This window comes from Lactuca saligna, chromosome 2, assembly GCF_052625555.1.
Source record: "Lactuca saligna cultivar CGN05327 chromosome 2, ASM5262555v1, whole genome shotgun sequence".
In the NCBI taxonomy this organism is placed as follows: domain Eukaryota; kingdom Viridiplantae; phylum Streptophyta; class Magnoliopsida; order Asterales; family Asteraceae; genus Lactuca; species Lactuca saligna.
Window position 1 is genome coordinate 134,144,385 of NC_136418.1, and position 72,089 is coordinate 134,216,473.

General features: G+C 36.4%; 2 protein-coding genes and 1 pseudogene across 2 annotated transcripts; 1 reads left to right on the forward strand and 2 right to left on the reverse strand.

The window, feature by feature from the left end:
- Positions 1-26,007: 26,007 nt before the first annotated feature.
- On the reverse strand, positions 26,008-29,828 carry LOC145030107 (secreted RxLR effector protein 161 pseudogene; annotated as a pseudogene).
- Positions 29,829-54,603: 24,775 nt separating this feature from the next.
- Positions 54,604-55,792, forward strand: LOC145029105 (transcription factor bHLH30-like). Its single transcript, XM_078977727.1, has 2 exons — positions 54,604-54,933; positions 55,042-55,792. Exons 1-2 carry the CDS (start codon positions 54,700-54,702, stop codon positions 55,492-55,494), a joined length of 687 nt encoding a protein of 228 aa, XP_078833853.1. The 5' UTR covers positions 54,604-54,699; the 3' UTR covers positions 55,495-55,792.
- A 9,187-nt stretch (positions 55,793-64,979) lies between these two features.
- On the reverse strand, positions 64,980-66,688 carry LOC145031696 (ribosomal protein S5 domain protein). The gene is made up of 6 exons (XM_078980303.1): positions 66,356-66,688; positions 65,841-65,882; positions 65,642-65,757; positions 65,468-65,573; positions 65,334-65,387; positions 64,980-65,231 (listed from the first exon to the last, which is right to left on the reverse strand). Exons 1-6 carry the CDS (start codon positions 66,617-66,619, stop codon positions 65,073-65,075), a joined length of 741 nt encoding a protein of 246 aa, XP_078836429.1. The 5' UTR covers positions 66,620-66,688; the 3' UTR covers positions 64,980-65,072.
- Positions 66,689-72,089: the final 5,401 nt, after the last annotated feature.

Genomic DNA, 72,089 nt, shown 5'->3' on the forward strand with positions numbered 1-72,089 from the left:
GATTCTGGTTCAACATCTGAAACCTTCTGTTTTCCTTTTTGTTCAGCTGATGACTGAGATTTTTGAGAAGGAACAGAGTGGAATTTAGGACAAGGTGGAGAAGAGATAGAAGATTTTGAAGAGTTAGAAGAGTTAGAATGAGATAGCTCATATTGGTATGACTTTTTGGTTGAAGATTCTAGGTGACTCTTTTGCTTTTGATCAACAGTAGGACCAACCCTAGAGTTTTGATCTCTTTTGATTTCCGAACCAAACCTGTGCTTTCGGTTGAAATCATTTTCTGAACCGAACCTATGCTTTCGGTTGTTGTTATGCTCTGAACCGAACCTCTGCTTTCGGTTGTCATTTTGCTCTGAACCAAACCTCTGCTTTCGGTTATTGTTTTGCTCAGAACCGAGCCTCTGCTTTCGGTTGTTATTTTGCTCTGAACCGAACCTCTGCTTTTGGTTGTTGTTTTGCTCAGAACCGAGCCTCTGCTTTCCGTTGTTATTGCTCTCTGTCGATGCAACAGGATTTTTCTCTGTTTTTAAATTCCTGTCTTGATGTGAGAAATAGGCATTTTGCGATTGCCAAAATTGTTTTCTTTCTGAGAGATTCTTCCTGTATCTCTGATTCCTTTCTCGTTTTTGATTTCTCATCTGCTTTGGTTGATGATGGATGTTAGCTTTATGTTTTTGGTTTTCGTTGGCTGATCCACTCTGAACTGATGAAGTTTCACTTGGGGATGTGACTTCTTTTGCAGGAATTTCTTTCTCTTGAGGGACATCTTTTGTACCACTGGTACTTGCCACGTTGAAGCTATCAGGTTTATTCAAAGGTTCTGGTACGCATCTGCCTTTGCTTTTCCATGAAGTCCTTTCAGACAAACCTACCGTTTCATCAGCATTTTCAATGGGAGCTGACCAGAAGAACTCGTCACAGCCATCAGCATTGTCTTCGTTCACAATAGCTGTGAGTTCAGCAGTCTGATGTTCGGTTACACCTGTGACCTTGTACACCTGATTTGGAGTGGTTCTAACTTTTTGGTATACGACTGCCTTCTCTACAAGGATCGGGGACTTTTGTTGGGACATCCGAGCGAACTCCACAGAATTTTCTGAAATGAGATTTTTGTGGTTCTCGGGTTCGTTCTTGACAAATTATGAACAATCAACCGTGTCCTCTATAGAAATTTCACTCATATTATCGTCCTCATTAAGCTCAGATGCATTTTCAACATCAATTTTATTTTCTGAGCTTAAGTTGACATTTAATGAGTCAAATTTTTGTATGGTTTCGGTTCTTAGCTTCAGTTTATCATTTTCATCCAAAAGGTTTTTGATCATGTTCTTGTGGTCCTTGGATTTAATGAAAGATTCTATTTTGTCCAGTCCATACATATATGTTGGATTAACATCCTCAGACAAAATAACACTCTCACAATTATATGCTTCAGCATCAATTTCATCTTCCTTAAACTCAAGAAAGGGTAAAATCATGCGATGAATCTTTTGCCCTATTTCACAATTCAAATGAAGCTGAGTAATATTTGTATAAAGACGTTTGGCAATCAAACAAAAAACATTTCGCTGTTTCAAAAGCTTTAAATTGTCTCTTTGCAAATAAATGTTTTCATCTTTTATTTTGATTAATTCCGACTCCTTCAGTTCGATCCACATCCGCCGTTCCTCACTCTTCGAAGACACCCTGCTTAATTGGTCAGTTAGGTTAGAATTGGTGACCCGAGTTTGAGTTAAACTACTATCTAGATGATAGATTCTTGAATTAACACTTTTTAATTCTTTTTCATATGAGCATTGTGGGACTTTAAATGAGACAAAAACTGATTGTACCTTCTTGATCAGTTCATCAAGTTCGTTGAACTGCACGCTGAGTGGTTTGGCAGTAAAGCACAGATTCTATTGTTCCTTTGTGTCACCATTCCCACCATCAGTGTTGTATCCCCTCATCTGAGATACGTCGGACACCATTAAGCATCTTCCTCCACTGCTCTCTTCTTTCACTACATAAGCCTTTCCATGTGAAGGCTTCATCACTTCATCATCTTCGGAGTCGGTTGACCAGACCTCCACGCCACCGAACTCATCATCAGCTACCGAACCCTGCACAATTAAAGCATTCATAGGAGGGTTAGCAGCAGATTTCTTCATCCTTAATTCATCAAGCTTTTTTAGCAACACAGCTTCTTCATCATTTTCCTCATCCTTTTCTGCCATCTTTTTGAGGACGCAATCTTTTGCATAGTGGTTCTTTCCTCCACAATAATAGCAGCTCACTCCCGAATCTCCTTCAGCCTTCGGTTCCTTCTTTGACTCTTCAACCTTCAGTTCATCTTTGACTTTTTCAGAGCAATAACTCCCTTGCCAGTTTCGGTTCCTGTTAGTGGGGAATCTCTTCTTGATGAATCTCTTGGGGTTTGACACCATCATAGCATAGTCCTCAGACGTGAGATCATAATCATCCAAGTTGAGATCTTCGTTCTCTATCACCGCTTTGCTTTTCGACAGGAGGGCCAATGAACCTAGACATGAAACCACGTTTTTCTCCTGTAATACGATCTTTTCTTGAGATTTTAGGATGCCCACCAGTTTTTCCAAAGAATAGGATTTGAATTGCTCGTGCGCTTTAACTGTGGACACAACTGCTCTCCACTCAGATCTGAGTCCGTTCAAAAACGTAACCTTCTGTTCAATAAGCTTCCTTTCGATGTCATGTTTGATCATCTTGCTAAGAAGATGATTGAAGCGATCGAACGTTTGAGTCACCGTTTCTTCTGCTCCTTGCTTGAACTCACCAAACTCAGACAAGAGTAAGGTTTGAATGGAGTGTTCAAGATCTTCGTCTGTAGAGTACAGTTCACGTAGCCTGTCCCATATCTCTTTTGCAGTCGTGCATGAACTTACCAGCCTAAAAGTATCGGATTGAAGAGAAAATCTGATCAATCTTAACGCTTTGATATTGCACTGAAATTTATCTTTTTCGTCTTGCGCTATATCTTTAACATCTTTCAGAAGATCATTATACTCCTTTTGAGTTTTAATAATCCTTGAAGTTGTTGAATGAGAAAAAGGTCCAGAGATGATTGCTTCCCAGATGAGGTATCCATTATCCTCAAATCCTATGACATAATCTTCAAAGTGATTCGCCCAGACTTCATAATCATGGGTGTGCAGGATGGGAATCTTTGTTGTTGATCCAATGCTGTTTGAAATATTTGATGGGATTGGATTGCGACTCGTCCATAATTGATCGAATAACCTGTTCAAAGATCAGACTTGTAATATATCAAATTAGGGCAAAAACAATAAATATCGAGATACGTCAATTATGAGATGACGGCTCAATAAATATCAATGAATGCGGAATAACCCTAATCGAAGCTTTTTCACAGAAAAGAAGTGTATCGATTACACAGCCTCCTGCTCTGATACCAATTGATAAGTTTAAAATAAACTTAAAGATCGATTAGATCTATGAAACAGGTAGAGAAATAACCAGATAAACAATAAGAACAAGCAAATGGATCAAAAGGTGTCGAATGATTAATAAACAATCCTCAGAAGAGCTCGATAAAGAACATCAACTGTAGAGGATTTTAGGGTTTACAGTAATCAACGAGAATGACGAAAACTCTGCCCTATACGCATACATGCATGCATATATTTATATTAAAACCCTAACAGTTTCTCTAAGAAAAAGGAAGCTAATCTAGATAAACATGGATTGACAAGCCCAAACCGGTTGTAAAACAAAAGGGCCCAAGATGCAACACATTAATCTTCAACAAATCTCAAATTCATAATTAGTCTTGGAAAAGGTTGGGGAAATGTAAAATCTTGTCTTCAAAGTAATGGTTCCTTGAAAAAGTTAAAGCTCTATCAACTTTTTGATGAACTTCAAGGACACGAGTCAAATGTTGCTCAAACCATAAGGGAACTTTCCGGAGGTCCTCTTGCTCTTCTCAATTCCTTCGAATCAACTGTTCTGAATTCTTCTGCTTCAGACCTTTTCAAAACCACTGTTCCACTGGTTAAATCATCAACACCCTCTCAAAACTATCCTATTGATGACTCCGAAGCCATGAACTCAGAACTTCATTTCCAATAGGAGTTCGCTATTCTTTCAATGAAATACAAACGTCTTTTTAACCCTTCCTTCAAACCATGCCAAAATAGATTCCAAACTCCTCACCACAACAATCCTCAACCATACTCAACTCCAAAACCTAAACTAACTTTCGAAAATCCTCCTGCATACAAACCAAACCTCTCTAAGCCAAACTCCGCCGCTGAATCACCTCGGAATTCCATTTCAGACAAATCAGAAATTGTGTGTCACAAGTGTGGACATGCAAACCACTTCGCAAAAGATTGTCGAGCTGACTCTCAACTGAAACCAAAAATTAAGGATTCTGCCTACTATGTCCAAAAGGCTCGAGAAATGGCTAAAAGTGAAAAAGCTTTTGTAACGACTGTTTCAAGAGACGTTGAGGGTTAATGGTCATCCGGAGATGATGATGATGATACGAGGATTGGAAGAAATATGTGCTTGATGGCAAGAAAAGATGTTGAATGTGATGATGGCTATTGGTCATATGGATCTGAGAAAGATTATGAAGATGTTAAGCCCAGGTACTGCTACATGGCCACAAACGACCTTCTAGGAAGAAGCATCATCCAATAGGTAAAAAGCTTAATTATTGAAAATAATTTTGATTTATCACTTTGTGAACCATATCTAACTCATATTCAATCCGACATGAACATCATTTACAAAGCCTATGAGTCAGCCATAGAAGCTAGTGAGAAGAAGGATTTCAAATTGAATCGGCTTAGATTATGTTTCGAGGACAAGAAGTTAAAAATTGAGTCTTTAGAACGAGAGCATGTAATGTCAAAAGATGAATGTATCATTTTGAAATACAAATGTGAAATTACTTACTCTGAAAGAAATGTTTTGATTTCTGATAATAAACGTCTCAATGCTAAAATAGATGCTTTGCACAAATCTATTGACATGCTTGAAGAAAATGAACGGATGACACATAATTTTCATCATCCATGATCCAAAGCACCTGGCCTTGGAAGCAAGTTTCCAAAGCCCATTTCTAGTCCTCTAAAGGAGTTGCAAAATCTGACTTTTCTTGGAGAGATTCCGAACATCAAGCATTCGGACACCCCTGTTTCTCCTTTGTCACCCCTTCCTAAGACAAATGACCACTTTGCATCCTTGATCCCTGAGTTTCAACCTATAGTTGTTATGTGTCCTGATTCTACACCTCTTCTGTCTCTGATAAACCTGGACCTGAATCGGACCACAAAATTTCATCATAGTGTCTCCAATAAAATAGATCACATTCCGAACAATAATCCTCCAAACAACTGTGTAATTGAGGAAATTACTTCCAATATTACTGAAACAACTTCATCTGAGTGTGTATTGACATCCTTGGATGATAAGGTTGAAACCTCAAGCAGTGTCTCCTCTGATTCATATGAATCCGAATCCCTTGTTGTGTTAAAAACAACATTGGTTCCCATTGATTCCAAGTTTAGCAATCTATCAACAGGTCAAACCTCAAAGTCTGTATCTCAATCAAAGCAAAAACTAATTCTCAATAGAAAGGATGTCGTAGATATTAAAGTGGAAGCAAGAAATGCTCACAAGAAGGAAGTTAGGTCCAGACAAAACTCTCGATTCCTTCAAAACTCCAAAAAGTGTGTATCTCGTAACTCTAGCTCATCCATACCAAGACAAAACTCCTTTATTCCCACTCATATACTTAAAAGAACAAGTTCTCCTAGTACTACACAACGCAAGACCGGAGTCAGTACAACTCCACCCAAAACTTGTGAGCATAGTTCACCTGTCCGAAACACTCCATCTCGAAATGTTTCCTCGGTTTTCATCGCAAAAACTGATGGCAAAATTTTAAATCAAACTCTTCAAAAACCAGTGTGCCGTCTAACAAACCAAAAAGTACTCTGGACACAAGTTCTTCAAAATCTCTTAAGCAAAATCTTGTTTGGAGAGTCAAATCTTCCTCTAAAGAAAAAATAACTACGGATATGCTGGATATGTAACATATGGCAACAATTCAAACTCTCAAATCCGAGGTTATGGCATTCTTACCAATCGCAATTTCTCAATCTCAAATGTGGCATATGTAGCTGACCTAAAGCATAACTTGATAAGTGTGTCAGTACTCACTGATGCAAATCGTCGAGTTGAATTTTCCAAGAAACATAGCTACATCATGACCGAAGACCGAAGCGTAAGTTTAATCAAGTCCAATCGTAACAAGAACATGTACCCTCTCGACATCAACATGATCATTGGAAAGCCCCAGCTGTGCTTACTCTCCAAAGCAGTTCCTGATGTTAACTGGTTGTGGCACCGAAGACTTACACCGTTAAACTTTTGGTATATGAATGATCTTGTGTTTGGAGAAATGGTACGAGGTCTGCCACTCCTCAAATTTGAAAATGATCACTTATCTGCTGCGTGTGAATGTGGCAAGCAGTCAAAGAAAGGTCATCCTTTCATCATTGAAAAATCTATTTCGAAACCTCTGGAACTTCTACATATCGATATATGTGGACCATCAACAGTGGAAAGTTTACATCATAAAAGGTAAATTCTTGTGATTGTGGATGATTTCACTAGATTCACTTGGGTCTTCTTCCTCAGGATGAAGTGAGAAACAACCTCCGAACTCATCAATTTCATCAAATGAATAGAAGTTCTCATCAAGCTCCCAGTCAGACGTATCCGAAGTGACAATGGTTCGGAATTCACAAATTCCTCCATTGAAAACTTCCTTTCCGAAAAGGGTATTGACCACAATTTCTCTGCTCCATATACTCCTCAACAAAATGGTGTAGTTGAACGAAGAAACAAAACTCTTGTTGAAGCTGCTCGATCAATGCTCAATTTCGTAAATCTTCCACTCTATCTTTGGGCTGAAGTTGTCTCTACTACATGCTTCACTCAGAACCGAAGCATCATGAATTGTTGCCTCAACAAAACACCATACGAAGAAATGAATGGTCGAAAGCCTACAATCTCATTTCTGCATGTCTTTGGATGCAGATGCTTCATCAAGAACAATCGTGATCAGCTTACCAAGTTTCAACCCAAAGCTAATGAAGCAATTTTTCTTGGGTACTCCTCTAAATCAAAGGCTTATTAGGTCCTCAACCGACGTACTCGAGTTATTGAAGAAAGTTTTGATGTTACCTTTGATGACAACTTCATTCGGAATTCCAGTCCTACTTACGTTACAACTCACATCATGGAGTCCGATTCTCCTTCCCCGGAATGTCCAAACATCCAAGTAATTCATGAAGTTGATTTTGATACCCTCTTTGGACTGTCTGAAATAGTCTTTGATTCAGAATCTCGAGCAAGGCAAAGCTCAATTCCGATTCCTGAAGCTCCCATCTCTCAAAATATCTCCGATCCAATTCCAACCCTCCCTCCATTTGATTCCGAACCATTTCAACCTTCTCAGGTTGAGGGGGAGAATGTTCATTCCTATCTTGAATCAAATGTAGATGGATTCCAAGATGCAATTGTTGATTTTGATATCTTCAATCCAATCAACATTGATGATAATGAAAAGTTGTTTAAGTTCCCTTCTGATGATGATTTCAATCTCTCTGGTTCAGAAGTTCAGGGGGAGCATCATCCTCAGGTTCAAATCATTTAGGGTAAGCAACTCAATCCTACTGTTGATATTGGCTCATCCGCTGCTCAAGAACTTCCAAGAATGCACGTCTGGATCAAAGATCATCCTCCAAACCAAGTGATTGGAAACATCAATGCTGGTGTACAAACTCGCTCTACCTCAAGTATCCAAAATGAATATCATTTCTCAGCATTCATATCCATGATCGAACCGAAACCCATTAAGGAAGTATTAGAGCATGTTGACTGGATCATAGCCATGCAAGAAGAATTGGCATAATTTGACCAAAATGAAGTATGGACTCTCGTACCTCCTCCTCCAAACCATCCTATTGTCAGCACAAGATGGGTATTTTGCAACAAGCTAGACAATGCAGGAGTCATAATCCGGAATAAAGCAAGATTGGTAGCCAAATTCTTTACTCATATTGAAGGCCTCGACTATGATGAGACCTTTGCTCCTGTTGCATGACTTGAAGCTATCAGAATCTTTCTTGCCTATGCTACTCATAAAGGATTCAAATTTTACCAAATGGATGTCAAAAGTGCTTTCCTCAATGGTGATCTTGACACTGAAGTATATCTTCAATAGCCCCCCGATTTTCTGAATCTCTCGTTTCCGAACTACTGTTACAAACTTCGAAAGGTTGTCTATGGTCTTAAGCAAGCTCCTCGTGCATGGTACGAGACCCTCACCGAATTTATTAAGCGCTCAGGCTTTCAAAGAGGAATTCTGGATCCGGCCCTATTTCGAAGATCAAACGGAAAATATCTCATGCTGGTTCAAATTTATGTGAACGACATTATTTTTGGATCTACGGATTCATTTATAGTTGAAGACTTTGCTAACTTAATGATCAAATGATTCCAAATGACCATGGACAGGGAATTAAGTTTCTTTATTGGTTTCCAAGTCAAACATTCCAACCGAGGAATCTTTATTCACCAAGAGAATAACGTTTCTGAACTTCTCAAAAAGTACGCTATGGACACATGTGCCTCTGCCAAGGTACCAATGGGCTTTGGTTACAAGATCTTTGCTGATCCGTCAGGTGTTGCAGTTGATAAAAAGAAATATAGAGGAATGATTGGATCTCTGCTTTATCTTACAGCAAGTCATCTGGATATCATGTTTTCCACATGCTTATGTGCCAGATTTCAAGTCAATCCTAAGATGTCCCATCTTTTAGCTGTTAAGCAAATTTTCCGATACCTTCAAGGCACTAAAAATCTCGGAATCTGGTACCCAGCAAATGAAAGCTTCCTTCTCCAAGCCTATTCAGATTCAAACTATGGAGGGCTTCAATTTGATAGGAAAAGTACATCCAGAGGATGTCAATTTCTAGGTGGTCGATTAGTCAGCTGGTTATCCAAGAAATAGAACTGCATTGCTCTCTCTACAGCCGAAGCTGAATACATTGTTGCTGCCAACTATACCTCTCAAGTTCTTTGGATGAAATCTCAACTCCTGGATTATGGTTACCAATTTCAACGCATTCCTATCAACTGCATTTCACCCTATCTCCACCCCACTTACCAAAATCCCAGATCCACCGCTAGCACTTCATCATCTGCATCACGCATTCACAAGTATCAAACTTGTAGATGGAGTTCTGGAAACCACCATTATTGGTGACCGCACCATTCCAATTTACAAATCGATTTTCTCAAGGCAATTGGTGTCAAACCTAATCCTAGAGGTTTCAAAGCTATTGAACCAACAAATGAAGAGTTCCAAACGTTTCTAAACTACATTGGCTATATACAATACTACAAGGCCAAGGATTTCAAGAAAATTACTATTTCAGGGCTCTAGACTGTTCTTATGCATCTCATTATCCATGGGTTATCTAGCAAGCACAAAGGTACAAATACCTTAAGCAAGGATTGGCTGAACGTTATCTTCAGTATCTACCCTGGAGCGAAAATGTTGTAGATCTTCCTGAAGTATTGTGGCAAGATTTCTGCAAGTTCACCACAAAGAGGAAGCCCAACGAAATTTCTAGCCCTAGATTTTGGGCCCTGACTCTACAACAACTCTTCACAGAACTTTCCGAACCACTTCCGGTTAGCACAATTCCTCCGGAGGTATGTATCTCTTTTAAAAAAGTCAAGGCATATAGGATTCTAGACCAATCTTCTTTTGGTTCGGTTAGAAGACTTCCGTACCATATGTTGGCCATCATTCCTTCTGATTCTCCCTATCTTAAACAACATCTAGAGACTTCGGTTGTGTTTGACCCAACACAAACTTCCCCGCTCTCTGTTGAACCTACTTCGGAAGAGGCTGACCCTGCCATGTTCGGACCTAAACTCAAGAAACAGTCAAGTGAAAGGCTTCTCCCACAAAACCTAAAGCTAAAGAGAAAACCAAAGTTAGTGCCCCCTCTCTACATGCTGGCAGTCATGCAATTTTGGCTGATTTTGGCCGTCCACATACCCCACCTACCCACTCATCTGAGGTACCCCTCAATGTTTCAACATCACAAGCACACACTCATGGGGAGTCTCCACACAATCCACCCTCACCCTCCCAAAAGGGTGATGCTGATGTTGAACAAATTTCCTGATGGGTTTTTGGTCATAAGAACATCCTATGTGCTCATACAAACCCTAATGCTTGGATCTAGGTTTCTCTATTGTACATGAAAATTTTCCAAGACTATAAACGCTAATTCTAGCATATGGTAATCGATATTAGCATAATAATGGGTTTAAGATATTACCTTGATTGTTATGTAACAATAACAATCACAATTCTTTCTTGTAATGACTTTAGAAAGCTTAGAGTCACAAATGTCACTCCTCTAATGGTTCACAAACACCAAGAGTAAGAGGATGAAGAAGAGAAGAGAAGGAGGCTGCCCAAAACCGTCCAAAACCCTAGAGAACAAGTTCACCATGTTTTTGGGGCTTAAGGGTACTATTTATACATGTAGGCTATTAAGGATTTAAACTAGGAAACCCTAATCTGACTACTTAAGCCCTAAGCAGCCCATGGATTCCTTTCCTTAAAGCCTTGGACAATTTCTTATTGGTTTCCCCATAGAATTCGTCCAACCTTATAATATAAGGTAATTCATAGCCCAATTGCAATTATCTTATAATTACAATTTCAGTCCCTTAAGTTTAATTAATCTCTTTTAGTCACAAACTTAATTCTTATTAATTCTTGACTAATTATTAATTAAACAATATGATTTCTCCTTTAATATATTATTCCCATAATAGATTAATAAATCATATTTAATCCTTTCTCTTCATAATTCATCCTATCAAGTTGCTTTGGTGAAGGCAACTCAAAAGGACCATGCACCATCGGGTCAAGTACATACCAAAATAGTTATGGACTTAGACACTAATCCAACAGTTCCTTGCAGTCCCCTGGAACACACTTACATGTCAAATTTTATATTCCAATTATCTCTTCTACACGCACACACTTAGAACTGTTGTTCCAGACCCCATGTATCCGGAAGGAGGAGCAGTCCCTCCAACTTCCGATGCCTCAACTGGTCTAATACCCGGAAGGAGTAAAGGACGACTAGGGGCTAATGATCCCGATTGGGAAGATTATGTTAACAGGGCAGCATCTCGGCGTTCGGACCAAACTAGTGCTTAAGTGGAATCCACTCTAAATTCCTTGAGGAATACGGCTATTCAGAGCAACATGCCTTATGTTCCTCCTACTGATGCGGATGCAGATGTTTAGCTTACCTCGAAACAACCACCTGTCACCACTCATCAAAGTGCTTTCCAAATCGATCCGGAAGAAGAGATCTTCGAAGAAGTATTGTTGGATGATAAAGCAAGGGTCATTCCAGAATACACATTCAAGGCATTTGCTCACTTCAAATCCAAGCCATCTGGTGCTAAGTCTGTATATGACTTCGGATCCTCATCCTCCACCACTCCGGACGGAGGCTCAAACTCTAAACATCAAGAAGATGATGCTGCCACCAAACCTGGTTCTTTAACTCATGAAGTGTCTCCTCCGCAACACTCCGAATCTGATTCGGAATCCTCTGCTGGTGATTATGTTAACCCCTTCGCTCTCCTGGAGATCCGCAACAATGTCTCCGACACTATGGCTAAAGTGTCATCCGTTGAAACATCCATAACACAAATGAACTCCAAACTAGATCAAAAAGTCTCCGAACTTGATGCAAAACTTGATACTATTCTCCAATATCTCTCCCAACAGTTTGGACCATTGATTTCGGAAAGAGAAGCTCAGTTAAATCAATTGATCTCCCTCAGGCTCAAGCATACTATGGAACAATTCAACTCCAAATACGACGTTCTGGTTGACAACTACCTCAATACAATTACTTCCATGCTCAAAGTACATGATGACTTGGTGGCTACTACCAATGATCTGATCAAGCAGACTCACATTCGCCATGAGAAACAAATTTAGAGGTTGGTGAAGGAGATTAAGCAAAATGATGAGATGAACATGATAATTCAACAAGTCCTCATCAAACTTCTTCGTTCAACTTAGAACATTATTGATGTTCCGAACCAGAAATTTGATGAGATGATTGCTATCCTTAGCAGCACGTTCAAGAACCTTTCTGAGAAAGCTCCCACTACTGAAGCATATGCTACTCTCTCTCTCTCTCTCTCTCTCTCTCTCTCTCTCTCTCTCTCTCTCTCTTCAACTTACAACAGGCCTTCAGAAGGTCTTCTTCAAGTTTGATGATCTCAAGGACTCTCTACTTCTTGCATCGGTCCACCGGATTACCAATGCAAGAGGGGGAGAAGGACCTAGTCAACCATGGAAACCTCGCACTCAGTTCTCTCTCCGAGATGAAGAATAGTCAAAAGACGATGAAGTTTAGATTCTCTCCGTTTCTCTTTCCAAAAGTGACAAAGATGAAGGAAGTGAAGATGAAAAAGAATATGTTCCTGATGACGCTCCTAAGGGCATCCTTGCTCTTCAAGCTCCCAAGATGTCCATTCCGAAGGTTATTAATGAAGAACAAAAGAGGATATGGTCCGTAGTTTCCTGGCCATCCTCTTTTCAGGACGTTTTTGATCAAGATGTCAAAATGGCTAAGGCCAAAACTCTCCTGACTATCCAAGCATTCCGGGCTAATCCTTCAGTACAACCTCCAATTCTGGATCCCATAATTGCTCCAATCGATCAGGGCTCTCCTCTCCGGACCCCTGATGATATTCCGGAAGAACCACTTCCAAATCCTACTCCGGAATTCATGATTGATGAGATTATGAAGCTGGTCATCTCCACACTTCAAAAAGACAAAGGCAAGAAACCAATGACAGCCGGACAACCAGCTTTACACTTCGGACCTCCTCTCAAATGAAAACATGGATGGTCTCAGGAGGAAATAAATCAAGCTCTTGAAGAAAGCATCCGGATCCAGGCTCTGAAAGATAATCCTGAAGCAATGCATGGGATATCTCCTCTTTGCCATGAAGGCATCCTTCAGAGTCATGAAATCGTTCCAGTCATGTCCTATGACATTCCTACAAGTGACTTTAAGAAAATCGATCTTCCTCTATCTCTCTCTCTCTCTCTCTCTCTCTCTGAAGCAAGTATTACACCATGTTTGCTCCACTTCATCCCAAAGATCCTCTGGAGGTGATCATTCGAACAGAAAGAGAAAGACTTGATACTTTCTACTCTAAGAACGCAATACCTTTTAAGGAAGTGTGGCAGAAGAAGAAGATTACTCAGGATAATGGCTTCGGAAGAAAAATCCTGGTGAAGTTTGAACTACACTGTCCGTTGTTCCATTTTCACATTCTACGGAACAAGCCCACTCCCCGGACAGTTACTGATGTGGATTCCCTATCAACGAATCCGAACGACACTCTTACTTTGACTGCCTAATTCAGAGAAAATCAAAAGGATGACCTTAGTATGGGAGCCTATCATGCTACACTAAGCTTCCGGAATGATTATGTTGCAGAATTCAGCCGAACAGATTATGAACTTGCCCATCTTTACGGAACTGAGCAATTTGTTCCTAAGATCGATTTCATTCTTCCGGAAGTTGAAATCCTCGCAGATGGTCTTATTGAAGAGCTTGTTCTAGGGTTTGTCTACACTACAAGAAAAACAAAGAAGAAGGACTACTTTCGAGTCCTGGACAAACACCTGATTCCCACCAAAGCTCTAAAGAAGTTCATTTTGTGTGCATCCAAGACTGATGCTCTGAAACATGTGAAGGCAAAGTTTGTGAGCCATCTGGCATGGTACATTGAAGTCTGCGAATGGTTGTTCCGGTCCTACACCTTCATCAATGAATAAAATATCTAAGCTTGTTGGATTGCTAAGTTCACTTAGGGGGGAGATTATTGGAACCTAAAAGTGAACATCTAGCAATCCCAAGTACATATTCCAAAGCTTGTTGGTTCCGAAGTGAAAAGTGCTCCGGAACTTGTCTGGAGCTAAAGAGAAGAAGAGGAATAATATTTTGAAGAGGAACACATTCCGGAGTGACTCTCACGTTCAAAATGTATGCTGATCCGGAAGAACATTCTTTTTGTCTTTTTTCATTAATTATCCTTGTATTGATGTAACATTAAATAGGACGTAGACATTAATTATACTTATATTGATGTAACATTACATAGGACTTAGACTTTTGTTGTATTAGACAATCAGAATTTCAGAAATAGTTCTATTGTCCAGTCCGATGTAAGTTACTTGGTTAATTCACAGTAACATTCTCTACTATATAAAGGAGCATTCAATACAAGTAAAATACATATATTTTTCTCAACTTTTGGCATTTCCTTTGTTATCTCAAATCTTTTTCAAACATTCTTTTTATTCTTCATTTAATGTCTTGATCATTTGTTGAATATAATATCTAAGACTTGACTGGTCTTTCCAGTCTAGACTTGAACTTCTTGTAGTAAGTAGACATTGATCTTAAGCATTCATTCAAGCTTTGTATTCTCAGACCTTGTCCCTATGCAACTGATCAAATTCTAGTTCTCACAGACACAACATAGTTAAATGAACACCCAACTACATAGAAAGAAAATCTCAAACTTAGTTACTTTTGTCATAGTTTTTAATCTGTTAACTTTCCATTTTCTCTATAACTTACCACAAATGTGGCACAAATTAATGATCTACAAAAAAATCGAACAAATTGAGAAAAAAACAAAACAAAAATGTTAGATTCATGCCTCTTGCTTAAGAAATGTAGCAACACTTCTATTTTTTTGTACATTCTTTTCTGCTCATTCTAGAAAATCCCTCGGGCAAAAAAAGTAAAATCTCATATCAGAAAAAATCATCAAACCTTAAATAAAATTAATTATAGAAGTACAGGCTTGTAAAAGAGTCAAAATAGAAACATGCATTTCATTTCAAATTTCACATTATTTTTGTAAATAAAGCATCTGTTTCTAAGATCTGAATATTAAAAACACTTTTCAAATTTAATAAACGTTAATTATCAACTTGTAAAATATTCATTTTCTCCCCAAATTAACATGATACTTATACTTGAAAGGGCAGTTGCTCCATCGCTCAAGCATATCACCAAGATTTACGTAAGGCTACTTTGTGATCTGTAAATGCAAAAAGACACATAATTTGTCATCTTAGTGTAGCAATACTCTTATCCAATGGTGTAAAGTGTCAGCTGTTGTTTTTATTTTGACTTAATGGTCTTACCTTCTAACAGTTCAATAGATTCCTACACCCAGGATTTAACATCTTTTCCCTTGCATATCTTTAAAAACAAAAAAAAATTAAGATTAAAATTAAATCTTTCAAAAGGAAAACATGTATTTCTCGCTAATATCAAATTTCATTACTTAGACTCCAAAAAGATATTGTTGCCAAGAGAGTTATAAAATTTACAATCTTATCAAATTTACAGTCAAAGCAAAGGAAAACCCTACCAAAACATACTTAAGCATCTATGAACAATGTAAACCATCCTTTGTAATTCAATCAAAACAATATAAATTTTACATTATAACATACAATGAACCTTACAAAATAATTTTATTTATTTCTTCCCTAAATCCTTCAACTAATGAATCGGTTAACATGTATGTGAAGTAGAGTAAGATGTCAAACGTAATACAAACCAACTGTCAGATCCAACTAAAAAATGAAGATGAAAAATAGATGAGCTTACATTAGCCATCTTGGAAGAAGAAATTAAAATCAGTAAACAAAACCCAAATCAACTGGTAAAAAGACTACACTAATATAAATTATTAACTTTTAAAAGAACTTATAGCACTACATGCATAACAATAAGAAATTTACTGCTAGGAGTGAGTTGGTTGCCACCATCATTTTGATCTAACCATGCCAAGTTGCTGGTAGTGAAAGAAATGATATGTATCAGCTCATAAAAAAAAAAAAAACTAATCTAGCAATTTTTGAGGGGGGTTTTAGTAAAATAATTGAAACTATAAAGAACTAACAGAAAACTTGATGATAAAATGGACAAACGATGTATGTTTGTTTCCATGTTTCCTATGAAAAGCAACCTAGAATCAAACTTACCAAAGCGGAGTTCAAGAAACCAATTAAGTTGTTACCAGGATACCTAGATTCATTACAAAGTAATAGGTTACATGCTTATCTTTGTAATCATACTGTAACACCCCGTTTATTAAATAAATAAATAGATAAAACTAATATGAATAGTAGCCCTAAAATCCATAATTTTTAGTAGGGTGTTGGTATCATTTGGACTTAATATGAAAGGATTTATGGAAGCAGGGACTAAAGAGTAAATTATAGACCTAAGTTGAAAATGTTTTGTAAAGAAGGGCCATTTGGTAATATAAGGACTTCAATTGAAAATAATTTGTAGAGGGAGGGGATGCATGGTAATTATTGGGACTTAAGTTGAAGGGTTTTTGGATGGCTGGGATTAAAAAGGTAATTTATAGACTTAGTTTGAAAGAAAAATGGAAAGAGGGACTATTTTCATCATTATGGAAATAAGTTTAAGGGGGACCGGGTATATAAACCCATCACCCTCCCGGGAACCCTAACCCAAATATGAAGCAATAGTCGCTGCTTACACCCTCCATCCTTCAGTCGCTACCTCCTAGCCGCCATTGGAATCGGAAACACCCGCCACCATGTCGAGTGTTGCTGTTGCTACCATTCTGTGGTTGCTGAAGATGGAGATCGACATGGGATGTTGTCATTTCAATCGTAAGTGAGGAAGAACGCATCAAAGCCGCCCTGCCGCTGCGCTTGCTGCCGACCGAAGATGCATTTATTTCCGAACATCGTGACTCTCCCTGCCGGAGAAGCGAACCGTGGAGGAGTTGCCACAATTTCTTCTTCTTCTCTTCTTTTCGTTAGCCGTCGCCTACTGCTAAACACCATGATTGTTGTTGCTAGCGCTACTTTTGCCACTATTCAGATTGTCACCATCGCTTCCATGCGACTATCTTGCCGTGTCAGCCGCTCTCCAATCGTTGCACGCCACCAAGTGGGTGGCTACGTCCGTTTTGGAATACGTAGTCAAGTGCTTCTGTTGCTAATCATGTTTCTGCACATTTTATATTGGTTAGAGCTATAAAGGAACCACCATGGCAGCCAACTATAGTGGCTGCCACCCTCTACCACCGCCAACCACCACAAGGGTGGTTGTGTGTGTGTTTATCTTGGTGTGTGTGTGTGTGTTTATTTGGAATTTTGTGTTGGGTGTTTATAATCGGTGTCAGAATAATCAAAGAAAACTCATAACTACCACCGTGACGTGGTGGCTGCCGCATCCTGCCGCCACCAGCCACCGTGTTGGCTGGCAGTATGCTTTTGCTTGTGTTTGTGATTGATTTTAGGATGCTTGGACATAAATTGACTAGAACCATAACCACCACCGTGAGGTGGTGGCCACCGCCATGAGCTGTCGTTGACCACCACTACCCGAGGTGGTAATGGGTGGTGTCCGACTTATTAAACCCTAATTAACCTAAGGAAACCCTAATTGACCTAATAAAACATTAATCAACCTAAAAATCTAACCATTGGACTAAGTGGGTTGTGATTGGGCTGGAAAACCTAATTAGGGTTTAGAAAACCCTAATTTTGGATATATGGGTTTTAAGTTGACTTTTGAGAGTCAAAGTTTGTGTTCTTAAGGAACTTTGAACTGAAGTTGATGAAATTGATTTTGATTTCAAAACTAGTTTGATGTTCTTGATTGATAACGAATGGGAAGCTATAGTTGAAAATGCTATCTATTTGATTTTGGAATTAATCGATTTTCGTTATCAAGATTTTGAGATCGATTGTGGTTGTTTGACAACAAACTGTTGAGGAGTTTGGAATGAAGATGTTGATCTAGGTCAAGGATTGGATACTTGTACAAGAAATAGGAGTACAATTTTGGAGTCGAAATCAATTTAAAATTTTTGTGAATGGTTTTACAATCGAATGGTATTACAGTCATATGGTTGGAAATCGATGTATGAAGGGACTGATTGTAGATGTTGGGCTATGAGAAAATTGATTGTTGATTTCAATAGATTGTTGTTTGATGGATCTAGCAAATGGATTTCAGATACGAAGGATTAATGAATGCAGGAAGGTATGATTGGGTTAATGTTTGAATGATTGTCGAACAGATGGGTTATGATTGAAACAGTTAGTGTTAATGTGTTTGGAGTCGATTTCGAATGTTTGGAGTCTGAGGTTAATATTTGTTCGAGTGATTGATGTATTCTTGAATCAGTCAAAGGGTAAAATTGTGTTGTTTTGAATGAAGGGTGTTTGATCATGATCCATACGAAGGGGGTATTTTGGGAAATATACGAATGGAGTATTTTGGTTTTATACGAAAGGGGTAAAAATGGAGTTTACTGTACGAAGGGTTGCTGTGATTTAGAATGAACGAAGAATGAAGGAAAAACAAAATTTTCAAATCTGGTCCTTCTAGTTTTGAATTTTTGTCAAAAGATAAGAACCCTTCGTATGATTGTTAAAGCCTTCATATAATTTGTGAAAAAGCTTCGTATGATTTTGGACAAAAGTAAAAGTTTCGAATTCGACCCTTGAACCTTCGAATTTTTGACACTTCGAAAATTAATTCAAGTTTTGAATGTTTGATACTTTTCACTCAAATTCAAAAAAGGATTGTTTTTTCTGAAGATTGAAGAAAGTGCATTTCAGGCCCCTACAGTTTGTGCAAATTGACGCTTTTTACCCAGATTTGGAAAAGGGGGAGAGTTATGCATATTTTGCTATTTTGGGTGCAGCGGGTCACTGCCGAATTTTGAAATTGACAATTTCTACCCATTTTGAGAAATTTTGTCAAAGGCGATCCGTGAACGAAGCTAAAAATTGAATATTTTTTGGATTTTGCGGATTGAAGCACAAAGTTTATGCCACATGTTAAGCGGGATTTTTGACACGAAGAATTCCGAATAGAGCACGTTCATTTTCCTTGGAGGTTTTATAATCAAATTTCGATTATAAAAAGGGAGAGAAGTTTATATGGAAATTCGAACTTGAATTTTCATATTATGCGGATTTGAAGACCGAAGTGATCTTGAAGTTTTGAAGCTTACGAGATGATGCAATTGGAAGTTCGGAAGTGATATATTCGAAATGAGTTTGGTTTTATTGAAGATCATTGGGGTGTGCTTTATGCTCAACTTTAGGGTGATTATTTGGAGTTTGGGATACTCTTAATCATTCGTTAATGCTTGGATTATATGGTTTCACATTCTAGAGCCTAAATTAAAGAATCATGGAAGAATTGAAGATTGAGGTTCATTTCAACATGTGTCACCTTTGAGGCTCGAACCATGTAGTTGCTCGACTTTGGAAGAATTGAAGTAGGTCATTCATTTCTAACTTTGAGGGGGAGAATTTTAGGGTAAAAAGTTATTCATGATTGACTTTGTAAATGTTTGACTTTTGTAAAACCCACTTGCATGTGGTGCATTAGCCTTATGACTAATGAGTATTAGAGAGTGAGAGAGAGACAAGTAAACACCTCTATATAAGGTGGGTTGATACCACTTGTAGAGGTGTGCTTGAGAGATGTAGTTCATAGTGATTAGTGAGTGAGATATTTATGAAGTTCTAGACTAGATCCCTTTTTGTACTCATTTACTATGATCGAATATATCTTTTAGCACCTAAATCACCATGTTCAATTGTGCAAACTTAATTTCGCATGCCAAACCATGTTCTTTGTCTCTACAATCATTCCCCACCAAACCAAAATAGTAGAAAACTATAAGAACCTTATCAGGTGTAGCCACATGTTTTATGGGGCCTATGGGATCAGTAGCCACCAAGGAAATAACTCATCATCAAACTGTCTTTAATATGAATATCCATACATATATGGAGTAATGGATCCACCAAAAAGAACTTCCAAGGGAAGAATGGTCAATAGGATGCCAACTAACAATAAACAATAAGTTGAGGCAACAATGCTCAAAACAACAATATTGTTTGGGATTTTACTAAGATAGCAACCAAATTTAAACTTCAACTTAACCAAGATCCATGGCAGTTTTCCAGAAAATGGAAACTGCTACCACTTGACATTAACCAGAGCATAAGTCAGGGGCGGATTTAGTATGTAGCACGGTTTAGCACGGGTTACCTGTAACGCCCGTAGATTCGAAGTAGTAAATTTAGAGATAATAGGGGTCGAAAATGACTTTTTGACAAAAGATTATTTAGAATAAATAATATTAACCAAGTTTTAGAATACGTCACAAGGTTTCCGTCCATATAAAGAGCGTCGAAATCCGAGTTATAACGAAGAAGTTATGACTCGTCGAAGTTTCGCGATGGAACCGGCATGACACCAGGAAGCGTAAATAGTGAATTTACGATAGAGAGAGATTTAGCCTTAGAGATATAAATGAAAGTCGTATAATATGTTAAACAGAGAGCGTCCATAAAAAGAATGCCCAAATCTGACTTCGTATGAGGAAGTTATGAATTTTCTAAGATTTGGCTTAGCAATACATGACCCGAAACTCGATTTTTAGTTCGAGCGGTTTTTGGCTTACGCGACCTAAATGAGAGTTGAAGATCTCATTAATAGGAACTCAACAGTAAAAGGATAGACGAAAACGGATTCCATATGAAGGAGTTACGAATTCTTCGCGGTCATTTAGCAGTCTAAACTTCTCCTACTGTTAAATTTGAGATTGGTAAAGAATTAGCCGACGGAGTCTAAATGAAAGTTGTAGATATTGCTTTTACCTACGCGTGGATATAAAGAACATCAAAAATGGAGCTCGTATGCGAGAGTTATGATTTTTCTAAGTTTGAAGGTTAATACGTGATAGGGGTGACGTGGCACCACCAGAAGGATGCCACATGACCCAACTTGGCGAGTAGGTCCTCCTACTCGGCGAGTCCATCAATCAGCACCCCTATAAATACAGGTGTTGGGTTCCCTCACTTCCTCACACCTTCAAACCTCACTTTCTCTCTCTAGTTTCTCTCTCTAACCTCCCTTAAGCCCCTAAAGTCTAGGTAAACCCCCTAGCACCCGAAGGAATCCCCGAGGCTCCCAGAGTCCCGAGAAAAGAGCCTTTTGGCTCGGAAACGCTGCTCTAGCGAAGCACGGTTTTGCGAAAAACCCGTTGTAAGTGAGTTATGCCTACCCTATCTTTTGTATAGCTTATGTTTTAATATAGTAACGTTATTAGGAAATTATAATGAGTATTTGGGATATTATTATTAGTTACATAAGATTGTTTCTTAACGCTTATATAATAGTAACAATATATAGACTATTAATTAGTCGCGGTTAACGTTAGACTAAACTCTAGTGGTAATGATACTAGGTTTTGTCCGAGGGAAATTGTTTTAACAGTAACGAAGTGTTGTCCGAGTACTGAGTCATCACCTTATCAGGTGAGTACATAGTTACTTTCATCTTACACATAGATATGAAGTATTTAATATATATTACGTGTTGTGAGTGCATAGTTATTTTCATCTTACACATAGATATGAAATATTTTATATAAATTACGTGCTATGTGTGCATATTATCTGAGTACTTGCTGTCTATGCTAGATGAACGATTTTATACATGTTTTAAATGATTTAAACTATATATGTATTTTATATATACGATAATGTTGGGGTAAAACACGGGTAGATATAATAGATGGAATATGAGTTGGATGATGAGTTGAGAGGTGTTATAGACCACGAGGTGAGGGTGAGAGGTGGACGACGTGAGAAGCCTTTCCCAAATGATGGCCCCATCATTCAGCAGAGTATGGATGACAACCATGGACTATTCTAGATAGTCCAGTGGAACACTAGCAGGCTCGCAACCTGTAGGTGTTGTGAACGATGTGTTCACCCGTTGTACTCTAAACTCTGGTGATCATGCAGACTTGATGCCTAAACCCTGGTGATCATGCCAACTTGATGCCTAAACCCTGGTGATCATGCAGACTTGGTGCCTAAACCCTGGTGATCATGCAGACTAGATGCCTAAACCCTGGCGACTATGCAGACTTAGTACTCGTTGTGTAAACCATGGCAGCAATGGACTTCGTGCCGATTCTTTAGGACGATCCTTAGGAATGAGTGAACGAGGAATAGTTGATTATTAGGGTAGATACTTAAGACTAAAGAAGATAATGGGGATGGGTAATTTGGTTGATTGTTTGATTGTTTGAACATAATAGTTATATTATTGTGGGTTGAAAACCCTATGTACTCACCAGGTTTCCCAACCTGACCCACTCAGTTTATTTATATCACAGGTGTCGATATGAAGTGACATTACACTGAGAGATTAAGGAGATATAGATCACTAGTGTAAATGAATGTAAGTTCTGTTTATGCTTATGTTTCTATATTGACGATGACATCCCAAATGTTTTAAAATGAATAAAATACGTTTCTTTGGAAATGCTTTGATAATGTATTTATCGTGTTTTTCTGGAAATAAATTTCGCAACATTTTTATTATAAAAGGTACTCTGATTTTCATAAAGCATAAACAAAATCAGTCTTTTCTGACCGTGAAAATGAGGATGTCACATTACCCATCAAAATATCCTGTCAAATGTAAATTTAGTGAAAATTCATCTAAAATCTGTCACAAATCTGTTGAAACCCCATCACAAATCTATCACAAAGTATGATAATTGCGAGTTTAGTTTAAATTTGTCGGTTTAGTAACGCTTTTGTGAGGGAAATTGCCTTCGAAGCTTAGTTTTTTTTCTTGTAAGTGAAACCTCTAAAAAAGTTTTAAAACCCCTAGTTTTTTGGGTCCATCATTAAGATAAGTTTTTTCCATTTTCCATTGTCCTTAGTGTTACACCAACTTCATGTATCCATACCTCAATATGAGTAAGGTGCTATTTGTTTTTTCGAAGCCAAAACATCTGCAGTTTGTGGACAACATCTGCAATCCTCTGCAGTAAAAAATGTGGATCAAACGTTTGTAGTCTGCAATAATAAGTTTGTTTGTTTTTTTTTACCAAAACATAATCTGATTTCTGATTACCAAACAAACATACCAAATCATAATTTGATTTCTAATTACCAAAAATTTAAAATTCTGATTTTTGATTTCTTAACTCATTACCAATGCAAAAAAAATTCTAATTTTTGATATTTTAAGTCATTAACAGCAATGATAATTTGATTTTCAGCATAAACAAACAATCATCTAGCTTTAAACAAACATCAAACATCTCATAACATAATTTGATTTTGAAAAAGAAAAAAAACTAATCTTGAAAACATCCCAGAATAATCATATTAGCATAAACAAATAAGAAAAAAAATCATCTACCAAACATCCCATCAAACAAATCAGATTAAAAAAAAAAAAAAAAAAAAAAAAAAAAAAAAAAAATCCTGATATTCTAGAAATCAGAAATCAGATGTGTTTCTTCAAAAATCAGAAAACAATTGATTTCAAATCAAATGGAGGAAAAGAAAAAGGAAAGTGTTACATGAAAGGAAAAGGATAAGGAGAGGGAAATCGGTCAAACGGAAGGAAGGCATCACATGGAGAAGGGAGGATTTGCGTTCGTAGATGGTTGTGGATGTTGGAGCTTCTGGTGCGTCCGATGGTCAGTGTGTTTGGTGGACGGTGATTCTGATGGTCACTCGGAAGGCGGACAGGGGCGGGCGTAGGATTTTATAGTAGGGGTTGCACGGGAAGATTAGGAGTTGCACGATAGTAGAAAAAATAAAAATTTTAAGAATTTCGAAAATTTTTCCACTGCGGCCGGAAAATTTAGGTGTTGCCGGTGCCACCCCGGAACCCCCCTAAATCCGCCACTGAAGGCGGATGACGACCTGTGGAGTACCGATCGATGATGATGAGAGGTATGGAGGCATTGAGAGAAAAGCATTACTTTTTTTTTGTCAGGGTTAAATGAGATATAAAAACTTTATAAAACATTGGTCTATGTCTATATCAAGAAGACCTCGTGCAGACGTTTTTAAGTCTGCGCACTTTTAAAAAACAAATATTTTGCAAGGGTATATGTCTCTGCAGTGCAGACAAAAGTAATCCCCAGATCTATATAAGAAAAACAACCAACCTTTAAATAATCTTCTAGCCAGTTTAAATATAACAATGAACATCTAGGTTTTCCCTAATAATGGGCTAATGGATACCAACTTTTAAATTGACCATTAAAATCATATTTTAGAAGCTAATATAAAGATAATTATTTTAGTTATGATTTTACTTGTAATAATACATGGAAGGAATCTATAAAATAGTAAATGAAACATCATATCATGTATGGACAGCCCAATTTGCTAATTGTCGCTTTCCATTGTAATACTTCTGCAAAAGTCAGTATTATTAGTATTCTTTTTCTAGATAGAAGCACATGCTGATAAGATGGACTTGGAATCACACTTTGCTCATTGTAAGTACGAAAATATTATAAGTCGATTTGAGACCCATGACCCATGACAAAAACAGAAAAATAAGACCCTTTAAATTTTAGAAATATGTAGTCAGATAACCGAATCAATACAACTCTTAAGTTGTGCTCCTAAAGTTGCACAAGAAATTCTTGAATATATGAGATTGCACAAGAAATATTTTATCGTTTGTACTAAGGTTCACAAAATTAAAAAAATGAGATTTCTTTATACCTTTCGTATAAAGTATGTAAGATGGCTATCAATTTGCACATGTTTTACATGTCGATCAACAAGTTTTATTATATTACAAAAGGTTGTTGATTCAAGTCACATACACTCTAGCTACATATATCGCTGGCCTAATAAGAGATTTGGTAAAAAAAAATCAAGTAATTAATTTCAGTAATAATGTATATAATAGGAAGTTATTTACACACTTTGAAAATTATGGATTATTTAGGCGTGGATATGATTAGTCAAGTTCACGACCGAAGGTTACATCGAAGGGAACACAAAATGAACTTTAATTATATTTAACATCTTTCTTTTCAACCTTTTGGATTATGTCTAGGGTTTGGAATTTATTGACGGGGATAACAGATGGGGACAAAGGAACACTAAAATCCCTTTTGGTCATATGTGTGATGCTTTTCCTTTCCATTTTTACTTTCTCTTGGTGAAATTTTGAATATCTTGTAATCGATCCTTCAATTCTTTTAGAGGAAGTTTGTAATAATACCGTTCGATGTTTTATGATCTTTGGTCCCAATAAAGCTTGTTGTTAGTTGTAGCAAAATGGAACATCTACTAATCTACCAATCATATTAAAGTTAACTAATCATATATACTATCACAAACATTCTCCTAAATGTGCTTTTATTTTGCATATTTAATAAAATATTTTGACAATCAAATAATATAAAGATTTGATATGTAAATGTGATTATGACACAAAATTAAATATTTTAAAATATATCTATCAAATAAATCAATAAGGTCATGCATTTACAAATGGTTCTAATTGATAACATTGTCATATGATTATTATAGAGAGAAATTACAAAGTTCTTTATGAAAAGCACAAAGACTATAAAGAATAAAGCCGATATAAATACTAGCTAGACAAAACCCAAATGGGTTAATGACTAAAGAGCTCATAAACAAGTAGACTAATAATATATAGGCTAACATTCCCCCTCAAACTCATAATGCCACAAAAATAAGTATTGAGAGTTTGTCATACAAGAACCGAAATCGAGAAGTCGATAGAGCATTCGTAAAAATATATGCAAGCTGCAAGGTTGATGAAACAAATGGAAGCGTTATGGTCCCAAGCTGTAGGTGATGAGGGTAAAATGACATTCAATCTCAATGTGCTTCGTCCGCTTATGAAAAACAGAATTCTTCGAAATTTGTATCGTACTTTTGTTATCACAATGCAAGGGAGTAGATTAAGAAATGTGAACTCTCATATCTACTAGTAGCCACCGTAACCAGATAATCTCACATGTAGTTACAGCTATAACACAATATTCAGTCTCCATGGAAGATCTAGAGACAACGTCCTGTTTCTTGCTCTTCCATGAAATGAAAGTCTTTCCAAGAAATACGCAAAATCCGGTGGTGGATTTATGTTCATGACGATCGTCATCCCAATCAGCATCAATGTAGGCACGTAATTTAAGAGAAGACGTCGAGGGAAACAAGAGGGTCTGAAACTGAGTGCTACGAAGATATCTCAGAATACGGAGTATAGCTCCCCAATGAACATAGGTAGCAACAGTAACAAACTGACTGACAACTTGAACAACATTAGCAATATATGGATGAGTAACTATGAGATAAACCAAACTTCCCATAATAGTACGATAAAGATTTGGATCAGACAAAGGAACACCATCAGTAGGAGAGTATCGTGCATTAGTTTCAAGGGGAGTATCAACAATCCAATTGTCAGAGAGGCATGCCTGTTTAAACAAGTCATATATATATATATATATATATATATATATATATATATATATATATATATATATATATATATATATATATATATATATAGTCTAAGAAAGAAGATACCCTTTCTTAGATTCAGCTACCTCAATACCCAAGAAATAATGCATCAACCCTAAATTCTTCATAGCAAATCGATAAGCTAGATCATGCTTCAAAGACTCAATACCACCATGGTGATCAACAGTAATAATCATGTCATCCATATATAAGGATAAAAGAATCCGTCCTATACTCGAGCATCTAACAACAAAGCAAAATCATGATTACTCTAGAGAAATCCAAGATAGTTAATCATTGTGGATAATTTTTCAAACCAAGCACGAGGAGCTTTCTTGAGACCAAATAAATCTTTGCGAAGACGACAAACCTCACCCGACTAGTGCGAAATTCCTGGTGGAGGAGTCATATAAACCTCTTCATGGAGGTCACCATTCAAAAATGCATTATTGACATCAATTTGAAAATTTTTCCACTGTCGAGGGGATGCAACTATAATCATAGTATGGAATATCGTCATCTTTGCAACTGTGCCAAATGTTTCCTCGTAGTCAAAATCGTATTGTTGGGCGTACAGGCCCTCGTACGCGGGGCGTAGTTCGCATCGTACAACACGTGGCGAGGTTTCGGTGGTGGAGTGTGGCTTGTCTCAGAACCGTGCAAATGGTCGGAACCTTAGGCGTACCAAGCTGCGGACGCTGGGCGTAGGCAAAGGCAACGTGTCATCATCCGAAGCGAGTCCTGGTCATCATCGAACGGATGGAATTTAGCCACGTCATTGATCTTGCATCAGATTCCGCAAATTCCCTTTCTAACTTCTAAAAATCATAATTCTCACATACAAGCTTCGTTTTCGACGTTCTTTATATCCACGCGTAGGAGGGAGTGTACTCTACAACTCTCTTTTAGACCCCGTTGGCTAATTTTGACTTTATTTTAAATTTATATTTTTAATAGGTCGGGACTGGATTGGTCCATTAAAAATCCATAACTTCTTCATCCGACGTCCATTTTCATTTGTCTTTTTACTGTTATGCTACTATTAATGAGATATTCGATTCTCGTTTAGTTTGTGTTGGCTAAATACCGCTCGATCTAATATTCGAACTCTGGGTTATACAATGCTACTCCGAAACTTCGAAATCATAACTTCCTCATACGAAGTCAGATTTGGGCTTTCTTTTTATGGACACAATTGTTTTAACATATTCTACGGCTTTCATTTAGATTGCTAAGGCTAAAAATAACTCTACCGTAAATTCACTATTTACGCTTCCCGATGTCGTGTCGGTTCCGTCGCGAAACTTTAACAGACCATAACTTCTTCGTTATAACTCGGATTTCGGCGTTCTGTATATGTACGAAACCCTTGAAACATATTCTACAACTTGGTTAAGATTACTTATTCTAAATAATATTTTGTAGAAAAGTCGTTTTCATCCTCTATTATCTCTAAATTGACTAGCCCAAATCGGCGGACGTTACGCTCAGCCATAGCATCCTGCCAAAGAGGTTCTAAAACAGCTTCTCTATATGACTTAGGTTCAGACAGATGATAAATGTTTGCTATAAATGAAGCAAATGGCCTTGAATATGTAGAGTAAGCAAAATCTTGAAGCTTGGTGGACTTGACAGGATGGGTAGATCTCTTGAGGGGTGGTAGAGGAGGTGGATCTTTAATTTCAACAGTTGGAGGAGCTGACTCAGGAACAGGGGGGTCGAGGAACTCTCTGAAGGAGTGGGTGTGTCATGAAGTAAAGGATCAAGAGGCATAGATGGGTCTCGAGCCTCTATCTCTTCATCAAAAAGATCAATATGTAGAAGATCTGACTTCGTTACATTGTAGGCTGTAGCAGGAATCGATTAGAAAAGAATATGTTCCAAAAAAGTGACATGTCGGGAAACATATAACTTATGAATCACTGGATCACAGCAACGGTATCCTTTCTATACAACACCATACCCCAAAACTATATAAATAAAACATTTCAGCCCCAACTTGTTCCTCTCAACATGAGGACGAATAACAAAAAAAGTACATCCAAAAACTCGTAAGGAAGAGTAGTCTGGTAAGTCACCATATACCTTCTCAAAAGGAGACATTATTGAATTCATTGAAGTAGGGATACGATTAATCACATAAAAAAAATTTAGGACTGCTTCTCCCAAAAAGACACTAGGGACCTACGCAGACAGGAGCAATGAGCGGGCAGTGTCAACAATATGACAGTGTTTTCGTTCTGCCACACCATTTTGCTGAGGAGTGTCAGTACACGCTGACTATGTATGGTACCATCAGAAGCAAGTAACTAAGTAAAATCATTATAGGTATATTCACCCCCTAAGTCACACATGAAGCACTTAATCACAGCCGAATGTTGAGTTTTAACAAGAGCTCTAAAATTGTTGTAAATACCAATGAAATCAGATATGTGTTTCATAGGATAAACCCATGTATATCAAGTATAATCAACTATAAAAGATGCATAATAGGTGACCAACCCTTTGTGGATACTGGTACAGGACCCCACACATCAGAATGAATAACGTAAAAAGGAGAAGTACAACAAGACATGGTTTTATTGAAAGGTAAAGCATAAAGTTTTGTCAGTTTACAACCACTACAATCAAAAATATCACAAGTGTTCAAATGACCTAAAACACTACTAGATGCTAGAAACTCAAACGTGATACAGACACATGTCCCAAACGAGAATGCCAAAGATAAAACTCAGACGACAAAGGACTCAAACAAAAAAAAGAAGACAAATCAATGTTGTAGGCATCAACAACACATACTTTAAGAACCTCCAAGTCATACAGTTCCCACACCCTACGGTCGATCTGATCATCTTCTGGGTGTGTGAATCCTGTATAACACAGACAAAATCAGAAAAGAACACCCAGTTACCAAACTTACATAACTGATTGATTGAGGCAAGATTTAATGTAAGTTTGGGAATGTAATAAACATTAAGGAGAGTGATATGAGAAATAGAGACAGATCCAACACCCTCAACTAGCATAGATGTATCACTAACAGACATACAAAAATAGATGACACATGTGGCAAAGAAGTAAATGATGACAAATGACGAATCATGTGATGGGTTGCACCAATATCTAAAATCCAAAAAGATGAGGAAATACTTGATGTACCAAATGAAGTAGGACCAGAATGAGACATGGCAATGGGATTAGAGGCCAAATACTGCCTGAAACTCTCAAAAACCTTAGGATCCAACGCAGATGGTGACATGTTTCCAATAGATTATGTGTCAACTGGTGGTGTAGCAGCAACATAAAACTGTGGAGGATGAGGAGTCCATGGAGGAGTATCAGAGGAACATGGCAAAAACTTCTGTTGACCAGACCCATGTTGTTGTCCCGACTGAGGCTGACCAGATTTACCCTTGTTAACTAACAATGGGCACTGAGCTTTCCAATGATTTTTCTGTTTGCAGAATGCACACTCATCATAAGCAACCCTTGAAGTTTGTCGAGACTGATTAGAGGAGACAACAAGCACATCAGGAGTGGAAGTAGGAATGTAGGTTGCTTTAAACCATTTATCGGCATGAGACTAGATACGGTCTCTTCAACAATCAACCCATGAACAACAGAACGCACTGAGGTAATGGGAGAGTGATGAAGAATCGTTCCACGTAGGCCTTCAAAATCAGAACGTAAGGCCATCATGAACTGGACCAAACGTTGTTCTTTCCTCTTAGAAATGTAAGGCTTAACATCTTTTAACTCTTTAGTTTCAGTAAGAGCCAATTGATCCCCACAAATCAAACATAGCAGCATAGAAATATTGAATGTTCTGGTCATTTTGTTGAAGAGCACATATATCATATTCTAACTGGTATTGTTTAGTAAAGTTAGACTGAGTATACGCTCTCTCTAAGTGATTCTAAACTTCCTTTTATGTGTCATATTTAGCCAACTACATACCAATAGATTGAGTAACATAATTATTAATCTAAGTAACGACATTGGAGTTATCAGTCTCCCAAACATCAACCAATAAATTAAAATTATCAGCTTGAGGCACTGAGGGTTTGGCTTTAGTCCCAGTGACATAACCCCACATATTCTTCCCATGAAGGAAGTTCTTCATAACGTAACTCCAATACGTATAATTCTTTCCATCTAGACAAGTTCTGATTGACTGAAGGGAATCATCTTTTCTAGTCATGTTAGCAATGAATAAATAACCACAATAACAGTATAGCAATCTGAGAATGAGAGGAGTAACAAACCAACGGAAGCAATCAATCGAATAGCAAGAAATCGAACAAAAACAACGAATCAACACAAATACCATAAAAAAAACATCACCAATAAATAAACATCACCAGACTGAACGAATAAGCTATCGTAACTGCTACAGTAACCCTAGAAATCGATCTGTGCCACAGATGACTGCTACAAAGTCTTCTAACAACGTATCAAACATCCGCTCTGATACCAAGATAACATTGTCATATAATTATTATAGAAAGAAATTACAAGGTTCTTTATGAAAAGCATAAAGACTATAAAGAATAAAACGAATATAAATATTAGCTAGATAAAATCCTAATGGGCTAAAAATTAAAGAGCTCATAAACAAATAGGCTAATAATATATAGGCTAACATGAACTTTCTTTTGAAAGATCACATTTCTAACACTAAAAGATTTGCAATAAATTTATATAAATAATAAAAAGGACTATATAAAAGTTCCCAATAGCTATAACATATATCTCCATTGTTGATACAAAATTTAAACAAACTTAGCTAAAAACGTATATTTCTCATAATATTGTAAATAATAAATACAAAATATCTATGAATAAGTTTTTAGAAAAAAATATGTTTATTCTAGTTCTAGAAATAAAGAAAAGTTGGAATAGAAAGGATGTTGTATATCACAAAAAATAGCCTTATTGACATAAATTCACATGAAATGGAAAATTATAAAAGAAAAACACCAATAATTAGTGACCGCGTAATCAACTGCGCCGGAAAATGATTGCTTCTTTTAAGTTGTTCGCTTATTCATCTTTCTACTTTTTACTTTTTGTCTCTCATTCGTATCTACTTTGACCATCTATAGATAAAAAGAAAAATTACTTTCTAGGTTATTAATTAACTTTTACCATTCAATTTAACTTATATTTTGTTGTTTAAAAATATACTTTAATCCGTTATTGTCATGGATTATTTGTTAGAAAAAACTATTTAATATCAACGAATTTTTAGCCTCATGACATCACGTGTTATCTGTTTAAAAAACATTAAATTTAATTTTCTTTTCAAGAAACACCATTAAATTTATTTTTTTATATATATTTACCATTAAACTAACATTTACCATCTGAGAGTCTAATGATTAATGAGTAAAATTTCACATAAGTAGTAGAGTTGTAAACGAATAGTTTGTGAACTGTTTTGCGAGAAGTTCGTTTATGTTCGTTTATTTAATAAATAAACAATATATCTGGTTCGTTTAGTTAAACGGACGAACACGAACAATGCTCTTGTTCAATCGTTTACGTTCGCTAATTTATGTTCGTTTATTTACGTTTGTTTATGTTCGTTGTTTATTTATGATTATTCGATTATATATATATATATATATATATATATATATATATATATATATATATATATATATATATATATATAATCAAAATATTGATTACGTTGAACGTTATTCTTGTATGGAAATGTTGAACACGTGTTTGTTTTCATTTAAGTTCTTGGTTGGTTATTTATATTCGTTTAAGTTTGTTTGACTTTGTGGTCGTTTATGTTTGTTTGTGTTTGTTTACGTTCATTTATGTTAATTTATCAACTAAACAAACAAACATAAACGAACACGAACACAGTAAATTTACTAACGAACGAACATGAATATAAAAATTTAGTTCGTTTAGTTGTTTGTGTTCGTTTATTGTTCGGTTAAAATTAAACAAACAAACATGAACAAGCATCTGTTCGTATTCGTTTGGTTTGTTTACAGCCCTACACATAGGAGATTCAGAGTTTGAACTTTAATGCACTATTAATATCAGTAGTGTTTCGTAATTAAATACTTCATGATCTTGAAAGACGGTGTATATGATTTGCTTAAATGGTGCACTTTCACATCTTTAAACTATATTTAGGTGCTGCTATTTTTTAAGAGGGAGAACTTTTACAATCCGCAAACCATATCTATGGGGGGAAAAATTGATCATACGTTTGTAGCTTGCAAGAAAAACACCATTTGATCTTAAAGTTTGTAGGCTATTAAGATAAACTTAAATTTAAATAAACTGGTTTTTATTAAACTTACAAGACCTTTTCAATAATTCTAGTTTTACAACATGGAAATTTAGATAAACTGAAATTTGATATATTTTTTCAATAATTCTAGTTTTACAACACTAAAATTTAATATCTACAACCATCACAACATTTTTTAAAAGCACTCATTTCATATTTTACATTAATGGCTAATCAATTTCATCTAGTAAATGATTCATATATTTCAGTCTATTGTACTACTATATGCTTCAACCTCGTCTCCTCATCATCAACAATACATGGTTATTTTGAAATGACATATTGGGTTGATCGTATTAAGTAAATAACTTATCGTTTTAACCTTTTTCGGTATAAAATTATGAAGCGATAAATAATAACACCTACATCAACAACATTGACTCCTAACATGATGGATAAATAATAGCACCTAATATGAAGAGAGAGAAGGGAAGTGAAAATTTGGCTCTAAGCCTTTTTTGGAGTGCATGAGATGAAATCCAACCCTATCGGGGTTTATATAGGTGATAAGAAAGGTTTAGGATAAGACATGTGTATCTTAGATAACCCTAGTCCCTTAACCTCCTCCCTAAGGTTTCAAAGGCACCCTTAGAGCCTAAGGAAACGCTAGGACACTCTAGATTTCGTTCCACCCCTCTAAGGGAGGTTCTAGAATGCTCAATGCTTAACTTTTGAACATCATCACCTTTAGTCCCTACAGTTTCAGTTAATTCCCTTAATCCGAAAATTAATTCCAAATTAATTTCTGATTAAATATTAATTAAACAATATAATTTCTAATTAATATATTATATCTATAATACATTAATAAATCATTTATCTTGATTTCAAATTAATTTATTAACCAAGTAATAAATTAATAAATCATTCTTCTTTCTCCAACAATTATCCTATTCAATTGTCAGCTTTGAAGGCAACCCAAAAGGACATTGTTACTATCAATTCAAGTACATACCAACTATAGTTATGAGCTTAGACACCTAATCCAACAGTCTCCCACTTGGATAAGTCTAATAACTATAGTTGCAAGTATAACTTAAAAAATTAACTAGCAAATTTTAGCTACCAAAAGCAGCTGTCGAACTCTGACCTAGTCAGTGACATGTACTTAGATAAGGAATCAAATATTCCTATGTTCTACACGATGCCGTATGGACATGAGACATGGATTATAATCAATCTCTGTCCAATAGTTGTTTCCTGATTGCTGATTTATAATGATTGATAATAGACTTCAGTTGAACACATCAACTTAGTCCAGGCTTGGCCAAGCGCTTATGGTGTCATCACTAAATCATCGAGGGGTCCATAAATATTGCTTTTATCCACTTTTTATAAAAGGAACGGATAAACTTCGACTCATATGCGTGCTCTATTTACTCATCAAATCACACACAACAATATGTTTTATAACACCAAGTTACTGGTGCGTTTACATATTATCAATATGCAACTGACTTGTAAATTGCAACTATATGTCTCCGTTTCAAGAATATAAGATATTATCGTCTCACAATCACTTGTGATACAATCCATGAAGTGATTCAAGTGAGCGTGGGTTTAATCTAATACTCAAATCTTATTTCAGGAGCACTCATGAACGTTGCAGCAAACTTTTGCTATGTCTAGACGCTTCAAATAATCTACACGTCAATTCATGACAGTCTTGCCTCATACCTACTTCCAATGCATGATCGACTGTGGATGTTTGAATAATCTTATTATCCGGGAAGTTAAAAAATGCGAAGTGAAACACAAGAATAATCGAATCCAATATGGCCTCAAAACTTGTGAGTATAAATAAAACACATTTTATTTAATCACCATATTGATTACACATTCTTCATTGTATAATGTTTCAGATAATCCACTTAATACTTGAATTGAAACAATAGTCATCCCATGCTCCAAGCATGAACACTATGTTTACCTATGGTCCTTACTTTGTGAAATAGATCAATTGAATACACTTTCAATGATAGCCATTTCACAATTTCCCAATCCTTATCATAAGTGTAAGAGTACCAAATTCTTGCCACTACTAGAATATGTTAGATGTTAACATTTTACGCAATGAACCTTTTGTAATGACATAGCACCAAAGTCACAAATACTTTTCCAATGAAATTACAAAGTGCTATATTATTACAAGGAAACTCCACAGATATGAAGTCTCACATTCAAAGTACATTCCTTTGAACATCCTTATTGCATAAAAGTTTCTAATCTACAGAGATTGTAAATATTCAACTTCCATTATGGAAACCTTTCCATATTTGCCATTTTAAATAGAATCCTATCAATTCATAATAATGTCGATACGGTTCATTCATTACTATACTTCCACCTACCTACAAGTGACTAATCCTTAGCGAACCTTAGATTGTCCTTGACAGTTGTTTAACTTACTTTAGCCATATTTGGTTCTAGTCCTTTTTCCTTCTTAATGCCCTAGACAGTTGGAAAATTAGAACGGTTGAATATTACAGCATATGCAATCTGTCACACCCCCAAACCAAGGATGGCAGAAACGTCCGGGGGTGGAGGACCTCATGTATAGTATCATAACCACAATGGAAATAGTAATTTAAGCAAACATAACCAACATATATATAATTGAAAGAGTTACATCATTGTATGAATTACATGTTTCCAAATCAATTACAATATGTTGACAAAACATGAAATGTTGACGCCTTAACGTCCCATCCTCAAAATGCACTTTGATACCTGTTTAGTGATTTCCTCATAATACAAGTTGTTTGAAAAAGTGTCAACACAAAGGTTGGTGAGTTCATAAGCTTTTGTTTTAAAACTTGATAAAAGTCTTTCTCTTGTAAATGTCATGTTTGTTCCAGAAAATCCGATATTTTCCTTAAAATGTGTAATGTAGTCTTATATCCGAAGATTGAAATGTATAAGTAACGTTTCTTACTAATAGAAAATGATATGTGTTTAAATCGACATAAACACATTTGAACTAAATGAAATTCTTGTAAATTCTTATGTTTGTTAATACTTTCTGTGAGTTTATTATAACCATACTATGACCTAGTTGGCCTGATACGACGTTCTTCAGGTGTCGGAAATGTTTATGACATTTGTCACCCGAGACCTGCCGGTCTAACTGTTGCATGCTATTAAGGTGTGGGTTTGTCAAACCCAATATAGATCTATATACAATTATCACGCTCTCCCTCTCAGAGACTCTGGTTACAATACAGGACTTATTGGTAAATGTGAAGCAAATGTCTCACAAAGTCATTAACGAATTTACGTGTAATGCAATGAAAATCCCTTTTTGTATAAATGTACCCTTTTTGTGTGAGTGTGTTATGTAACGTATAATAAACTACACTGATTATAGTTTATCAAAACAAGGGTAGTAGTGGTAATGTATGTAAATTATATTTAACATAGTTTATTCAAATGTTCGTATGCAATGAATGTACTTTGATTATAACAATTTGTTATCTTTATATATGTATCAAAATCAATTTATTAACTGATGTATGTATATATACCAAGACAAAATGTCATTTATTTTCAATAACATATATTCACATAAAGATGTACACCTTGGTCGACATGTTACAAGGTAAAATGAAATTGTTAGTATTTTCCTGTTATTAACAGATTCCATTACTGTTCTTATAAAATTTATAGAAAATTCATAATAGATCCAAATCCGAATCTGTAAATTCTGGGAGTTTGGAAAATGAGTCTAGTTTGTTCATAAATTTTCCCATGATTTTTAGTGACCTCAAACTTAGTTGAAAACGTCCGTAAACACAGACTGGTCCAGATTGGTTCTTGAAATGATAGGCAGTTTTGCAAAAATCACCATAAATTGTAGAAACATCGTATGGAGAGCTTCAAGTATTCATTTTAAATGCATAAACCTGAACTAATTGCATATAATATAGTTTGGAAAACAAAAATGTTTAAGTCGACCAAAACAATCCGTGAATGGATCCCAACTTTTCTGATGAAAGCTGTTAGAAGTATTTAGTTGTGTTCTTGGTGGTTTTAACTTGTATTCCCCCCCCCCCTTAAAACTTAAGAAAATACAAAATTGTAAGGGTATGAACTCACCTTGAATGATTTCAGTAGGTGAGTGTTGGAGATAAGAAGTGTTCAATTCAAGAACACTTGAAGGATTACTTTGAGGATTCAAGAATCTAACACAAAACGATGGAGTTTGTGTAAGAAATCAATGATTTGAGTAAAATGAAGTGTAATCATCACAAAGAGGATGAATCATACTTACCAAGAGTGTAAGAAAGCTTGATGATCAGCCTTAAATCTCGAATATTTAGAGAGAGAAAGTTGTGTTTGATCTTTTGGTGAAATGAGAGCAAGTGAGTGAAGAGAGGAGTGTGGAGTGATGTTTCCAGCTCTAATAATGTGGAAAAAGGTTGGAAATGATTGAAAAAGTACATTGCCACGACCTGGGCATAGTAGGAGGAGTGTGGATGGTCAAAGAGTGGGTGTGAGGGGTTGCTTGTGTCATAAGCTAAAGGAAAGTCAACACTCCACCCCTTGTACTTGACCCACTAAATCTTGGATAAGATTGACATTAAAAACGTGATTAATTATGTATTTTGGGTCTTCATTTGTTAAAATAAAGTTTTGGGTGAAAATCCCGCGTTAAAATGATGAAAAATGGGCCTAAAATGCTAAAAATATTGAAAATCGGGTGAAAGTTGTCAAAAACCGAAGTTCCTGGCCGAAGTCGCGAGGTCTTGGCTCTTAAGGAGTTGAGAACCGAAGCCGAAGTTCGGTTGATCATAAGGACCGAAAGTAGAGAAGAGACCGAGAGGAAAGGAAGAAAAGAACCGAAGGTGGGAAGGGAATAGGCGAGGCTCGGTCTCGGTTCTCGGTCCCGGGGGTTTGGTCTCAGAGGTTTCGGCTTCCGGAGGTCTCGGTTCAGGCGAGGTTCGGTTCTTCCTAGTTTCGGCTGCTGGGGCTCGGTTTCGGTTGCTAAGAGGTTTCGGCCTCTAAGAGGAGTTTCGGCTCCTTAAGGCTGTTTTACCCGTTTTAACCCTGTTTCAAGTCGTTTTTGACCCGGTTAAGGGTCGGGATGGCCCTAAAGACTATGAAAAGCTACAAGAACTTTTGAGAGAGATTTGGGAGAGATTTGAAATAGAGAGAGACAGAGTGACTATGATTGATGGAAGTTTCGTTTGTGACCTTTTTTAGTCTCCGACTTCACAATGCAAGGTCCGTAAACCCCATTAAGCCTTGTTGTAGCGTCCTACACACTCCCGATGAGTGTGTAATAGTGTTTTATCGCTTTAGTTCAATGTTTAGCATTTTCACGGATATGGAAATTCAAATGTACGAATTTTCCAATTGATGTTTTCTCATTAAAATATCAGGTTGTTTAGTAAATACACAATATAAACCCTAATATACAAGGGCTAATTGAGTCGTATGGTTTGACTTGTTGACTTTGTTTGACTTTGATTTGACCCTAAATTGACTATTGTCACACAATCGATCCTATACCTGAACCGATGGGATACGATACATAATGTCTTACATAAATACATGATACTTTACCAGTCTCCTGCTACAATATTGCTATATATAGAATTCCCTTATGTTGAATCTTTTCAACATAACATTCATATATGTCCTTTGACTAAATTTGATTCAAAAAATTCTTGATCTAACCTTTTAGATTTTGAAATGCAGTATAAGTTCGTCTCCCTTAATTATAGCAAAAACAACTTTTCAAACTCTACAACTTTGCGAATCGAAACTAAAGTTTTCTATAATTAATATTGCTAACTCGCAACATTTAACATAATAATAATAATCATACTCCCACTAACATGATAATTATATCTTTACCTGCATAACACTTATGCTCCCATTAGCTTTGATATGTATTCAGGAAACAGTTGGACTTCTAGAAATCAATACTTATTAATTTTCTTACCAAAGTTCAAATTTTTGATACGTGATGCTTCGATAAAACTTTATCTAAGCTCATACAACTTTTATTAGAAAGCTCATCTATATATCTAAACTATTTCAGAACTTATATCAATAAGTTCCAAATGTTCAAACTAATTGTCAAAGCTCACAATTCGAACCATGAAGATGGATGTCGTAATCATGATCAGATTTGAGAATGCAATTTTCACAATTGTTATCTCCTTAAAATCTTCCTAGTGAAAGCGTTTCCTCACAATCAATTTCACAAAGGAGAGAAACTTTATGACACTTAGATTTTATGGTGTATATGTTCCTATCCATGTGGATTTGTCATAACCATAATCATAAGACAAGGTTTGTGACAAATCCAAACTTATATGGAATGAACTTGTTTAATCTTTATTTCTTGCCACCTGGCAGCACAAGGGCCTACCACGTCTTCCAAGTAGTCAAGCAGCTCACCCATACAGATCAATGGACTTTCATCAATCAATGTGCTTTGCTTTATGCAATAAATTGAGAACTCTTAGAACTCACATGCATAGTCAAGTTTAATTGAATTGCATAGAAACAAGAATATGTCAACACGATAGCTTATAAACCGCATGTCGTGTGCTAGTGATGAACAACTAGGTTTATTCTTGAATTGTTCTTGAAACTTTTCAAGATCATTAAGAATCCCACTAACCTCTTGACATATAAGATTCTCTTGTCAAGAAACATTCCTTAACAAACAAATATTCAAGAGTTAGTGTAGATTATTATCATGACAAACACTTGACACAATTGGTCTTAGTTGGTCTTTATCTGATCCAAGACATCACAACTTACCAACTTCACACGTGCAGGAGTAAGAAACTTTTCTACTCCACATTTGATTTAACACCCTAAATCTGGTATGTCTTGAAACCCTCAAGAATTCCATTTTAGCATAAGTGGTCCCTTAAGTACGTTGGGCATACTTAAGTGTACGCTTAGCGTACTACGCCTGGTTGGTCGCGGAGGAACTAGAGGTACGTTGGGCGTACCAAGCCGTACGTCGGGGGTACGTTCCAGGGGTTCAAAACCCTAATTTTCGGATATGAGACCTATTTAAGAGACCTTAAGTCCCTTAGACTTAGCCCTAGAGAGACTCCACTGCCTTAGAACGTCCTTACACTCCAGAGAAACTTATGAGTCCATTTTGAGTTTTGAAAGTGCATTTGTGACTCTTTTAGTGTTCATTTCAAGAAGAAGAGGTGGTTATACAAGCTTGGAACGAGTTGGTGCTTCAAGATCATGCATCATAGCCACCTTGCAAAGCTTCTAGAGGTAAAAAGCTTGGATCTTTCATCTTAAATCTTTAGATTTAGCTAGGGTTTTCTACCTTGTCCCTTTTTGGTTGATTTTGGACCTCCATTAAGAGTTAAGCAACTCTAGAAGATGGGAAAGACAGATCTGAGGTCCCTTGGTCGTTTAGTATCATAAAAATGGAAGCTTGATGGGAGATTTGGCCTCATGCATGGGTTAAAGACCTTGGAAAGGTCTTAATGGAGAGGTTGGGTGTATATAATACATGCAAACGCATAAAGTTGCCAACTTTATGCCTTAGGAAATCTTTATAGACTTAGATCTGGCTTTTGGATGTAAAGGAAATGAGTATTAAGCACTTAATGGAGAAAGTACTCAAACGGGTTGTACATTGGACGTAACCCAATGTACGCTGCAGGTAGTCCCAAGTCCCAGTACGGTGTGCCTACCCGGATTGTACGCCAAGCGTACGCACTGCGGATGGGCCGAATCTGTTTTGGGCCTTTGAGTTATTTGGCCTCATTTGATTTTTAGGCATGGTGTTTTCTCGGAATTATGAGTCATACCATTTGTTGTGGGCCATGGATATGTTGATTGGGCTTTATTGGGCTAAGAGGCTCGTTAAGGATTTTGGACTTAGACTTTGGGCCCATTAGCAAGGATGGATAATTGGGCCTTATGGAAGGGTTAGGAGTTGGATTTCCCTAGGTTAATACAAGTCCTAACATTATCTAATATTATTATTCAGCACGGGAGGTTGCAGACTGTTAGGGGAGCAGTTTTCCGTATTCAACAGACAGAGGTGACTCTTCTCACCATACCCATGGGTCAAGGCACCAAGGCCGACCCATTATGTGTTTATGATATATGTGTTAGCCATTCTGTGATTTAATATGATATTTGATTGTGTGTTTTGCATGAAGACCTTGGGAGGAGCCCGTGGCATTGGATGTAAGACCATGTGGGGTAGCCCATGACATTGGATGTAAGATCATGTGTGATAGCCCATGGCAGTCCTAGGTAAAGACCATGTGGGGTAGCCTATGACACTATTATAGGTTTTATGTATGCATTACTTATGTGATATGTGTATAGCTTTAATTAGCTAACGGGACATGAGTATGTGCATCATGTGTGGTATACTCTGGGGAACTCACTAAGCATTTCGCTTACAGGTTGTTGATTTGTTTCAGGTACATCTGAGCCCAAGGGAAAGGGCAAGGCATGATGGCGTGGCGTGCACTCTATCTCTCTCTTTCACTGTTAGGGCTTGGGGACAGTCTAATGATTTGAATAAGTGTAATGAATCATTGGTTTGAAAACAATTATGTTGGGATTTCATGGTTTAAACAAGTATGTTGGGATTTCATGGTTTAAACAATTATGTTGGGATTTCAAGGTTTATGCAATTATGTTTTATTAATTAAAAGTGAAAATTTTATTTAAAAAATTTGGGTCGTTACATATGATGAGTGTTATAAACCTTCTTAAGATGATGTCACTCAAGTCACAATCTTGGAGTACAACTCTAAGACTTGATTTTGGAACAACGTATGATTCACCTTTTGATTTAACCACTTCAACAATTTATGATTCCTCTTCTTAGCCATACTAGTGTACTAAGGTGTCCTTAGAGGATCAATTGTGACACGGTTTCATAATGACTAAGTTAATCATAAAACACGATACGTAAGTACTCTCTTTTCCTTTCAGATTGGAGAAACTTTTATCTTTCTGCCTAATTGATTCTTCTTATTCATTCTACTATACATTGAAACCTTTTAAATGATTCAAAATTACACTTAATCTTGTAAGCATAACGATATTTACTAAACCTTTAGCAAATCATGACGAATATTCTTATCGTTCTTCGTGGCGGACTTGACCTAGTGCACAACAATGTATACTAGATCCCCTAGTCCTTCACTTGACTCATATACTTATATGAACAAGGAATTAGTCTCAATTTCCCAAATACAAAGGTTCTCATTCATTACACAACACAAGTCGCATGATTCCAAGTTTCTGTCCAATTGAAACTTGGGTGATGAGAATCATTCCCTAATTGGTAAATTTTCGACACTTCCATAAATAACATAGCTAAGAATCACATCCATTTTCAACATTGCTAACAATAGAAACATACAAACATCAATTTTCACAAAAATCATTGCAAGGATATATATAAATAAGACAAAAAAATCAAAATTTATTTTATTTATAAAAACCGGAAAATCTTGTCCTTACAACGCAATTACAAATGAAAACTATGTTACTAAAATGATCCTAAGAAATCTATAATAACTCCTATACAATAGCTCAAAAATCTGATCATCAAACCATACGATTGAAATCCATCTCTTCACGATCAGACTCAACATACCTTTCATTTAAGCTTCCTTTCTTCTCTTTGATCCTACAAAAAATCAAAATGCAATCTTATCACATCATGTATTAAGAATCTATAAATAGGAACTTAATAAAGTTAGATAGTGGATTTACCTGAAGCATAGTCATACATCATGACTCTCCCATTTTCGCGATCCTTCAGGTACATACGGTAGCTTCGCATCCAATGCCCCTTCTCCGGGAAGTAGAAACAAATGGACTCTTTTGGGAAAATCTCAGATTTAGCCTTTCTCTTTATCATCCGGTCAAATGGTTTCACCATGGCCAATCCCTTTCATTTGGGAAGAGAATACTTAGCTGATTCAACCCTTAATATAACACCCAAATAAAATATTAAGGTTAGGACCCAACACAATATTCTACAACTCGGAAAAAGGATGTCGTAATCCAGCTGCAAAATATTTGAAGGTAAGTAAATAATGATTTACTAATTTCCACCATGGAAAACAAAAATTAAAAAATTAGGTTTTAAATGAATTGAAACTCCTAGATCTTTTGAGATTCATTGAACTTTTCAATGACATGTTTAATCTCGATTATGCCCTTCAAGGTTGTGACTGGGATGCCAAGGATCACGAACAAGGTGTGAATAACCATGCAAATTAGCTTGGTACTCTCAAAGACATATATAGCCTAATAAATGTGTCGGTTAACCACACACGCTCCATTGATATATGATAATCTATGAGCTACCCATTTCCATCCTTCATTGGTCCCATATTAGTGTGTAGGTTACCCACACACGCTCTACTAACGACCAACAAGGTGCAATGCGCAATTTCATGGATTAGCACTAAATTCACATTTTTGCTAATGTAACTAAGATTTTGGGAATTTATAAAAGTGTTTAGTTACTTCGTATTTCATTATACTTATAATGGAAGGTTGTGTCTTATCCTACCCGTTCGACTAACGACCCTTCACTAGTCAAGGGTGCGGTGGGTAAGAGTGGATACCCAATGACGGTCATTTTACAGGCTGCTTCCTTAAACACCCCTTATAGTTCAACTTTGTGAATGAGGCCTACTAACGATAAGATTGAAATTTACTTATACATATATAAGTATTAAGCCATTAATATTATAATAGTATAAGGGTGTATTTTAAACATTTCAAAATACTAGGGTTTTTAATCAAATTTAAAATTTTCGAAAAATTAATACCTTTTAATTTTAAAATCTTAAATATTAAAACATTGATTTAATAATCATCCAAAATTAAACAACTAATTTAAATTATTAAATCTTAAAGGATTATCCATTAAATTAAATAATTAATTTTACCTAATCCCTTTATCCCCTAGATTTTGAAAATTTGGGAAGGGATATTTTAAAATCTTTAATCATCCATTTAAGCAATTAATAAGATAATTACCAAAGATAACATTATTCTAATCCCTAAAATTTTAAAATCTAATCTTGGGGAGGAAGGTATTTTTCGATAACCCTAGGGTTTACAAACCCTAAAATCGAAAATATAGGGCCAAAGGAAAAGCGTTCAAGAAACCCTGACAAATTTCAAAAACTAGGCTTTTGAAACCCTAATTTTGAAAATCCAAGCCCTAGGATTTATTTGCCATAAACCCTAATTTGTCAAATTCATACTTTTGTATCAATTCTAATTGAAAACAACAACCAAAAGCTCTGATACCATTGTTGGGTTTTATACATATCAAATAATCATATATGTGCATGCAACCCTAATTTGAGTATCTATGTTTCACTATTAGACATACAAGCATTGAACACAAAAACTAGAAACCCTAGGAGGCACATGTAATTTTTGAAATTAACATATAATTAGGGTTAGGATACGTACCTTTATTTTTATATTGTAATAACAATCAAATCCTTGAAGATCTTGAACTTTCGTAGCAAGCGCCACAAGTGTCACACCTCTAATGGCTCCAAACAAACCTAGCAACCAAGGATTATTATGGAGAGAGAGAGAGAGAGAGAGAGAGAGAGAGAAGGAAAGTGAAAATTCAGCTCTAAGCCTTTCTTGGAGTGCATGGGACGAAATCCAACCCTATAGGGGTTTATATAGGTGATAAGGAAGGTTTAGGATAAGGCAGGTGTATCTTAGATAACCCTAATCCCTTAACTTAATCCCTAAGGCTTCAAAGGCACCCTGAGAGCCGAAGAAAACCCTAGGACACTCTAAAGTTCGTTCCACCCCTCTAAGGGAGGTTCTAGAATGCTCAATGCTCAACTTTTGAACATCATCACCTTTAGTCCCTACAGTTTCAGTTAATTCCTTTAATCCGAAAATTAATTCCAAATTAATTTCTGATTAAATATTAATTAAACAATATAATTTCTAATTAATATATTATATCCGTAATACATTAATAAATCATTTCTCTTGATTTCAAATTAATTTATTAACCAAGTAATAAATTAATAAATCATTCTTCTCTCTCCAACAGTTATACTTATCCTATTCAATTGTTAGGTTCGAAAGCAACCCAAAAGGACATTGCTACTATCAATTCAAGTACATACCAATTATAGTTAAGGGCTTGGACACCTAATCCAACACAAATAACCCAAAAAAATGATCTTATGATAGCCTCCAAAGCATCTGTTTTGACACACCCTTTCTTATTGTTCCCACCAACTTCCAGAATAGAAAGAAAAGAAAGTTCGATGTTTTCAAAGGGCAATTCGGTATTTAAGTTTATTTTTATCCAAAACAACTAATTATACCAAAAATCTCAATTTTTTTGTCTTCTATTAATAAACATCAAATTCGATTTAAAAAAAAAAATCTCAATCAATTCAAATTCACACTTTGAATCTAAACTATAAATATTTCAATTTTAACATTCACAATGTGAATTTGAATTACTATTTCAACTCTTTGATCGTTTACAAATCAAGTGAAATTTACATATGAATAGAAATATATTTCCATGTAGTTTTATAATATTTTAACGTTTTGAATATTCGTAAATTTGTTCTGTAAAATCAACAAATGGATTTATTCATATTGTGAATTTGAGGTAGCTCACAATTTAGTTTTCGAAATTCACAACTTGAATCTGACTTACTATTATTCATATTGTGAATTTGAACTGAAATTTCAATTTTTTCTAACATCAATAGGAACCATATGTTTCAAGAGTAGCAAAAAATTATGAATTTTGATAGATTTATTAATTTTTTTCGATAAAAAAGATCTGAACTTTTCAAAAAACAAAGAAAATTAAGTAGGTTTTTTTGAAAAAAAAAATCATTTTTACATATCAATATAGATCTCTATGGAAGGAGGACGAATAACCATGAACAATTGTATATTTATTTTTTTTCAATAAAAAACATGGCCTAAAAAAATAAACCAAACAAAGAAGTGAGTTTTGTCATAATCTGGTGTATGTGCATCAATTATAAAAGTCTACAACCTTCCTTTGTTGTTGATTGCTTTAAATTTTGACGTTTTGGTTTGGTTCTTTGGTTCCTTTATTAATAATGGTTCTCTATTGAATTTTCCATATATATATATATATATATATATATATATATATATATATATATATATATATATATATATATATATATATATATATATATATATATATATATATATATATATATATATATGATTGCTTTAAATTTTGACGTTTTGGTTTGGTTCTTTGGTTCCTTTATTAATAATGGTTCTCTATTGAATTTTCCATATATATATATATATATATATATATATATATATATATATATATATATATATATATATGTGGGAAAAGAGAATATATGGCTATTAGGTATTTTATCTTAGGAATAAAATATGAAAACCGATGTTGTTTAGTTGGTGAAAAATCAAATTATTTAATTGATTTCCCGGTTTCTTAGAATAATGTTTCTTTCCTTCTTTCAATCTCAGCATGCACAATCATTCTTTAATGACTAGTCATCTTTAACCCTAATATGACAATTGGTTCCTTATCTTCTCGTGTCGTCTTTTTCAATGGTATTATCGGTGGTTCCAGGTTGACTGAAAAAACATATTTGATGATAGATGGATCGAATTGTTCTAGGTAGTAATTAGTTTGTACAATGTATAATTGATGAAAATAAAGAAATTAAATTGTGTGCACTTATGCGATGTGCCAGATAGTATGATAACATAAGTCATGATTAATTTATTATGCTAAAATTGCAATAGATTACTTTATAGAAAAGAAAAATGGAAGATCAATTATGTAGATTGCAATTATTAGGAAAATCATAGGAATTACTCTGTTTTCCTCTTCTTTAATTGTATAAAGCACATATTAAATTATGAATAAATAATGGAAGAAAATAATTTTTATTTGCACCATACTAAATTATACTATGTTTGATTACAATATGCTTGATTACATGGATTTAGTATACGAATTCATTGGGACTATAAAAGACGACAAATGAGGCTTATCGTAAGATGTACATTTGCAATAAAGAAGGGTTTAAAAGATTGAAGGCTAATAGTTCATGTGGGGGTGCAAAGAAACGACATAGAGATTTAAGGATTGGATGTTAAGCAATGCTTCGAATTTCAAAAGGGAAAAATAGGCTATGGTTTATGGACATGTTTAACGATACCTACAATCATGAGTTGATCGTTACACCTACAAAAGTAATGTAGCCTCATTCTAATGGAAGTTACATTGTTAATTAGCATGTCAATCTCTTATGGTAGAACTAGGTTAATCGAGGTTAAAGCCTTCTCAAATTAAAAAAGTTGTTAATGTAATGAAACTCCACAGGACATTGATGTTACTTCAAACCATTGTGTGGATATCTTATCCGAGCAATGAAGAAAATACAAAGGTAAGGATTTTTATGGGCTTATCAAACATTTTCAAGATAAAGCATTAGTTGATGTTAACCAATATTTTTTTATGGAATTATTTGAGGATGGGTTACCTCGAAATATGTTTTGGGCCGATGGAAGATCAATGGATTCATATACTAAATTCGAAGATGTTGTTGTGTTTCTTGTTACATACATGACAAACAAATTTAAGATGCCATTTTCTCCATTTGTTAGGAGTACTACAAATTCCATATTATTTGTTTCATCTAAATATGTCTAGAATGAGAGTTATTCAACTATGAACATGGCAAGTCAGAATATTATAACATTTCAAGTGTTTGAATAACCAACTTCAAACGACCATATCTCATTCATTACATATCAATTTTGTCTGATTCTTTTTCCTGTGTACTCTTCGTTTTATAGACTAAAACTTTTCTTTATATTTAGCTATGAATATCGACTTATTAAGCTCCAAAGTTGACTCATTGTAACTGTCAAATTCTCAAATCAACTTTTTATTAATTTTTGTCCAGCTTTGCAACCTAATGATTTTTCATATGAACTCCTTTTAAGTTGGTTCTTTTGATATTGCTTCTTTTTCAAGTCTACTATAAGTCATCTTTTTATTCTTTTTTCTTTCCTTTCCTCTAGGTTTGACTTTTATAATCTCAAAGTTGGCATTTTATCACTTTTCACTACTACAAGATGATCCTAATGCAATCTTTTAGATGCAACCATTTAGCAATAGTTTCATTTTATTATATATAAAAAAGGTTTCATTCAACAAAAATGCTGCATTAAAAGACTAAAATACGACTTTTTTAATAAAAGTTGCAAATTTTGTTAAAAGTTGTAATTTTTTTTAAAAGTTGCAAATTATATTTAAAATTACAACTTTTTTCTAAAAAGTTACAAATTTTATTAGAAATTGCAACTTGTATTATAAAAGTTGCATTGTTAAAACCCGAATGCAAATTTTGATGTAAATGTTGCCTAACTACTTAGTTTATATTATGAAAGATAAATTATAAATTAAGATTGAATTAAAAAAGCTAAGCTATATTGTTTGAATATAATATTACTCATTAAACTTATTCTTTTTAAGTATCTTTTCCATTCCCTCTCAATAAATTGACTTTTATTTCTATTTCCCTCTAAGCTAATTTTGTTTCTCTTTAATTAAATTTTATGTTTTTAATGTTTGACTTTTCAAAGTCATAGTACCCTTACAGGCATACACAATCCTATCAAACCTAACTTGTCGAATCCAATCATAAGTATTGGAGGCTGCACGCAGGGCACCATCCATCCGTTGTCAATTATCACCATTGGAGATCATTTCCTCTTAAACCTAAATCATCGTTCATCGCTATTGAAGTAGAAGTTGGCTACTTCATATAGTCGACATTAAATTTGTATGGCGTTGTTCATCTTTCATACTGTTTCTTCTCATCCCTAATTCTCGATTATCCACATTGAAGGTACTCTCTCTTTCTTTCAAGGACTTATTCACATTTAGGATTAAATTTGAGCCTTTCAACTGTAGATGTATGGCCCCTGCAACCAATCAACAGCTACAACCACATGAAATCAATTGCAATGTTAAACAAAAATTTTGATTATTGAGTTGTGAGACATACCCAGTTAGTTCCCAAATGTTATGGACCCATCAAATAATTTTGATTATTTTACATTAGACCTTATGATCATGTCGTCAAATTGTTACTAATCTTTAAAAAGGATTTACACAAACCCTTATAAAACTAGATCAAATTGATAATTTGATCCTTTCAACTGTAGATGTGTGGCTCCTGCAACCAATCAACAGCTACAACCACATGAAATCAATTGCAATGTTAAACAAAATATGTGATTATAGAGTTGTGAAATATACCCAATTAGTTCCCAAATGTTATGGATCCATCGAATAATTTTGATTATTTTACATTAGATCTTATGATAATGACGTCAAACTGTTACTGATCTTTAAAAAAGATTTACACAAACCCTTATAAAGCTAGATCAAATTGATCCTCATTAATGTTAAATCACATGTGGGTAACTCAAGTTAAGAACAATCAGTGATAAATATAGATAAATTAAATATAATCTTTAGGAAAGGAGAGGAGAACATGAAATATAAGCTTAACCATCATTAGGGTATATACGAAAAGGTAATTTCTCTTGAAGGAATTGAAAGAAGAAGAAGTGTTAGTTCGATCATTGTTGTTTTTTGAGCGCCAATGTTTCAACCATAACACAAGGACCCAAAAAAGTAGCAAGTAAAATAGATACATGATCTCTATGCATAGAATGTGTGTGAAATAGAGAACTACAAATCACAAAAATAATGGAGAGTTGAGAAAGAACCACAAATAAGAAAAAATGTTGGTTTAATTTTTTTCTGGAATTTCTATGAATAGATCAGTGGACCATCATCTTCATCCATCAAAATCTTTCTCTCTATTTCCCTCTCTCTTTTTCTCTAAACATACACTATGGCTGTCTACATGACCTTTTTAATCCATATCATACAAGTCAAAAGTTACAACTAACATGCTAACCGGTTATAATACCCTTTACCGATTACTTTTAGTCGATATGTTTTTTACTTTAATTGTTTAAAAGAACCGAATATTAGTATAGGGACCATTGAAAGCTAAAAGCTAAAGTTTATGGGGCTTTTGATGACAATAACCCTTTTTGAAATTGTTTATTGGTGTTTGTCAGATGGTTGTGATAGCGGGTGGTGTTGAGATAAGTGTATCCGAGACCAAAGGAACTGTCCTGATTCAGAGTGTTGAACATGTACACTCTTAAATCCTTCTCTCTCTCTCTCTCTCTCTCTCTCTCTCTCTCTCGGTAAGTGTTATCTGGATTAAGCTAGTGTTTCTTTAGGACTTAATGAACTTAATAAGGATAACACTTAATATACTCAAATCTATGTTGGTGTTTCTTTATCACTTAATGGATAAATAAAGACTTAACAGGGAAAGCGGGGAGGAGGCTCTATAGGTTCAGACATGCATCTTTCCACAATTTTCCTTATCTCTTTAAGCACATTCTAGTGAAATCTAATTTCTCTAATCACCATATGAAATTGCTATTATCTCTCTATCGTTTATCCATGTTCTCCTTCCCCAAAATGCATGATATTTTTCAATATATATATTTCATGCCAATCTTCTTCTTTATCATACCGAAAATTGCCTAATCTGATCTTCTCTGTCTTCTACTATTGCATCTTCGAAAATAGTCACTCTCACATTCTTCCTCTTGTCAAACATATGATTATTGACATTGTTATGATGGTTTGATTTTCTATTGACTATATTATTCCTAGATATCAGTAATCTCCCTTATAATTCCCGTAATTTTATAAGTGTATAACTTTCTTTCAGTTAGAGATCATATTTATATTTCAATCATTTTGATTTCAAAATACTAGGAGAAATAGAACGATGGACCTACTAGATACTGGAAACGACTTTGCGTATATTTCAAAATCTCATCAAAATGGATTGATAGTTTGTTGGAAGATCGTAATATAAAAACAATAATATGAGAAAAAGACATTTTTTTAATTAATGCTATATATATATATATATATATATATATATATATATATATATATATATATATATATATATATATATATATATATATATTTGCCAATCCTTATCACTTATCAAATTGATTATCATTTACATTGGTCATACGTGACATTTGTTTGACAATACTAATATTGAAGTGGATAATAGTTTGAAAAAACTCATAAAATAGCAACTTGCTTTTCTATTTGCATCATACGAGTTGGTATTTTCTTAAATAGTTAAATATATTCTTGGTTATGGTGTCTAAATGTATGTACATGTATATTATCATATGATTGCTATTGATTATTGTTAGAGATGCATATTCCATAAATTGCTATTAAATCTTTAGTACTTAAGAAGTTGACGCAAATGAAAATTTAGATGGGGTTGATGAAGCTAATAATGTGGAGGCGATTTAGGTTATGGTGATACATTATGAGATTGGATGGAAGTAGATGCAAACGAGGGTCATTGAGATAATAATAATAATAACAATAATAATAATAATAATAATAATAATAATATTTGTTTTTATTTTACATTTTTGTAATAAGTTAGCTTAATACTTAAAACATTTTGTGTTTACCTAAATTAATTCATGCCATTTTATGCATTGAGTAACAAGCAAGTGATAATAAGTCAATACTTTATGAAAGTTCAGTTTTGAAGGTAACTGAAAAACAAAGGTTTTTTTTTACTATATTTGATAGATTTTATTTTATAATGTGATGTTTATCTTGTTGGAATAATTTGCAAGTTTTTTATTTTTTACCTTGTTAGATTCTAAACAAGAGGTGCATGTATGGTTGTTTTGCAGGTTCCTTTCGATTCGGTGTAATCATAAGTACCAAAGTGACATTGTATCTTATTTGTCAAGTTCTTTTTTCTTTTTTCTTTTTTCGATTTAGTATTATGATTGTAGGAAAAGATTACATGTAAGTGATACCACAATGCTAGTATTATCTATTTTGAACTTAAATTGATAATTTCACTTTTGAGCAGGTCGGTAATGGGATAACAAAACAAGCAAGATCAAAGTGCATAAAAAGAATTGAATGATTACGAGAAGAATAGACTTTTGAGGATTCAAGAAAACCAAGTAAGACTAAAAGATTTGGGCTTTTATATGTTGATACATATGATGACACCATAAAGAAAATTGTAAGTTTGTATTTCAATTTAACAATAGGTATTTCTTTTTTATAGTAAACTACATTTTTAGAAGTTAAATTTTAGTTTTTAGACATTAAAATGTTGTTTTTTGTATGTTAAAATGCAGTTTTTTAGATGTTAAAATGCATTTTTTTTACATTAAAAACATTCTTTTGATAGAAGAATTTTGGACATCAAGTGGTTGTCTTTTAGACAATAAAAAGCCGTTTTTTCTACATTGAAATGCAGTTTTTTTACGATATAAACAAATTTTTAATGGTAGATATTTTGGTAGTATCCTCATATTCAGTTTTGAAAGATATTGTAAGAACAAATGAAGAAGTAAAAACCTCTAAATGTCGTAGATCCTTATACGATTGTGATGAACTAAGAGAATGATAGATACCATTGATTTTATGGTACAGGCGTTACTAATAGATTGATAAAAAAAAAAAATTGGTGGTGGTGATGCATAATACATGATTCCAGCAGCTTATGAAATCATTCAAAGGAAATGAAGTTGAAAGAAATGAGTTGATTGAAATGCGGAAGGATATTAAGATGACCATGAAAAAAATAGGTCGAATTAGAAGCTATACGAATAGATATTAAAAACCAACAAGAAAACCTTGAAACCATGATACGAAAGTTGGCGAAACAACAACCTCGAGAAGGTCGATAATTGCTAATATGATTTATCTTCTATGTTTAGTACATGTGTACAAGGATTTTAATACTTTTTTTTTGTGATTATAGTTGATAACTTTGTGTTACTTTGATTTATGATTGTTATTTTGAATTATGATTGTTATTTATGTTATTATTGTTATGGCGTTAGAAAAGTCACAAAAATAAAATTGTATTTGACTATAAACAAGGTTGCATTTTTTGCAATTAAAGACGTAATAAATATTGCATATACCATATAGAAAGGTTGTAATTCTTACTAGAAATATAATAAATTTTGCAATTGATTATAAAAAAGTAGCATTTTCTGAACTAAAACAATTAAAAAAAGTTGCATACGAACATAAAAAAAGTTGCTTTTCCATACCAAATGTTGAATTAAAAAAAGTTGAAACTAAAAAAGACTTGCAACTATTTCAAAAAGGGTTGTATTTTTTAAGAAAAAAGTTGTTTTAGATCTAATGCAACTTTACCTAATGCAACCCTTGGTAAAAGGTTGCATTACGCATTATGCAACTTTTTCAAGGCCTAATGTAACCTTTTAACGAGGTTGCATTAGCTTCATTTTGTTGTAGTGTTTATATGTAATTACAAAATTGATATTATTTTCCAGTTTTTCCCTTTGCACTTAATCCATTACACCATAAGCATATAAAACTCATATAACTCGTACAATGGTGGCATATTTACTATTATAACTCTTGTTGGTTATGTAAAATAATCAATTTACTCTCTTTGACCGTTTGACATTTATTACTATTTGTCAATTTCCAACTTATTTCCTTTTCTATCTCACCTTCTAAACATCCATATTTTGGTATGTTACGCATATTCATATAGTTATTAATATGCACATGCATATATTTATTCATATACGTAAGCATATATATATATATATATATATATATATATATATATATATGAATTTAATAGCCTTATGAATATACTTATTATTATGCATATGCATATACTTATGAATGTTCATATGTCAAACATTTATTCTTATGCATATGCATGTACATAAGCATAATCATATGTATTTAATTATCTTTTATATATATATGTATATATATATATATATATATATATATATATATATATATATATATATGCATATGTCATATACATATGGATATGTATATGCATATGCATAAACATAATCATATGTATTCAATTGCTATATATATATATATATATATATATATATATATATATATATATATATATATATATATATATATATACATACATACATACATAATTATTCTTATGGATATGTATATGCATTTGCGTATACATACGTATATGCACATACTTTATTCATATTTATATGTATATGTATTAGCTTACTTTTATGGTCTCAAAGTTTACATTTTATCACTTTTATATGGAATTACAAATTTCATATTTTTTTCAATTTTTTCCCTTGAACTTAATCCATTACTCCATTTTTTACTCTATTTTTAGAAGAAAAAATGGAGATGGGTTGGAGATGGTCTAAGAAGAAGAAGAAAATTTGCCATTCATTTTAAAGATTTAACTAAGCCTATATATATATATATATATATATATATATATATATATATATATATATATATATATATATATATATATATATATATATATATATACACGATAAATTTTATATCTTTTTAACCTGTTAATAAAAGTTGATATAATTCCATTTCGTCAAAAGAAGCAAAAGGGTTATTTTGTGTTGCGACAACATAATTCCCACCTGTCACGGGTGCCACTGGGCCCCTTCATATTGTCTTTGTAGGCCTGTCGCCCAGCATAAGACGTGGACAGATTGACCCTAAATGTAACTCAGACACACTTAACACCACAGTTTCACACACACATCACACCTACTTATATCAATCCCTGTTGTTCAGCACTCAGCTTAAACTAACGTTTGTTTTTTGCAAAGAATGATGCAGTATCTACCAACTCATGGTTACGAGCTCAGTAACTGTTCCAGTATTATAAGAAACTTGGTATATGATCACGGCGGCGGAGAACTATCAGCAGTCACGGAGGCACAGTCAGCGGAGGAGAAGGCGACAGCAGCTTGCAATAGGCACAGCGAAGCTGAACGGAGACGACGAAAGCGAATCAATGGCCACCTTGCCACCCTCCGCAGCCTCCTCCCCAGCAACGTCAAAGTACTATCCACGTTCCAAAGCTTTACACGTTACAAAAACAAGAAAAAACTAGTCGGTTTGATATATATCAAAAGCTTTTTACGATTGTAACATTTCCTTTCTTAACAGACCGACAAAGCTTCGTTGTTGGCTGAGGTAGTCCGGCGAGTGAAGGAATTAAAGAAGATGGCGGCGGAACTGGAGCCCAAGGGAACGGATCAAAGTGATGATACGACACGAAATATGATTCCAAGTGAGAATGATGAACTCCAGTTAACTTACATTGGAGAGGATTCTAGTACGAGGAAGATGATGATAAAGGTCCTGATGTGCTGCGAGGATAGGGGTGAACTAATAGTCGAGTTAAAGAGAGCTTTGGGGTTAGTACGTGGGAAAGTGATGCGCATGGAGATAGCGACGTTGGGTGGGAGAATCAAATGTGTGTTATGGGTTCAAGTTTTTGGAGCAACCAGAGAACAAGGGTTACATGAGCTACGAAGGGCTTTGAAGGTGGTTATGGATCGTGGAGCATTCTTGGATATGCCTCGAAATAAAAGACCACGTATTTCGGGTTGTATCTGATTTTGATTGTAGATGTATTGACAATGTGGTAGGGGTAGGAATTTTCTTGTATTTGTGGCTCTTTTGAGGGATTTATTTGTGTATTAGCTAGTAGGATTCTTTGTATTTGTTAGTGATCACCGTTACCCAACTAGATGGTTAAAGTTTTTTTAGAATGATTTAGAAGTTTCAAGGGTTTCAAGCGTTAATTAGTACTATCGGAACAAACTTGTCACCTAAGGTTAAGTCAAGTACGAGTGAGCTTTCCAAGTGTTTAATGAATGTAGAATGTTGTTATCAACTACTTGGTTTGATGGTATTGAGTGCGTATCTCACATGTTCACGCTTTGTCTCTACTCTATAGCAAACAAAAAGAACAAATAATCCACTATTTGCCAGTATACTTTTTCAGTGCTTTGAAGTGTAAATTTAAAATTTTAGTCCCTACATACCCATTCAAAGTGTCACGTACATGTCTCATTCAATTTCGAGTGTACGGTTTGTGAGTATATAAATAATATTACATCATTATGTTTATTAGTTTTATCCGAACCTTAAATATGTCATTCTGAGACCAATGAAACCAATTGAGTTACGTAAAAGGGTAAAAGGGTCTGTTAGTTAGAGGTGTCATCCCAAAGGGTATTTGACCTAACGATATCAAAGTGTTTGAAAATGTGTTCATTCTTTAACGGTCGAGGGTTAAGTCTCATCGTGAACAAAAGAGTAGTTAGGAGTAGGATTTAGAAGGGGTGTGTGTTAGTCGTTCAAAAAATAAGTTGGAGGTAAAATCGAGCCCAACATGTATAGAATTACAATAGAAACAATTAAGTTCATGAACTCAACTTGAGGGATGTGAATGACCGTCTACCACGCCCATAGGAACGCATCAAGCTTGAACTAGCGCATCTGTAGGGGCGCACTTTCCATACATGAAGCGCATTCTCACGCATGGAGCACCTTTAACGAAACAACATCACCTTTACAAGAACCTAGCGTATTCTTATCAAGGTGGGGCACATCATGATGATCAGTAACACATATGGAATAGGAGGGTGCATCCTAATGAGCCGGTGTAACGACCCAAAATTATTTTCCATCATCAAGCTTAATCGCGCCTCACTAGGCTGACGTGATTATGTTAGTAACGAACGGGGTTATTCCTTTTGGTTTAGTAACAAAGAAGATCACTCATATTAATGAAGATATTGTTGATAACAAAGGTAACGATGATAACAAAGATAATGATAATAACAAAGATAATGACGGTAATGTTAGACTTCTCGTTTTTCAACACTTTTCTTTTAAAAGACCTTCTTTGGTGCATTTCGATGTAACACACTTTTTTTTCAAAAAGTTTGATTGTGAAATTACCTCCTTGGAAAATTTTTGGTTTTGGAACAACTTTCTTTGGTTTCAGGCAACATCTTGCTTCCATTCATTGGACAAATTTTGTACTGATAGGTCTTTATATACATTGCTCTACAAAAATAAGGATCCATATATTTCTCAACATCTTTATTGAGGTAGCTAATGGCAACCACATAATGAACACACCCATAACCATTAAGTTGCCACATCCTGCATGAACATGTCCTTTTGTTTAAATCAACATCTATGCCTCACTTCCTGACCTAGTCTCAAACTGGTTAAGTCCACTTGGCAATACCTCCCAAAATATTTGATTAATCTTTAACTCATTCAACCTCAGCCTTATTTTAGGTGAAACATCAGTTGACCATCCATTAACTTTTGTAGTGAATAGCTTGTTCATCATATACATTCTCAATTCTTCAAGCATTATGATGATAGGTTTCTTCCTGGCTTCAACTATGACTGCATTGAAACTTTCAAATCCTCCATTCTCCACACTAGAACTACATCTACCAACTTGATAGTAAGCTCTTGACCATGTTCTAGGGCCCTTCTCTATCAAGTAGTTACTTGCCTCTGGACTCATAAGTTTAATATCCTTCATAATTTTCTTGAAAGATTGTTCTGTTGTTGCATTACATGCATACCAAAATTTGTTAACAAATTGTGCCCCTAGAAACTTTTTACTGAAGTTGGCCACAATGTGCATTGCACATTGCCTATGCTCAGCTTGTGGTAACAATTCCTTAACAGCTTCCATAAGACCCTATACCAACATACAAGTAGTTAGAAATGAATTGGGTAATATACTTTGTGAAAGAGAAATAATAAAATGTTTTGCTTACTTTGTGTTAGTCTAACATAAGAGTTAAAACTTGTCCTATACCAAGATTGAGATCATCACTTAACAATGATAGAAACCATTTCCAGTTTTCAACACATACTAAAGCCCAGACAATTAGGTATTGTAACATCCTCCTCTGGCACGTATCACAATATTGTCCGCTTTGGGCCACTCGGCACGAGGACTTCCCAGGGGGTCACCCATCCCGGTACTACTCCCGCCCGAGCACGCTTAACTGCAGAGTTCTTATGGGATCTGCTGCCCTCACGGCTTTAAAACGTGTTGTTATAGAGAAGGTATCCACACCCCTTTATAAGGAATGCTTAGTTCTCCTTCCCAGCCGATGTGGGATCAGATCTAACCCACTTTCACCCCCCATTATAGGGTTCGACGTCCCTGTCGAACACATCGACTCGTGCCCTAGCTCTGATACCATTTGTAACACCCCCCTCTGGCACGTATCACAATATTGTCCGCTTTGGGCCACTCGGCACGAGGACTTCCTAGGGGGTCACCCATCCCGGTACTATTCCCTAAACAATGTCGCATCACCTCCCTGGGGTCTTGCCGCAGCAATCGCTGTGGTAGCCGCTGCAACCGCAGCCTCAGAAAGAGCGGCATAGCGCTCGTCAAATGTCTCAATCAACGCGGTCTTAATGGACCCGAACATCTCTGGTAACTCAGCTCTGATGACCGCAGCCACCTCCTCATGAATGATCTGTCGAATCTCCTCATCGCTAGTTCCGGCATCCTCCGGCATGTGACGTGTCCTCACCATGATCAACCTCTGAAATACAACATGCGATAATTAGAATTTACTCGAACACTCTTACATTCGACAATCCACCTCTCCTTGATTCTTGGTATCCCAAGATTCTTATTTGGACTGTGTACCGCACCGGTGCTTCCGGTAGTACGGGCCCAATACTACTGTCCGCACCGTCTCAGTACACACCCCAAATCTTCCTCTTCGGATCCCAATCCCCAAGTACTCTATTATACTTAAATCACTCTGTAACAGGTCTCACACAAAGTCCTAGCTGCTACCTAATTACTCTCAGCATCTCATAGCAGCTCACCCCTCCCTAGGCTAAGGCATCACAAAACAGGCCACTCTAGTCCTATTCGCAATACCTAGCCTACTCTAGCATGCAAATGCATCACATTAATAATAATTATCACATAATATAAAGGTATTTTGGGAATTCACCGTTCGGGCGCTGGCTGATCGTACACACGTTTCTTCCTGGAAAATCTTTTACTCTTAGAAAACTTTGGTTTTATTTTGAAATATCACTTCAATTCCTCAGTTTGAGTTCAAATACCCCCGAAGGTGTACCCGAATCCCTCAAACCTGGCTCTGATACCATTTGTAACATCCCCCTCTAGCACGTATCACAATATTGTCCGCTTTGGGCCACTCGGCACGAGGACTTCCCAGGGGGTCACCCATCCCGGTACTACTCCCGCCCGAGCACGCTTAACTGCAGAGTTCTTATGAGATCTGCTGCCCTCACGGCTTTAAAACGCGTTGTGATAGGGAAGGTATCCACACCTTATAAGTGAAAGTGGGTTAGATCTGATCCCACATCGGCTGGGAAGGAGAACTAAGCATTCCTTATAAAGGGGTGTGGATACCTTCTTTGTCACAACGCGTTTTAAAGCTGTGAGGGCAGCAGATCCCATAAGAACTCTGCAGTTAAGCGTGCTCGGGCGGGAGTAGTACCGGGATGGGTGACCCCCTGGGAAGTCCTCGTGCCGAGTGGCCCAAAGCGGACAATATTGTGATACGTGCCAGAGGGGGGTGTTACAAATGGTATCAGAGCTAGGGCACGGGTCGATGTGTTCGACGGGGACGTCGAACCCTATAATGGGGGGTGAAAGTGGGTTAGATCTGATCCCACATCGGCTGGGAAGGAGAACTAAGCATTCCTTATAAAGGGGTGTGGATACCTTCTTTGTCACAACGCGTTTTAAAGCCGTGAGGGCAGCAGATCCCATAAGAACTCTGCAGTTAAGCGTGCTCGGGTGGGAGTAGTACCGGGATGGGTGACCCCCTGGGAAGTCCTCATGCCGAGTGGCCCAAAGCGGACAATATTGTGATACGTGTCAGAGGGGGGTGTTACAGGTATATTTGCTCCTTAGCATATCTCCCCACAACACAAAGCAACTCACTAGTAACATACCCTTTCAAGAAGCAACCATCAATTCCAATCACTGTCACACCCCCGAACCAGACGGCGGAAACGTCCGGGGGCTGTCGTGACTCAATTGAATACCATAACATTGTATATATATATGAAACGTAACAACATTCGTCACCATGCATTAATATAGTACAACCAGTAAAGTTTACATGAAGTACCTTGTTTAAACATTACATTCCCAAAAATAAATTGTTCGTTTCGTACATAAATAAACTGCAAGCCATCACTGAATATGATTTCCTTTGATTCACTGATTCCCTGAGAATACAAGTATTTTGAAAAACGTCAACATATGAAATGTTGGTGAGTTCATAAGTAGTGTTTGAAATCCAATGTTTTGTATTGTTTGAAAACCACCAAAAAATCCGATATTTTCTGAAAATAGTATAGTCAAAAAGGTGTGAAGATCCATAGGTATGCTTGTTTGTTTCTATACTTGTAAAAATTGTTCATTAAAATTGTATGCATTCCGAATCCGTATGTATTGAAAAACCCTAGGAAAACCCGATGTTTTCCTAATTCTTTGAATTACATGAATTTACATTGAAACCATTGCCACGCGTGAAGTTATCAATACCAGGCGACGTTGGATTATTTTTGAGCATGATTATTTGCTACAAACACGCGTTACACAAACGACTAGTCTATAGCAATACTAACGATCCCGTAGGCGTCGTCCGTACTAATCATGTTATCCAACCGCCCTGACTACGTGTAGTCCCACATCCGAAGAGAAAGAGGACACGAAGGCCTCGATGACTCCATTAGCCGGTTGGGGATAAAAAGGTACGAGGGGTCCCAGACCCGCCTCGTATAAAAAGGTAAACTCTACTAGCAATACCAAAGGACCCTTGGGGACCAGTAGTATACAAGCCATTGAAAGTCCTTTTACGTTGTGTTGGATCGGTAAAACCCAACACTTCGTAAGATAGAGGTCTCCGGGCCTTAAGATCAGGTCATTGGGCTAGCTAGGCTCAACAAACAAGATTTTACACTTTTGGGGCCCAAAGATGGTGCGTAGACGTCTGTGCACACTCGCATGTATATTGAATTCCCAAACGTTATTAGTATGAATCGTAGTGTCGTAGTGTCATAGTGTCGTCGTGTTAGTAGTTTCGGATTTTTATTGGTTCGAGACCGAACCAATTCGTTTAACAACGACTTTTGGTGTTGTAATGTATTGTATTTCATCGATAGTCGCGGTGCCATCATTTGGTCAAATTGCATGTATTGAATTAGCCTTGAAAGTTTTCTGTTTTCAGCCCCTCATTGTTTGTAAAATTTACTTTTTCAACCCTTTATTTAAATACTTTCCGGTTTGGTCCTTAAATCAATTTTCTTGACATTTTAACACCAAAAATTATTGAAATTAATATTTTTCAGCATAATTTTCATAGAAAACAGCTTAAGTCCCTGAAATTTTAGTTTTCTCGGTTATAACCCTTCTTTTTCGCAATTTTGACAATTTTGGCCCAAATTGTAAAATTTTGCAACTTTGGTCCTTTTTAAATTTAAAAAGCATTTTAAACCTTTGAAAAGGACTTGGAACACTTATAGTCCACTTTTTTACAGAAAAACACAGTTTTGGCCCTCCAAAACAGAAAATTTCACATAATGGGCCTCATTGGACCGAAAATGTCATTTTTAGCCCATTAAGCTTGAAATCTATGTTTTTAATTCTCTAAATGAGTATATTTCCAGAAATGGTTTTATTGAAACTGTTTTGACACACCTTATCCATCAGAATTCGTGATATGTCAATTTGGGCCCTTAATTTTGTATTTTTCACATTTTAGGTCCAAAAATTGTGTTTTTAGCCCAAAGAAATTATTACTAAACCACTTAGCTATTTTTCTAGAAACACTTAGTATGTAGAAATATAGTAGAGGCTAAAATCATTTAACATAAGGTATATCTCGGTTTTGAGGGGTTTTATGGCTAAATCCAACATTATAACTTACAAAAGCACACATATAAGCATGGAAATCATACAAAGCATACAAAACACATATAGATCTACACTTTCACTTGTATTCCCCCCCCCCCCCCCAAAAAAAAAAAAATAGGGGGTATGAAGCTCACCTTGTTTGAAGCTTTCGGTTTTTGAGGAAAAGAATGGAAGAAATGAAGTGATGTTTCACTCTAGCACCCTTTGATGATGAATTCGAGTTTATGGAGTTCTAAGACACAAGTTTATGATTTCATGAGAGTTAAGAGGAGATTTTTGAAGACAAGAAAGAGTCCAAAGCATGGATCCAAGCATTAACTTACCTAGATAATGATTTTGGTGATGGATTCTCCTTGTGAAGCTCTTGATTCACGAAAATTTTGAAGGAGGAGGGAGGAATGCTCTTCAAGACTTAGAGAGATTGGAATTGAATTTTTGTGATGTGTGTGTATGTATCCTCGGCCGAGAGTGAGAGGGAGAGGAAGAAGAGATGACCTTTGAAGTGATATGCATGGAGATATGGGATAAGTTGCATGGATATCCAAAAGACAATAATGAAGTGGCAAAACAAAGTCAACTCTCTTCCTTTTCTTGGGTTTGGGCCTTGGGCCGAGATTTTTGGAAGGGAAAAGAAAAATTTTGGGCCCTTGATTCTAAGCCCAATGTTAGAGTTAATTTGGGTATGTTTTAAGTCTAAAAGAATGTGGTAGGATTTTTATATTTTTATTGGGCTAGTTTAGGTTATTCATGTATCAAGGCTTTTAATTCATTTCATTCTAGGCCCAACATGGCCCAAAATGTTGAAATAAATTAGTGTGGGTCCAATTAGAGCCCAATTAGGGTTCTAAGCCCATGATAGTCTAATTGGAAGCTTATTGGTCCATTTGGATTCAATAAGGAAGTCCTAGTCCAAAATGGACTTAAACAAGGACTTCTAGGGTCTCTAATTGTTTGATGACTATTTGTAGTACTTGTATGATGCCTTTGATTGGAGTTTTTGATGTCATAATAGTAGGTGTCAATCATGTTCTTAAGTTTTGGATTCACATTAACTTGAGTGTATAGATTACATAACACAAAATTTCCAGTTGTGACAATCACCTTCGTGCACCCTTCTAACCACCCCTTCTTTACACCATCAAAACAAACATAAAACTTACTAAAGTGATTAGTTCCATCTGGCATTGTAAGAACATCCATGCTAACTTTTGAACTAGGGTTGGATCTTCTAATTTCGTCTCCATAAGACCAGAGCTTAGCATAATGCTCAATAAGGGCATCTTCAATAATATTCATAGCATACTGTTTGGCCCTTCTACAATGACTAATACTGACTTCAATACCAAATTTCTTGATGACCTCCAATCGTAGTTGCCTAACTGTCAGTTTCTGTCTATGCAAAATCTCCTTGGTGTAGTGGCTACCAATCCATCTGTAATTGACAATTGAACCCAATTTGTAGTTCCTAGCACATTAATACTCACTTTTTAAATATTTGATTTGAAAACTATGTTTTGTACTCATCCAACTTGCCCATAGCCTGAAAGTACAAGCACCTTTACAACACAATACTAGAAGCCTCTTACTGTCATTCTTTTCGAACCATAGTTGATATCCATTTTTAACAGCATAATTACATAACATGTTCTTAAGTTGTTTTGGATCCTCAAATCTCATGCCTAAAATTGGTTCTTTCTTCTTCCAGTGTACATGAGGATTAAAGATAGGATGTTCCTCAAGTACATCATGGTCCAATTCCTCACTATTATCTATCTCTTCAATCTTTTTCTCTTCTCCACCTTCCAGGCATAACTTGTTAAGAAACTCATCGTCCTTAGTCTTGTTTAGTGGGGTACAGTATTCCCCATTGATTTCATCATCCAAACCAGCATCAAACATATAGGTTGGTTCAAGATCGGGGATTCCTTGTGCAGTTTCTTTGTCATCCCCCAGGATCACTGAACCACTTTCATCACTTTCTTCATCAAACCAGTCCTCAAATCCTTCCCCAGTATGATCTAAATACAGTTTTATTGGCCTTTTAGGTTATTGATAAGCAACATCAATAAACACTTGATAATTCATTTCGTTAGTTATTACCCTAAGACCATTTGCCATAGTGAGATCACGTGCTAAATAATAAAGTTTCTCAAAAGGTTCTCCAACAAATCTTTCTAGAAATTCACAACACCCATGTAAATCCATTCCAGAGAAATCATGATCAGTAAACATAAACGTTTTACCTCCAATATATCTATGTGGGTGTCTTATAAAAACACCGTTAAAGTGTAAACGCACTTTCAAGGAAATAGGATCTGGGTTCACCATGAACTTTAACTAGAAAAGAACCGGATGAAGTTTAACTACAAAAGAACCCTAAACAAGAGAAAACTTACAGAAATAAGAGAGAAAAGCCTTAGAATCTTCAACACTTCAACACGATTTTGATAACCGACTGGAGTAAAATCATTTTTTGAATAGTTATACAAAGGCGTTGACATGTCATTGATGAAATATCATTTAATTGAAGAAATCTAAAATCTAAAGACCATGTCACATTATATTACCGGGTAACCGGCTTTAATGGTATAAACGACAAGTAATTTGTCACTTTAGTGAGGTAAAAAGTACGAAAATTAATTGAACGACCCTTTAAAACCAAACGGAAAACATCATTGTGCTTCTATGTCAATAATCCATGATTTTTATGCATTTGCTTTTTTTTTTTCTAATGTGTATCGTCCGTACAATGGTTCTTCATCTTGTTTTTCTTCTATGAGATGCATATCTTTAATTTATAACGGTTAAACTCATGTAAAATCATTAATCTATCCTGATTTTTATATTTTATTATCAATTATCAATTTCATTATAACTATTATTGTTATTATTGCACGTGGATGAAACGTATGAATAGAAATACCTTTTTATAGGGACGAAAACGTTAAAAACATTTAAAAATAAATAAAAAATAATTATGAAACCACAGGGAAGAAAATATAACCTACCATTAAATATAGAATAATCTTCATAAATGGCCCCTATGGTTTCCCATAATATCATGTTTCATCCTTAACTTTTTTCGGTCACATAGAAGGTCCTTGTAGTTTTAAAACTTTTCATAGACAGTCCCTTTATCTCACTCTATCAATTTTGATACGTTAAGTCACAAGTCACAACATGTGCAAGGGCAAAATCGTCATTTACAAACCACAGGGACCATTCATCAATGCTTGTAAAATACAAGGTTTCTACTGCAATTGGTTTTTAAAGCTTCCTCTAATGCTTCAGCCTGATCAAAACTAATTTTAAACGTCACCATTGTTATTCCATCTTTTCCTGTATCATAATCTTGCTTTATTTCTTCAGCTTTAAACGCCTGAAGCTAAATAAAATCACCAAAAACAAAAGTTCAATTAATATATTATATGATATATTAACCATTTAAACTAGTTATTTATTTATCTATCTATTTATTCAGTCTTACCTGATGGTAAACAACCCCCAAAAGGTCAAAACTAACCTCAACACCCATACGAACCTGAAAGAATAAAATGTTTTCCAAATATTATTTATTTGTTTATTTTATAAAATCATGAAAATTAGTGGAAAAGTAATTACTTGAGATTTTATAAGTCGTGTAGGAGCATTTTTCAAGCATTCTGTTGCTACTCCACCATAGGCCCTAACTAAACCTCCAGTTCCTAATTTGATCCCTCCAAAGTGCCTAAAAAATAAACAACTTTTTTATTAATTTCTTCACTTAAAATTTATAGAAATTTTTATAAATTTTACCTAATGACAACAACCATTATTCGATCTAATCCAGAATTTTCAATTGCAGAATGAATTGGTTTGCCAGCTGTACCAGATGGTTCACCATCATCGTTACTTCTATACTGGTTTCCAACCTAGAAAGCAAGGTTGATTATTTATAAAGAAAAAACATAATAAAAAAATAGATTATGATAAATGAAAACACAGATATATATACCTTATAAGCCCAGCAATTATGAGTTGCACGAGGATCTTGAACCTAATGAGTCATGATTCATGAAGATTTAGCTTAAAGTTGTCATACAATTAAGGTGAAAGAAAGTCTTAATTTGATTTTGGAGGTGTAAGTTTGTAACACCCCAACCTAAAGCAGATTAAGCCAAAATTATCTCGAAATGATTTTAAAATTCATAATCACTAGTATAAAATTACAGACATAGGTTTGATTCAGTAATTATTTTGAACATCTCCGATAAGCATAATACTGATAAGTTAGATTATGTTTTTAAGGTATTGTTTAGATTGAAGATGTGTTTTCTAACACGAAATGCTTCTACTTGATATTTTGCAACAGTTAGATTCGATTATCTATGTTTTTTGCTTGATACGAGACAAATTCTCGTAATTTTAGTTGTATCAAGCATTAACTTTTCGATTATCACTGAATCAAAAACAGAAAACTGGCTAATCGATGTTATATACTGGAGCGAGAGAAATACCAGATGCGTATACCTCGGAAAGGAAAGATTGGGCTGAGCGCTCGTCGGGGATGTGGCCGGCAATAGCGATGAATTTGCTTTTCTTAATATCACGTTCTAAACTGACTCTCTCTGCAATCGTCGTGAAAGCACCACCGCCGGTAGAGGTAGCGGCGACGCTGCTACTGCTACTGCTGCTGGTGGCGGTGACCATGGATCTGAGAAGGAAGAGAGAAGAGGAGATCCGATGCTGGTGGTGGTAGCAATGGTAGGTTGATATCAAATTCGAAACCTGCATTTGGGGACACCAGTTCTGATTGGAATTTTGAAATGAAATCCCTTCTCTTCGATTTTCAATCTCTTTCACGTGTCGTGTGTAACAAAGAAAAAAAAGATCAAGGTAAATTACACCTATCGTCCCTCGTGGATATATCAGAAAGCGTGTTTAGTCCCTATTATCAAAAATTAACTCGGACCGTCCCTCGAGTTGTTTTTTCTTGCACGCTTAGTCCCTCCGTACATAAAAAGACCATTTTGCCCTTATTTATTTATTTTTTGATTTTTTTCTATTTATTTGTTGTTTATTAATTATTTATTAATTTGTTTATTATAAAAAATAAAGAAATACTCTTACAACTCTTTCTTTTCTCTATTACTCTTTTAGGAACCTCCCAGTAACCAACATTCATCGCCATCGGGAACCACCATCCACCGTCACCATAAATCACCGTTCACCGCCATTGGAGACCACCATCCAACGTCGATTACCATCGGTTCTCTCCATATCTCTCTCTCTCTCTCTCTCTCTGACCTTTCTCACTTGTCATTATCCCCTCTCAAAACCTCTGGTACCTTCACCTATGACCGATAATACCTCCTGAACAACCATCATTTGACTACCACTAAAAAACACCATTCACCACCACCTAACAAAACCAAAACAAACCTGGAATCAACACCAAAAAGACAATGGAGCTCGATCTGAAACCCTAGGCTATTTCTGAAAACCTAGGCGGCGTTTGTTCGAAACTTAGGCAATAGGGATCTGGAGAGACGAAGATGTTCCTGAGATAGTGAAGGTTCAAAACAACTCACCTCTGAGACAAACGGTGTACATCACACTTCCAGATCTATGAGCTTTGACGAACTACCATCTTCGTCTCCAGATTTCAGCTCCAGTGAACCACTGATAAACCCCAATCTAGCACCACCATTTTCGAAATGATGGCTAACAAACCCAATTCTATAAACGTTCATCGGCAGATCTTAGTGGTTCATAGACGTTTTTCCACAGATAAACTATCTGATTATCACCGTAAATTGGTTCTACAAAGGCAACAATTAAAAGGTTTAATTGATAATGTTAATTCGTTCATTTTTTTTATTGTTGATTGCGATGTGTAACGACCCAATTTTCATGTCCAAAAATTTCATTTGAAAATATTACTTTTAGAAAACATTAATAAATAAAAACATTGTTTGATCACGCCATAACACATCGCAAACCATGTTTTAATAATCAAACCATACAACCCATCAAATATCAGAGTACAATCCTAGTGAATCTCGTAAATGCGGAAACCGAAGAGTGTGTGTGTGACATGCTGCTACCGTGTCGGCTCCTTTCCCCTAGCTGAGGAGGTACCTGAAACCAAAACTGAAACCGTAAGCACAAAGCTTAGTGAGCTCCCCCATGATACCCCATACCATACAGCATATAACAAATAACATGCAATTAGGAGATACGGGCCCCGCCCACACTCGTGAAGATACGGGCCCCGCCCACACCTCACTTTCTGAGAGATACGGGCCCCGCCCACACTCGTGAAGATACGGGCCCCGCCCACACCTCACTTTCTGAGAGATACGGGCCCCGCCCACACTTCGCTACCTAGGAGATACGGGCCTAGCCCACACTCCATTCTCGGAGGGATACGGGCCTCGCCCACACCCAACCGTCAACACATATCATACAAGTATCACGCAGACAACAAGTGTAAATAGTTCTATCATACTGGTATATATCACAATCAACTCGACTAATAGATACGGGCTCGGCCCACACTATAATACTATCGTCTCATCTATACGGGCCGGCCTTGGTGCCTTAGACCCGTTACTACTGAAAGGAAACTCACCTCGAAATAGCTGTTGGTCTGTGTGGGAATTGATCACCTACTACTGCTGCTGCTGCTCCGGAAACTCCCCGGCTGTAATTCCCACAATATACTTAATTATACACTGCTAACTGTCCTCTGGGTAAAAAGACCATTTTACCCCTGGTCTAGCCCTAAGTCAAATCGAAGTCAACTTTTAGTTGACCCGACTCGCCGAGTGGATCTCCACTCGCCGAGTCCCTAGCAAACTATTGTCCTGGGTCCCTGATTCTACTCGTCGAGTCGGGCTATGACTCGACGAGTTCATCTTCTAAACTGTCATTCAACTCCTTCATCCTACTCGCCGAGTTGTATGAACAACTCTTCGAGTTCATCTTCATCCGAAGAACACATACGCTAAGACTCGCCGAGTTGTATGAACAACTAGCCGAGTCTGTTCTTGATCTATGAAGATTGCCTTGGACTCGCCGATTCAGGCATTGACTCGCCGAGTCCTATCATGAGTGAGTCCAGCTTTCAACTCACCGAGTCACCCCCTGTGACTCACGGCTCAACTCGATACGTCTAAAAGGGACCAATTTGGTGACTCGCGAGCCGACTCGCCGAGTCACATGAACGACTCGCCGAGTCGTCGTCATGCATCCACTAGATACATCGATTTGTTTGATTTCAGTCCATGCCATTCATAGATCTAGGCTTCTAAGACACGAATCATACGTAAAGTTTCCAACTTTACGTGTGGATCTTCACTAATATGGATTTTAGGGTCCAAAATGCCTCAAAAAGGGTAGATCTAGGATGAACAAGCCACATGGGTCCATAAAGCTAACAGATCTGAGCTCTTGGAGCTCAATCTTGTCTAGATCTAAAGGTCAACCCACTTATTACGAAACATTAAGCACAAACAAGTTTAGGGAATGGCTCAAGAGTGCCTTAAATGAAATCTTAAGCATAGAAACAGGGGGAAAACGAGATATACCTCAATGAAACCTGCTGAAAAACACAATGATGCTTGGATGGCTCTCCTTCCTCTTGATCTCTTTCCCCCTCCTTGCCTCAAAACCTTCAAGAATCCACACAAGAGCCTCAAATTCACAAGAAACAAGCTTAGGACAAGTTAGGACGAGGGTTGGGAGCTCTGGGGGTGAATGGGGGCTGGCAAGAGGCAGATATGAGGTTTAAATAGGGTGCAAACCCCTGAAACTTAGGGTTTCATCCAACAGCGGTGACTCGCCGAGTCCAGGATATGGACTCGCCGAGTCGCCCACTTAAACGTGTCCCGGGTCTCGTCCCTACTCGGCGAGTCGAACCTTGTGACTCGCCGAGTCCAAGGCTAAAATAGGGCAATACTCAAATAAAATTCACATACCGGAAACCAGGTGCTACAAATCTCCCCCACTTATTTTAGACTTCGTCCTCAAAGTCTGTTGCCCGATCCTGAAACAGCTCGGGGTAATGCTCCATCATCTCGTCCATCGGTTCCCAAGTCCACTCCGAACCCTTGCGGTGCTGCCATTGCACCTTTACTAGTTCTACCCTCTTGTTCCTCAACGTCTTTGCCTTTCTGTCTAGTATTGCGACTGGGCGCTCAATGTAATTCAAGCTGTCATCAACCTGAATATCCTCCAATGGTACTACTGCTGAATCGTCCACCAGGCACTTCCGCAGCTGCGAAACATGAAAGGTGCTGTGGATCTGACTGAGCTCGGCTGGCAGGTCCAGCCTATACGCCACCTTGCCCACCCGGGCTGCAACCCTGAACGGCCCAATGAACCTTGGGCCCAACTTGCCCCGCTTCCTAAATCGAATGACACCTTTCCAAGGCGACACTTTCAGGAGAACCATATCCCCGACTTGGAATTCCAAGTCGGATCGACGTCTATCGGCGTAGCTTTTCTGCCGACTCTGTGCAGTCTGAAGTCTGCTCCGAACCTGCTGGATCCTCTCGGTCGTCTCTAGCCCCACCTCGGTGCTTCCCATGACTCTCTGGCCAACCTCACCCCAACATATCGGGGTTCTGCACTTCCGCCCATACAACATCTCGAACGGTGGTCGGTCAATACTCGCGTGATAGTTGTTGTTGTAGGAGAACTCAGCCAAAGGAAGATAGGTATCCCAGCTACCACCGAAATCCAACACACACGCCCGCAACATGTCCTCCAAAGTCTGGATGGTCCACTCACTCTGACCATCTGTCTGCGGGTGAAAGGCGGTGCTGAAATGCAGACGAGTGCCCAACTCGTCATGGAATTTCTTCCAGAATCTGGAAGTAAAATGCACATCCCTGTCCGAGATTACCGATACTGGCACTCCATGCCGTGCCACAATCTCCCTGATATAAATGTCGGCCAATTTTTCGGCCGATATGCTCTCCTGGATTGGAATAAACTGAGCACTCTTGGTCAATCTATCCACGATGACCCAAATCGAATCCACTCCACGTGCGGTCCTGGGAAGCTTTGTGATAAAATCCATCGTGATATCTTCCCATTTCCACAGTGGGATGTCCAACGGCTGCATCTTGCCATGCGGTCTCTAATGTTCGGCCTTGACCTTCCTGCAGGTCAAACACCGCTCGACGTACCATGCCACATCCCGCTTCATGCAGGGCCACCAGTAATCCGGACGAAGATCCCTATACATCTTCGTCGCCTCGGGATGAATAGAAAATCGGGACTTGTGCGCCTCCTCCATCAAAATCTAACGCACGCCACCGTGATACGGCACCCACACCCTACGGTGTAGTGTCAAAAGTCCTCTGCCATCATAATCAAAGGAGGAAACCTGACCTACCACACGCTCGCTCTTCCGATGCTCCTCCTTGATAGCCTCCTGTTGAGCCTCCCGAATCTGCTCCAATAGGGGAGTCACCACGGTCATCCTCAAGCAAACGTCCCTGATCGGCACCGTCTTGCGGCTAAGCGCATCGGCCACCACATTGGCCTTCCCCGGGTGGTAAAGGATCTCGCAATCATAATCCTTCACCACGTCCAACCACCGCCGCTGCCTCATATTCAGATTCGGCTGGTCCATGAGGTACCTCAAACTCTTGTGGTCCGTGTAGATGATACACCGAACCCCGTAGAGGTAATGTCGCCAAATCTTGAGGGCAAAGACCACCGCCCCCAACTCCAAATCGTGCGTCGGGTAGTTCGCCTCGTGAGGCTTGAGCTGCCGCGAAGCGTAGGCAATGACATGCCCCCTCTGCATCAGAACTGCGCCCAACCCCGAAATGGATGCATCGCAGTAAACCACAAAATCCTCTACGCCCTCAGGCAGGGCTAGGATCGGCGCCTCACACAATTTCTATCTCAGCATCTCAAACGCAGCCTGCTGCTCGGGTCCCCACCGAAAGACCACGGCTTTCTTCGTCAGTCGTGTCAGGGGCACGGCTATCTTGGAGAAATCTTGGATAAACCTCCGATAGTAGCCTGCCAATCCCAGGAAGCTCCGAATCTCAGATGGAGACTTCGGGACCTCCCATCTCATCACGGCCTCGACCTTGGTCGGATCAACCAGAATCCCGTTCTGGTTGACGAGGTGTCCAAGGAATTGCACCTCGAGCAACCAAAACTCACACTTGGAGAACTTGGCATACAAGCTCTCCCTCCTCAGGGTCTCCAATACCTCCCTCAGATGCTCCTCGTGTTC

What these genes read in the sequence shown, in the direction of transcription:
- LOC145029105 (XM_078977727.1), top strand. Translation starts at nt 54,700, where the DNA reads ATGATGCAGTATCTACCAACTCATGGTTACGAGCTCAGTAACTGTTCC. An exon ending in TCCTCCCCAGCAACGTCAAA is followed by an intron (nt 54,934 to 55,041) that starts GTACTATCCACG and finishes CTTTCTTAACAG; the next exon opens with ACCGACAAAGCTTCGTTGTT.
- LOC145031696 (XM_078980303.1), bottom strand. Translation starts at nt 66,619, where the DNA reads ATGCAGGTTTCGAATTTGATATCAACCTACCATTGCTACCACCACCAG. An exon ending in ATAATGGTTGTTGTCATTAG is followed by an intron (nt 65,574 to 65,641) that starts GTAAAATTTATA and finishes TTTATTTTTTAG; the next exon opens with GCACTTTGGAGGGATCAAAT. An exon ending in CACGACTTATAAAATCTCAA is followed by an intron (nt 65,388 to 65,467) that starts GTAATTACTTTT and finishes TTATTCTTTCAG; the next exon opens with GTTCGTATGGGTGTTGAGGT.